Below are 72089 nucleotides of genomic sequence, written 5' to 3'. Positions count from 1 at the left end.
GTATCTTAACAGTAGCCCACTCACTCCACGAGGAGTAGCCTAGTGGTTAGTGCAGTGGACATTGATCCTGGGGAATGGGGTTCAAGTCCTACTGCAGCTCCTTGTGACTCTGGGCAAGTCACTTAACCCTCTATTGTCCCACGTACAAAATAAGTACCTGTATATAATATGGAAACCACTTTGATTGTAACCACAGAAAGTCAGTATATCTAGTCTCATCCCCTTTCCCATGATGATAACTCCCCACCTTAGTGTGAAGAGTTTCAGTCTCTGGTAATCAGAGCTGATATTGTGATGTCATAATGCCTCATTCCACCAATGCCTAAGAGCCAACATAATCAGTGATGTCACAATGGCTTGACTGCCCTAAACTTGGCTCACTTTTATTATATATAGCAGTGATTTCAATTTCTAGAGACATTTATTTTTTTCTGTAAGGGGGGAAGTTATCAACATGGGGTCCTGTTTAGATGTGTTATTTTACTGTTACCCACAGTTATTAGTAACTAGGTTTCATGGCATAAAATGGGATCTTTGCTAAAAAACAGTATGTTAGTGGTAAAATAACATGTCTTAATGGTAGCCCATGTTAATAACTACATCCCTGATCCACTTATTTTATACAGATTTTCAGTCACACTATCCGTTTAAGAGGACCACTAAACAAGGATGTGCAGATCAAAAATTTTCATTTCATTTAGCTTCCTGTGTTGGGTTTGTTTTTTTTTTTAATTTGGTTTGGGTATTTTAATATGTTTTCTTTATTTTGTGACAATATCATCAATAGTGTGAATATTGCACAACAGTATGCACTATTGCAGTCAAGTGGCAGTAAGGGCTCATGCACTATTTCCCTCATGCTACCTGTCCCAGAGGAAACCTCTCCTCACCCTAGGACAGCCAGCTGTGCCTGCAGCCAAGTAGAAAGAGGCCATGTGCTAATTTTCTCATTATCGCGAGAGCACTTACCATCACCTATTTTCTAGGCAGTAAGGGATCGTGCATTAACCACAAGCTAATTAGTTAATGCACAATGATGTAGCTGCACTAACTGATTAACACAGAACTCGCCTACTCTCTGCCCCCAGTGTTAATGACTTCTACTTTTTAACCCATGGGAAGCATGAGCCGATCCCAAAACTACCATGGGACGCCAGTGCCGTAAACTACCCGGTTACCGCCAGGTTAGCGCAGGAGTCCTTACTGCCACCTCAATGGGTGGCAGTAAGTGGTCCTTACCGCATGGCCATTTCATTTTTGTTTTCTCATTTTTTCCAGTTTTCACCTGCTGCATTAAAAAGGGCCCTGGCGCGTAGCAAAAACAGCCACCAACGTTAGCACAGGACCTGTTTTACCACAGCTTAGTAAAAGGGCCCCATTGCCGTTTTCAAAACAGCACAATGTCTTTTTTTTTTTCAAAATGGACACATGCTAGATGTTTTTGTGCTCTATGCGTTTATTTTGTTGGTCCATTTTCGGAAAAAAAAAAGTCCAAGTGAAAAATGCACAAAATCAAGACATTGTGATGTAGGGGGAGCCAGCATTCTTAATAGACTGGCCACACAGACATCCTGGGGCACTCTAGGGGGCATAGCAATGGACTTCAAATAAATGCTCCCAGGTACACATCTCACCATTGCTCCCTTATACTGTATGGTGAGACCTCCAAAACCCACCAAAAAACAACTGTACACCACTACATTAGCCCTTATGTTTGCCAGTGTCGCCTAGATGTGGGTACATTAGGTTTTTGGAGGGGTGTGGAGGGTTCACACTTTTCACCACAAGTGTAACAGAGTGGATTAGTGGCCTGGGCCCCCTTCTCCACAGTGCACTGCAATGACCCCTAGACTACTCCAGCGACCTGCTTGCTTCTCTAATAAGACTGACTGTAACATCTGAGTCTGCCATAGAGGCTGGTATGTACATCTTTGGGGAGTGGGAGGGGTTAGTGACCATTATTCCTCCAATGGTCATGTCATCATTTTGAACACTTTTTTTGTGGCTTAGTCTTTATTAAAACAGGTCTAGCTCAAAATGTCTTAGTTTTAGTAATGGACATGTTCATTTTTTTCCATTATGGCTGAAAAATATCCAAGTCTTGGATATTTTTCAGCCATAAATCCCATCCTTAACAAGCCCACAACATGCCCCCTTGAGATTTAGACACACTGCAGACAAAAAAGTAGAGAAAAACATCTGGAAAAAGGGTTTCAAAAATACCAATTTGGATATTTTGGCGAGAAAAACGTTCATCTGCTGGTCTATGTCACTTTTTAAACATTTTTCTCTTTTGAAAATGAGCCCCATAGTATAGCATAGTATTCCCTGCATCATAGAAAGTAATTTTAACTTAGGTCTTATCAAACCTAAAAAGGCAGACTCTTTAGTGATAAAAATATATTCTATAATGGAATAATAAAAGACTGCGATGAAGTAAATCATGTCTAGCCTGGCTCAGATCTGCTTTCTCCACTTTCCCTTTTTCCAATGTAATTAGAAAATCAGCAGTAAATAAATCTATGTGCTTATTTCATCTCGCCGAGTGAGATTTTCAAGTAGAATGCCGGAGAATAGCTTTAAGAATATCAGGCCACACATGAATCTAGAAGAGTGCTCTACGGTTCAAATACCCTAGTGAGGATTATTTTTCTTCCTGCATATCTCTTTGATTTGCAGTTAGACAATGGTAAATCACATTACTATAGCATATTTCTTTCGGAAACAATATCTAATGCAAGAAATTTATGGAATGGATGATTCATAACACTACTGTCATAACTCTTCCTTGCAAAATGATTGCGATGAACAGGGACAAATGGTTACCTGCTAGGAGAAATAGAAATATGGTACGTGTGAATGTCCTGCCTACCACAGGAACTAAGTGTGCCTCCTTGCATGACCTTAAAAAAAATCTTTTAATTAAGCCTCTTATTTTGCTATGTAAGTGTTTTCTATAGTTCTTGCTATACTTCAGCAAACTCAGCAATTCCAGAAAATGCTTATGGTTAAAAATAATTGTTTTTACCTCATTTAAGTAATTGCCAGCGAGTTTTTTTTATTGGGTAGTAAGTAGGAATTTTGAGCCCGCAATAAAACCTCTCTGAAGCCTGAGTGGAGCATAGGAACTTTTTTTTTTTGCATATTTGCTTTGACTTCCTGATAATGTATCACCGTAAAGATTTTGCAGGTGCAAGGTTCATTCTTGGGTAAAAAAGAGAAAAATGGTTTTGGTTAGGATATTTCTGGCACTTTTCACCAAATTGGCTGAAGGGATTACATATGTTGCATTTTCAGGTTGCACAAATTAGGAGTTATGACGCCACAAAACATGTGTGGTCTCACTTCTGTGACATTAAGAGATGAGCAAAAATTGATTGTAAAAGAACATCTCCAACAAAAGAAGTCACATAGCCTGAGTTGACACAAGTTTCGATTTTTCGTCATTATAAAAAACGATGCAGATTGAATACCTCTCAATGGAGCACTTTTTCTAAGCTGCGTTAAAAAGTAGCCAGTGCTATCCTTAGCGTGGGTGTTTCCCACATGCTAAGGCTACTTTTAGCACAACAGTAAAATGTCTCATTTTTCATTATTTACTGTATATCAGGGGCGTAGCTATCATGGGGCCACAGGGGCATGGGCCCCTGTAGATTTGGCCCTGGACCCCCCCTGCTGCGACCCTCTTGACCCCCCTTCCCGCTGTCAACCCTCCCCTACCGCTGTCGCGTACCTTTGCTAGCAGGGGACCCCAACCCCCGCCAGCCGAAGTCCTCTTCTCGGCCGCGCGGCATTGCTTGCTGAATAATCTGATCAAGTTTCTGTGCGTGCGTCTGACGTCAGACGCACACACAGAAACAGATTGAAACTTGATCAGATCATTCGGCAATGTCGCGTGGCCAAGAAGAGGACTTCGGCTGGCGGGGGTTGAGGTCCCCCGCCAACAAAGGTACGTGGCAGGAGAGGGTTGGCGGCGGGAAGGGAGGGTTGAGAGGGTGGCGGCAGGGGTGTGTGAAAGTTGGCGGCAGGCATGGGGGGTCAGCGGCGCCGGGGAGGGGCTAAAATGTGCCCCCTCACCTCGGGCTCTGGACCCCCCTCCTGTCGAAGTCTGGCTACGCCCCTGATTTCTATTAATGGCCATGTGTTAATTTACCTATTAGCATGTGGCCACTAGTGCGTGAAACTTTAAGGGCACCTATTTTCTAGACGGTAAAGTGTCAAGTGCCAACCACGTGCTAATCATTCAGCACGCGGTGATGTAGCTGCACTAACCGATTAGCGCAAAACACACCTACTCTCCATCTCAGACATACCCCCAGTTCTAAAAAAATAAGGGGTCCTTTTTACCAAATCGCGATAAAAAGTGGCCTGTGGTACAAGTGCATCTTTTGGGAGCGCGCTAGGCCATTTTTTTTACCGCATCTAGGAAAAAGGGCGTTTTTTAATGGGCTAGAAAATAGACACGTGCTAAAATTGAAACCGGCGCGCATCCATTTTTGCCCTGAGACCTTACCGCCACTCACTGACCTAACGGTAAGGTCTCATGTGCGTAAAGCATGCAGTGCGCACCAACTGCTGTTTACTGCCAGGTAAGTGGCCCACAGTAGAAAACAGAAAATTATTTTCTACTGCAGGATTTGGCATGCGCAAAATTCTGAATTACCGCTCATCTCACGCGCTAGCCAGGCAGTAGTACCGATTTGGCATGCGCTGTACGTGCATAGCCCCTCCCTTGCCTTTGTAAAAGGACCCCTAAATTATATTTTTTATCAAGTGGATAGCACGTGCCGATCCCTAAACTACCATGGAATGCTTGACTGTGCCCTGTGATAGTGCTTTTTACCCTGCGGTAAGCATACATTAGTGCTTACTGCAGCTTAGTTAAAGGGTCACAATATTTGTTCATCTATGCAGATCTGAAATTACAGAAATATATGGGTCCAAATAGATGCATTCTTGGTGCCTAAAGATAGCTGTCCCTTTATAGAATTACCTCTCATGTGTTTAGCAAGGGATTTAAGCCATGGTAATTGTATAATTTACTAGAGACGAGAGAGACAATCTTGAGAAAAAAACCTTTATTTTATAAAAGACTCGACACAACGCTGTGTTTCAGCCATTAGGCCTGCTTCAGGAGTTTCTATTTTAGGATTAATAAACTTTAGAAATCCAGATGTGAAGTACTTTCTGGGAGGGGCGTAGCCAGACTTTGGTGGGAGGGGGGTCCAGAGCCTGAGGTGAGGGGCACATTTTAGGTCCCCCTGGTGGCGCTGACCCCCCACCACCATTTTTGACCCCCCCCCCCTGCTGCCACCACCACCAACAAATTTGACCCCCCTGCCGACGACCCTCTCAACCCGCCCCTCCCGCCGCCAACCCTCCCCCCTACCGCCGCCGTCACCTACCTTTGCTGGCGGGGAACCCCAACCCCCGCCAGCCGAGGTCCTCTTCTTCCGGCGCAAGGCTTCATTCTGTTTCTGACGTCAGACTCTCAAAAACAGAACGAAGCCTTGCGCTGGAAGAAGAGGACCTCAGCTGGTGGGGGTTGGGGTCCCCCACCAGCAAAGGTAGCCGACGGCGGGGGAGGGTTGGCAGCGGGAGGGGGGTCGAGAGGGTCGTCGGCAGGGGGGTCCAGGGCCAAATCTACGGGGGCCCAGGCCCCCGTGGCCCCACATAGCTACGCCACTGCTTTCTGGTAAATCGAGTGAAATGGTCTCGAAAAAGACCTTTGATTGTAAACGATGCGTGCCTTCAGGCACCATTTCACTCAATTTACCAGAAAGTACTTCACATCTGGATTTCTGAAATTTATTAATCCTAAAATAGAGACTCCTGAAGCAGGCCTAATGGCCAAAACACAGCATTGGGTTAAGTCTTTTACCAAGTGCTTTCATCTCAAGATTGTCGCTTTCATATCTGGAAACCGTGGTCCATAACCCACTTTTTCCTGTTGCTTGTTTATCCTCGTGGGACTGTAGAGTTCTCCGCTCTTGTGGACTTTTGTTTGACAATTGTATTTACTATGCATTAAGGATTTTTTTTTAAACATACATTCAAACTTAGCACTAAGGGGGTCTTTTACAAAGGCACGCTAGTGGTTTTACTGCATGCGCTAAACGTAGAGACACCCACAGAAATATTTATTTATTTATTTATTGCATTTGTATCCCACATTTTCCCACCTATTTGCAGGCTCAATGTGGCTTATATTATGCCGTAGTGGCGATCGCCATAATCAGAATGAGAAATACAGAGTGGTATTGCATTAAAGTTCATAAGTTACAGAGTACTTTAAGCAGTCAGGTATAGAGAGTTCATTTCCGGAATGAGAAATAAAGTGGTATTGCATTAAAGTTCAATGGCGACAGAGTAAATTAAGCAATCAAGTATCGAGGGTTCAGTTTTGTCATCTGGAATTTAGGATAGATCATTGTGGTATGCCTTTTTGAACAGGTTGGTTTTTAGTGCTCAGACTGTTATGACTGTTGGAAGGGGTTGGGGGAACGGGCAGGGGATAGGGAAGCCTTGTGGGGCCCTTATCCAGGTATGGGCAGCTCCTTGAAGTCACCTAGGTGCACCAAAATTCAGTGGCAGCATCCAAATAACTAAGCAGACATAGTTAAAACTACATTTTATGTGGTCCTTCTTGCCCAGCTGGTTATCTGGGTACCAGCATTAAAAATTGGCAGCACCCAGATACTTTCCGGGTCCACCCTGATTCTGGACTGCCTCACCACAAGCCACAGTATCACTGATATCCAGGCAACTATCTCGTAAGTACTGCTAATATCCAGATCTGGCCCAGTAAGTAACTTAATTTGATAAGACCCTTTTCTATTCAGATATGTCCTACTAAATATCGGATCCAAATATTTTCGGAACAAGCCCATTTAGACAGAAGCAGAGATGGCCAAGGGTGAATCATACTTAAGGCCTAAACCATTAGATTTTTCCACAGTGTGTCTAGGACATACGTCTAGAAAGACTCAAGTGGAGGGGTAGCCAAGTGGCATCTCTAACATTTAGTGCATGCTTATTTTTAGCGCACACTAAAAACGCTAGCATGCCTTTGCAAACAGGTCCCTTAATGTTAAATACTTTTTAGTAAATAGGTCCAATGAATTCCCTCATCTCAGCACTTAAGGAGGAATTTATCAATGTGGGCTACGGTTAAGACATGCTATTTTACTGTTAACCCCGTTATGAGTAACTAGATCTCATTGCATAAAATGGAACCTGTGCTTTAATAGCATGAGTTAGTGGTAAAGTAACACATCTTCTGAGGGAAGTTATCAAGCTGTATTAGTGCAAAGCCCACTTTATTTGCCTCAACATGAGTTCAAGGGCACTAGCATACTTTGTCTTACCCTAATACAGTGCTATTTAAGTTAACATGGATGACATAATAATGAGATGCAAAACATGCAAATGCATAAAAAGCAGCTCATTACTTAGGGGAATTTATCAATGTGGGCTACTGTTAAGTCATATTAGTTTACTGTTAACCCCAGTTATTAGCAACTAGGTCTCGCTGCAAAAATTGAACAGGTTAGTGGTAAAATAGCACATCTTGACAGTAACCCATGTTGATAACTATGACCCACTATGCAAATTGCACACCACAAGCTATGGTACAGTTGGGATTGTGAAAAATATAGAAAATCGAGCCATTGGGAAGTAGGAGGGGCCAGTATTTTTAGCAGACTGGTCCACCAGACATCCCGTGAGAACAATGGGGCACCCTAGGGGGCACTGCTGTGAACTTCATATGAATGCTCCCAGGTACACATCTCACCATTGTTCCCTTATCTCGTCTGCTAAGCCCTCCAAAACCCACCCAAAACCCACTACCCCCAACTGTACATCACTACAATAGCCCTTATGGGTAAAGGGGGCACCAATATGTGGATATAGTGGGTTTCTGGTGAGTTTTGGAGAGCTCACAGTTTCCATGAAAAGTGTAGCAGGTAGGGGGAGGCATGAACCTGGGTCCATCTGTCTGCTCTACTGGACCTGGCTGTAACATCTGAGGCTGCAGGTACAAGTATCCCCTGATGGTTAGTGATGCTGTCTAAACTTACTGATTTTCTTTGACTAAAGCTGTTTGTTGCTATTCTTGGAAATCAATAGTCTGCTAAGGCTTAAGCAAGACCTGCTTCTGTGTGTAATCTACTATGCGTGAAAGTTTATTGAAATTCATAAATAATATGCTGCTGCAATGCAAAAGCATGCACAGCCGCTCATTATTTATGAATTTTGTGAAAACCACCACACATAAATATGTTTGCAGGCAGGATTTTGCAAAAATAATTATACCTTGTTGATGCAATTTTCTTTTTTGATTGAGCATCATAGCAAAGTTTCTTGCACAAGTTTGCTGTAGGGTCATTTATATACAGGGTGAGGCAAAAAAAAAAGGAATCCGCTAGAGGGGTTTTTTTTTTTTGCTGTTTTTTCAGCAACTGCTTAGAATGCCAATGTAAAATTTTATAGTTGCATTTATTGTCGCTATCTATGTTTATTGCTAAGTACAACGAGATTATCTTTAAACATGGCAAAGTTATAGACTTTTTAGCGTGACCACTCTGTGACTTTCAAAAATGTTTGCACTGTAAAACTACTATTACTTGAAAAATAAACTTGGCACCAGTTTACTGTTAATAACATCACAGTAGCATAGACTTTTGTCTGGGGAGCAATGCCGGAGGCCTATTACAAATGCCACGAACCCTACAAACAATCGCCAAACTCAAGGAAGCGCTGCAGATGATTTGGGACAGTCTGTCACAGGGACTGACCTCCCTTGCCTCCTCTCTTCAATCCATTCCATCATACTGAACCCCTCCCTAGTTGGGGGAGGACTCGTTCAGTATGCACAGTGCCTGCGAAAATCGGACACATTGTTAATTGTGCTGTTTGAGTGACATTATTTTACTGTGTTTTAGCTCAAACAGTTTTAACGTGCAAAAATTGCTAGGTAGTAATGCTAAAATCTCAGTAACATCGACAGCTGAAGATAATTAAAATGTTGTTTAATAGTAATATGTTTGTATAATGACTAAATAAGTATGTAAAGGTTCTCATTGAAATTCAAGTGGTTGCTGAGAAAATTGCAAAACCTCTAGGGGGTTACTTTTTTTTGCCTCAACCTGTATGTATCTTTATATGTATTTTTATATCTCTACCCTAAAGAAACAGAAGATCCAAGTGCTTAAGCTCTTGCCTCTATTCATTTGGTCCCTCAGACTTCTACAAGGACACACAACCCCAGTAGGCCCCCATTGGCCTCAACTTCAGTAGTCATGGATGGTCTACAGGTGGCGGGGCAGGAGCATTCTGAAACCTAAAGCCTGCAGGGATAGGAGTGACCAAGGAGGTTAGACTGAGACAGGAGACACCCAAAGCCTATCTAGCCCATTATGTAGATTCAATTCAGTAGGTGGAGTTTGTCAGCAGAAGGCAGAGCTTGGCAGCATTTTACAGTAGTTCATCCAAAACAATAGCAAACGCTATTGAAAACAATAGCAAAAGATTATTAGAAATAACAGACTGCCTATGCGTGGTCCATCTGTAAAAAGTCTAAAGCTGTTCTAGTTGGATAGGTAGTGCCTTAAAAGGTGGAGGATAAAAGATTTTTTTTTTATTTGAAAGCGTCCCATATAAAATTGAATATGACTAAAACAACTTTAAAAATTATTGTAGCTGGTTGAAACAGCAGTAATAGTATTTTGTGTTCATTTTACTAAGGCATACTAGCATTTTTAGTATGTGCTAAATGCTAGAGCCACCCATATAGTCCTATGGGCGTCTCCAGCATTTAACGCATGCTAATTTAACATACTATTACTACTAATCATTTCTATAGCGCTACTAAACATACGCAGCGCTGTACACTTGAACATGAAGAGACAGTCCCTACTCGACAGAGCTTACAATCTAATTAGGACAGACAAACAAAGAGACAAGGGAATATTAAAGTGAGAATGATAAAATAAGGGTTCTGAACAAGTGACTAAGGGTTAGGAGTTAAATGCACTAAAAACGCTATTGTGCCTTTGTAAAAGACCCCCCCCCCCCCCCCCCAACGTATTAGTGGAGCATAACCACAAAGGCATGGTATGGTCACATTTTCAATATGGTAATACTAGAGCCTAGCTAAGGAACATGTTATTTTGAGTTAGTCTTTACTGGACCAAACTTGCTTTCCTTGTGCCATCACCATCCAGTTGGATAGGCAGTGCCTTAAAATGTAGAAGATAATGGATTTTATCCCACATTATGTCAAGCAAACTCAAGTTCAATGTGGCTTACATTTGAAAATACAGTGAGGCAGAATAATAGAATTCAGTAATATCAGGGGAGCAAGTAGATGGATATGTCTGAAACATTTAACAAAGTTGAGATTAGCATGTATGCCCAACTAAGCATTTAAAAGTCTGTCCTGTAATGATGTTGCATGTTCAGAAATAATAACCATAAGTATAGACAGTTATTCAAACTTTATTACATGCACACAGGCATCCATATGCACATTGCAACAACATCTACAGAGTACATCCAAAACTTAAGTTTTTTTCCTCATTTTCTTTTTCCAAAATTCCAGAGGGCAGACGTACAGATCAGTAGGACCCAAAGCAGCCCAAAACAAGTAAAGATAGAAACAACACAGTTTATACCTAATTTTTTAATCTCCTTTAGGATTCGCCTTGGGTTTAAAAAACAGTACCATGTGCATATAAAGTCTGGATAAACAAATTAAAACAATCAAAATTTAAAGCAAATGCCCATAATATGTAATACTTGGTAGAAATAATAAAACAGTGATGGAATATTCACCTACCAGGCATCCAACAGATTCATTTTCCACTGAAAGTAATTAACTTTGTATGAACTTGGCAGCTAATAATGTGCTGAAATTGACAATGCTGACACACTTAGACTGACTCTGGACAGAACTTCCCCATTATTCGATACCTCTCTATGAAATAGTAGTAATAAAAAAGCAAGTGCATTTTTATAATATACCACTGCATTCCACAAAACAAAAGGAGCAAGTTCCTACATACCATCTTTATCTTTTGATGTACACACAGGAAAAAAAGATGTTAAATGTTCCCAAGTTTCAACCTAATTAATGTTTTAAAAAAAATCTTGTACTTATAAATGGTAACTCTGATTTTTGAGCACTTGATTCTCATAACAGACAGTTTTTGTGGCCATTTACTAGGTGAAAACATCTCTGCACAAATACAAGGAGTCCCTATAACCAGCCCCTCCAAATGACACAGGGCTTCTTTTACAATTCCGCGATAGTAATTCCCGCACAGCAAATGAGAGAAAGTCCATAGGAATTGAATCGGCAGTGTGGCCTTCTAAAAGAAGCTCACAGTGATTGCGATTTAGAACTAATTACTAGTCTAACCAATGAAACTGATATTTCTTCTGTGTACATCCGTATGTTACACAAGCCGGCATGTTTAAAAATATAAGTGTGATCAAATAAAACTGTAATAAAGAATGACAATGTGGATGCAGCATCTCATAGGTTTGTTTGCTTTGTTTGGGGTGTACGAGGATGATGGCTGTGCGGGGAAGAGGGAAGGGGAGACAAACCTCCTTGGCTTCAGCTTTTTGACGTCATGCTGTGTCCTGTCTCAATCTAACCGCCTTGAGAGTGACTGACATTATTTTTCCTGAAATATCACAGCCTGTGGGTTTCAATGCAAGCTGCATTATTCAATTTACATCTCATTATTATACAATCAGTGGTACCCTGAACTAATATGCACTATCGTAAAATAACACATGATTTTTTTTAATTTTTGCTATTTAATACATTTTAAGGGGCAAAAATCATTTGTTATTCCCTGTATATACATAAGTAACTACTCCCCTAGATGGTTGTTTTACTCTTGCATAATTCGTCTTCTTTTTTCTCTTAAAGTATAACCAATGTATGTTAACTTCTAAACTTTAGAGCCTGCATGGTTTCCATAGCCATTCATGGAACTAATCTTAAACTTTTCTTCTCCTTAATTGCGTTCTCTTGGTCTCAAATACAGCACACAAAACACAAGTAGCATAGTTACAGAAATATTATTTGAAGACAGACTAGCAGTATATTGCACAAAGAGAGAAAAAGGAGTTTTACCACCAAAATAACTCAGCTGAATCCATTAGTGGTAACTGTAGTGGAACCATTTTCTTCTCATCAACATCTTATTTTTCCCCTGTCAAAAGTATTTCTTAAAGAAAATCTATTTCTAATTTATGCTTTTCTTTGTTTTAAATCTTATAGATGGGGGTTTAAGAAATCTTTCTATACATTCTCATGCAACTCATTCATATTCTTTATGCATCCTTTTATTTTAAACTATGAATTTCACCATACCTGCAAGTAAATGCTATGGAAAATGTTTTTTCTGTAAATCACTGCCTTTCTAAAGCAGTGACTGTCTATTTTATAGGGAGCAAAGAAAGAACAATACATTTATTGAAGGTCATATCAGAATTAATACCTGCCTGCCCCAAAAGCAAGGAAGGCATAAAGCAGTATTCTATGAGTCAAACAAATGTATGTGCCCTAAAAGGGGGTATCTTATTTATTATTTTAGATTTTGCTCACACCTTTTTCAGTAGTAGCTCAAGATGAGTTACATTCAGATACACTGGATATTTCTCTGTCCCAGAAGGGCTCACAACTTAGGTTTGTACCTGAGGCAATGGAGAGTTAAGTGACTTGCCCAACATCACAAGGAGTTGCAGTGGGATTTGAACTGGCCACCTCTGGATTGCAAGACTGGTGCTCTAACCACTAGGCCACTCCTCCATGCTGCCACACCTCTTGGAGGCAGAATGAGCATTTGTTGGGTAGGACCAGCAGCCAGGTGTGCAAAGATGTGTTCTATAAATGTCAGGTCAATGGTTGACACGCTCAAATGTACATTTTATGCAAATAGCAACAAATGGTAGAGAAGATACATCCTTTGATGTTGAGTGCTGTTTAGTATGGTGTGTTGCTAACTAGTGTCTCAGCGCATTATCAGACCACATTCATTGTCTCTGCCCTCACCTAACCCTTCACAATCCCATAAACATCAGCATTTTTTGCCCCTTTCTACCAAACACACTCTCCAATTATTTAAACACCTCTCCCTCCCCACCCTGCTCAGCTCTCCTCCAACCCATATTTCTATGTAACAGTTAGTGTATGTGCTCGTGTGTTTCAGTATGTCCATCTACCACTGTCTGTGTGTCTGTAGTGCCTGTAACTGGCTCTGTTTAACACTGTGTGTGTGGTTGATGGTGGTTGCTGGGTGCTACTGGTGGTGGTCATAAGCAGTGTTGTCCAATATTGAGTTACTAGTAATTAGTTACTATGGTTGATTACTTTCTTGCAGTAGTCAATAAAGTAGTTAACTACTTATTCACTATCCCAGTAACTGTAATTAATTACTTTTGAAGAGTAACTAGCACATCATGACATGACGTGACAGAGGATGTGGTTGGCATGAGGTGGTCAAAACTTCTCGAAATAAGCATAAAGAGATGAAGTTATGCAATATTCATAGTGGGGTTGTGTAGAAGATGGATATTTTACCTCTGCATGCACCTTAATGCTTGTCCCGTAAGTATTCTTTGAATGTGCTATTGGCCAGGCAATGAATATCTGAGTCTAATTCTGCCTGCAGTGTTCAGTTCATTAAAAGAAAACCACTAACTACCGCCAGCTGAATAATAACCATTAATTTTTGCCTTCCTATAGCCATATGTTTTTAAACTTCTTTTGTGGCCAGATTCCTGCATTCAAACTATATTGTTTACTTCAGTGTCCTTACATCTTCTCACTTCTAGCATCCCTCCCTTTGTGGTTTTCTTTATCCATTTGTTACCATCAAAGAATATCCTTCCTAGTCAGTTGCACAGGTTATATGAGAGAATGAAATTTGAAAGTTTTCAAAAGACATGAGAGAAAGTAATTTACGCTGTACACAATTTAAATTTGACATCATATCTTCATCAATGGTAATGCAGAGGAAAGGTAATGTCTAAAGTGATTTGCCATGTACTGATGACTGCAGTGCACATACTAAAAGCTTGTGGAAACAAGAGCAGCTTGTCTTTTTGCTTGTTTCATCTACAATTTCGTTTAAAATTCAGGATTTTCAAAGCACAAGGTAGCAGCACTTCAGCAAATGCTTCAACGTTTGGTATGCAAGCCACAAACAACTCCCATCCCTTAAAAGCATTCTTAATGCAAGAGCTATGTAAGTATATCTGCAAGAATCTTTGCCCTCTCTTTAGAAATGATAATAATATTCCAGGATATGCCATTCAAAAGCCTACCTGAAATGTAGCGCTCTGTATCAATTTCTTACAAGATTCAATCAAAAATACGGCAATTACAGTTATATTTTCACAGAAAAATGACAGTATGTATATCCTATTACTAGTTGGTAATTCTCCCATTTCAAAAAAAAATAATAATAACAAAAGAATAAATATATTGATATATAAGCAATAATACCAATAGAAAAAAAATGCTGTTTTCTACTTCAAAGTTAAAGCTGTATTTTACAACTCTTGTACTTTTACATTACAAACCTGGAAACATCCATTCAGATATCTTCCACTGTCCTAATTTTAACTGACAATCCAGGCACAAGTCTGAACATTGGCCAAAGTCCTGTTAACTTTTAGGTAGCAGCCAAGGGTTTTCTTGTACCCCCTCGCTTCCCTGTAATCTTGATCCCTCTGTCTCCCACCTCCAATGACTTGAAGGACCTGAAGAGACCCCCCACCCCTGTAGGCCCTCCTCCGGGCCTACCTTGTATATCCCTCCTGCTCGCCATGGCTTCAGCCACAGAACAGCTGCTATGACCCCTAATGGCAGTCTCATGGTACTCACTGTGTGGCTGCTGCTAGAGGTCATCATGGCCATTTTGTGACTGAAGCCGCCACAGGCAGGAGTGAATGGGTATCACTCCTGCCTGGAAGACCCCCTAGACCACCAGGGATATACAAGAAAACTCTGGGAGGCCTATGAGCATGGAAGCTCAGTTGGGCCCTTTGAGTCATCAGGGGTGGGAGGAAGGAGAAATTGGGATCCTGGGGGAAGGAGAGGGAATCGCAGTGGTGAGAGCACCTTCTTCAATTTATGAGGTTCCTGGCCAATATTCAGCCAATACGGTCTATTTTTAGTGTTAAATATTAGTATGCTGGTAGGACTGAGGAGCTTATATATAAAGGGGGTACCGTTATTGAGGTGCAATAAAAGTCAAGCTTTAACAGCACTTTACCATGTAAGTAACTAACCTACAGTAGTTCAGTAGTACAGATTAGTCACTTCAATCTGATTTGTGCCCTCTATATTCAACTGAAACAGCCCTTGCTAAAGTCTGCAATGACCTGTTCCTGGCCATATCCAAAGGTCTCTATTCTATCCTTATCCTTATTGGTCTATCTGCTGCTTTTGACACTGTTGATCACCAAATACTCCTTGATACGCTTTCCTCACTTGGATTTCAGGGCTCTGTTCCTTCTTGGTTTTCTTCTTATCTCTCCAATTGCACTTTTAGTGTATGCTCTGGTGGATCCTCCTCCACTTCTATCCCACTATCAGTTGGTGTGCCTCAAGACTCTGTCTTGTGCCCTCATCTTTTCTCCATCTATATTTCTTCCCTTAGTTCTCTGATCTCCTCGCATGGTTTTCACCTTTATATTGATGACTCCCAGATCTACCTCTCCACACCAGAAGTTTCAGCAGGAATCCAAGCCCAAGTCTCAGCCTGCTTGTCTGACATTGCTGCCTTGACTTCTCACCACCATCTAAACATGGTCAAGACTGAGCTTCTTATCATTCCCCCTAAACCCATGTCTCCTCTTCCCCCATTCTCTATCTCTATGGATAACACTCCCATCCTTCCAGTCTCATCAGCTCGTAACCTTGGGATCATTTTGACTCCTCTCTCTCTCTCTTTCTCTGCACATATCCAACAGACTGCTAAAATCTTTCTCTATAACATCAACAAAATGTATCCCTTCCTTTCTGAACATACTAGCAAAAACCTTATTCATACTCTTATCACCTCTTGCTTGGACTACTGCAACTTGCTTCTCACAGGTGTCTCACTAAGCCATCTCCCTCCTTCCCTTTCAATTTGTTCAAAATTCTGCTGCACGACTTATATTCCTCCAGCCCTCTCCTCAAGTTACTTCATTGGCTCCCAATCTGTTTCTGCATACAATTCAAACTCCTCTTATTGACTTACAAGTGCATTCACTCTACAGCTCCTCAGTACCTCTCCACTTTTATCTTTCCCTACACTCCTCCCCGGGAACTCGGTTCACCATGTAAATCTCTCTTATCTGTATCCTTCTCCTCCATTGCCAACTTCTGACTCCATTCCTTTTATCTTGCTGCACCATACACCTGGAATAGACTTACTGAGTCTGTACGTCGAGCTCCAGCTCTGGCTGTCTTCAAATCTAGGCTAAAAGCCCATCCTTTTGAGGCTGCTTTTAACTACTATTCACTTGTTCAATACCTTTGTTTGTTTTATCATTCCCACCTTAAGTAATTCCCTTATCCCTTATTTGTCCTGTTTGTCTGTCGTGATTAGATTGTAAGCTCTGTCAAGCAGGGACTGTCTCTTACATGCTGCAGTAAAAGGGGGCCTCAGCGTGCATCAAAAACATGTGCTGACGCTAGCACAGGCCCCCTTTTACCACAGCTTAGTACAGTGGCATAGCCACAGGTGGGCCTGGGTGGGCCAGGGCCCACCCATTTAGGGCTCAGGCCCACCCAACAGTAGCACATGTTGAGTGGTAGCTGGTGGGGATCCCAAGCTCGGCCAGCTGAAGACTTCCCCCTGATGGTAGCGAAAACGCTACTCTCCATGATACTGGCACCTGAGCATGCTCATTTTTCAGCGCATACCTGCTGCAGACTGGCAAGGTGAAAAGAAGCGTTTTCCCGCCAGCTGAGATATTTTTTTGGTGGTGGTTTGGGGGGGGGAGGAGAACACTTGGTACCCACCCACTTCTTGCCTAGGCCCACCCAAAATCTGTTGTCTGGCTATGCCCCTGGCTTAGTAAAAGGACCCCTTAATCACCTAAGTGAAACCGGATAAAGATAAGACTGAATATTATGCAATCTCATTTGTCCGGTTAACCTAGGTGGTTAACTGAATAAATGCCGACTCCACCCCACACTGCTCACAAAAGAGCCAGCTATGGCTTTAGCTATTGAATATCAGTGGATAGCCTCTTTTGGCTGGTTAAATTATTTGTTGCATATATTATCGTGATGTAAATCACTGCCACTCCAATTTGCAGGAATTGAGAAAAAGTATAATAAAGCTTTCTACTTCCAGATTCTGGGAGGCTAAAAACAATTAGTTACCGATGTGTTTGGTAGACAATTTCACTGTGAACACTGTATTCATTTCAAACAATAGCAAACACAAGAGATGTCAAAAGTAGCTTAGCTTTCTCCTTGCTATTCTGCAGCTGAGATAAGAAAGTTATTGGCCTTTTTCTGCTTATCTCTTTGTCCCATTTTTTCCCACATGAACAAAAGTATAACAACAATAAAAGAATACTTGTTTTTTTAGTATGAAAAAAGGTTGCATCTTAGACTCACATGTATTCTGCTTTAAAATTTTGAATCAACGATATCCTGTTTACTTGCATCCCAAGGAAAATAAAAGAACTGGATATTAGTGAAATAATTACAGAATGCATACATTTCTCTAATGATTTTATAGCTTGCAAAGTACAAATCTATTTTCATTGTGAAGAAAGCATCAAAAATTGACACAGAAACATGATGGCAGATAAGGGCCAAATGACCCATCCAGTCTGTCCATCCTCAGAAGCACTGACTTTTCCTTTTCCTAAGGGAGCCCATATGCCTGTCCCATGGTTTCTTAAATTCTGACGCAGTCCTTGTCTCCACATCATGCAAGTGGCTGCATCAGATAATGGATCTTTTGCTGCCACAGAAGACTCCCTTCCTGCTGGCCCTGCCTAGTGGTTAGTGCAACAGACTCTGATCCCCACTGCAGCTCCTTGTAACTCTGGGCAAGTCACTTAACCCTCCATTGTCCCAGGTACAAATAAGTACCTGTATATAATATGTAAACCACCTTGAATGTAGTTGGAAAAACCACAGAAATGCAGTATATAAGTCCCATTCCCTTTTGGGGTAAGGATATGGTTTTGCTGTTTGTTGGTTATAACGTGGAGAAAATTACAATTTTTATCTGCTAATTGTTTAGAAAAGTGTCATTCTTTTCTGCAATAAAAATGGTCTGTTAGGGTGTAGCAACCAGACCTCATCATCCATTGCCCTTTAGTTGTGCATGAGACTAGAGTTTTGTAGAGCTCTGTGATTCCAACCTTTAAATTTGTGGCACTTTAAGTGATACTTTTGGAAATTTATATGGCAGGTGTCTCAAAAAGGAGTGGAGAAGTAGCCTAGTGGTTAGTGCAGCAGACTTTGATCCTGGGGAACTGGATTCAATTCCCACTCTAGGCAAGTTACTTAGGGGTCCTTTTACAAAGGCACACTGAAAAATGACTTACAGTAGTATAGGTGTGGGTTTTAGGGGCGCACCAATCCATTTTTGTAAAAAAGGCCTCTTTTTTTTGCCAAAAATGGATGTGCGGCAAAATCAAAATTGCCGCACGTGCATTTTGGGTCTCAGACCTTACGGTAAGCCATTGACCTAGCGGTAAGGTCTCACACGGTAACCGAGCGGTAATGGTCTATGTGCATCAGAAAATAAAAAATATTTTTCGGATGTGCGTAGTGGATGCATGCCAAAATTAAAATTACTTCAAGGGCCAAGCGGTAGCCAGGCAGTAACTCCAATTTGGCGCACGTTGGGCGTGCGTAGGCACCTACATGGCTTAGTAAAAGGGCCCCACAATTTGGAAGTGAATGGTCCATACAGTCTTTAATTGATCTCATATTCTGTGTTTCCAGATTAATTCTATCTACCATTTACAGTATCCAGAGTAAATAAACTTAAGTATAGACCAATGAGAACTAAGTTCTACCTATACATATAATAAGACCAAATCAAACCATTTCTTTTCATGCATATTTTTCATTTTTTTTCTCTAAGAAAAATGAAAGTCATTTTTAAGTTTTACAGTTCTCAAAAGTTTGAAGTAATTCCTTTAGGATATGCCAAAATAGAATTAAACATCATTACAGAAATTTTGACACTTTGCCCACCAATGATCCAAATTAAAGAAACCAGGCTGTGTACATAATGATGTAATTACATGCAGTCATGAACAGTTTAATTACTATAAGCTTGAACAAGCTCATTTTTTTAATTTCTGAAGGCACTATTTAAATTTTTAGTTGTACATGCCCAAATGCTTTTTAGGATATTGATATTGTAGTAGTTCTTTGTACTGTAGATAGCCACTGTGAAAATGTCGACAACATGTAATACAGATTAAACATTAGATTTTTTACTGTGGTTTAATGGACTTCTGCATTCTGTGGCAAGCAGTTTGTGTAGTCCCGTCCCTTGCCCCTGGGGAGGGGAAAACACTTCAGCCCTAGAGGCTGGAATAAGAGAGACAATCAGACTTTGATGTAGGCGCAATCAGTAAAAATCTTTATTGGTATTTCACTAAGCCAATACAAAATAATTGTTCTCTCTGGAGTTGTCACCCAGTAGCCAGACACACAGACTGAATAACAAAATCTGCTCAGCAAAACTTTCTCAGTTTTCATTTATATACTGTTAAAGTTTCATTTCTCCTAAATCATGTGATTTCTTCTAATCTAACTTATGTTCATATATGGATTTTTCCTGTTTCCTTCCATTACACAATATAGTAATATTCAGTTATTTTTAATCTGTATACAAAAATGGCAATTTCCTCTATTCTATCATCCTCTCCTGCTTGTGTTCACATGCATACTTAGTGGCCATTGTCTAATCCCTTATCTGTAAAGCATGATCCCTGCATGCAAAAACCATACCAAACAAGTAGTATGAAACACCTGGTGTCCTCTCTGAACACATATTTCCATAGGTCTCTGCAGGGTCCTCAGTCTCTCTTCACCATCAAGATTATATCCATTAGTATCTGCCATATATGGGCCGCATAGCCTCATTTCCTACTGAGTTTCACCTTGATATGTAACGTACTTTCCACTTTCTGATCAAGCACTCTGCTTACATGCAGCTGCAGGGAGAAACTAAAATTATGCTGATCTGAGCAAATCTGAGGGCTAGCAGGACCATTTTACAGGCCTAGTATAGGGAAGAATATACAACTGTCACATGCAGAGGATCTGGCTTCAATTTCTGCCATTGGATTCTGCTGTCTGGGTCGACCAAGGTTGCTGATGCTAGAGGAAGCAGCATTCACAGTCTTCAGTGAAGGGACAGGGTCTCATATGTTGCTTAATGGTGATATGAGGGCTTTTCAGCTTGGAGAAGAGATGGCTGAGGGGAGCTATGATAGATGTCTATAAAATACTGAATGGAGTGGAATGGGTAGGCGCAAATCGTTTGTTTACTCTTTCAAAAATACCAGGTCTAGGGGCACACAATGAAGCTACTATGTAGTAAATTTAAAACAAACTGAAGAAAATATTTCTTCAGTCAACTTGTAATTAAACTCAGGAATTTGTTGCCAAAGAAAGTGGTAAAAGCAGTTAGCTTAGCAGGGTTTAAAAAAGATTTGGATTATTTCCTAAAAGAAAAATCCATAAGCCATTATTAAGATACACTTGGGAAAATCCACTGCTTATTTTTATGATACGTAAGCAGCATAATATCTGCTTTACTCTTTTGGGATCTTACCAGGTACTTGTAACCTGGATTGGCCACTGTTGGAAACAGGATGCTGGACTTGATGGACCTTCGGTCTGTCCCAGTATGGCAACGCTTACGTTCTTATGTAATTTTATAAAAGGGCACCTAGGTAAAATCTCAGAAAAGCACCTTTTTATGCCCAGTTCAGAAATCCAATCCACAATCTTCCAACAATCATGAGAGTATGATCAAGAGAATTCAATCAACAAACTCTCACTAATAAAACATTAAGGGGCCCTTTTGCTAAGCTGCCCTAAAAAGTGGCCAGCACTATCTGCAAAGTGAATCTTTCCTGTGCACTGAGGCCACTCTTACCATGGCAGTAAAATGGACCCATTTTCCTTTATTCCCATTAATGGCCAAACACTAATTTCTCCATTACCATGTGAGCACTTACTGACACCTATTTTCTAGGCGGTAATGGCTCATGCGCTAATCCTGCATTAATCAAAGTGCGGCAATGTAGCTGTACTAACTGATTAACAGAGAACATGCCTACTCTCTGCCCCCTAGATATGCCCCCTAGTGCTAAAATAAAAATTCTGGGATCCTTTTACAAAGGCGCCCTGAAAAGTGGCTTGTGGTAGTGTAGGCATGGGTTTTGGGTGCGCACAGAATCATTTTTCAGCACGCCTGTAAAAAAGGCCTCTTTTTTTCCTGAAAATAGACGTGCGGCAAAATCAAGATTGCCACGCGTCCATTTTGGGTCTCTGACCTTACCACCAGCCATAGACCTAGTGGTAAAATTTGGGTGGTAAGGACCTATGCGCGTCAAATGCCACTTGGCGCGCGTCCGAAAATAAAAGTTATTTTTCAGATGCGTGTAGCGAAGTCTTCAAAGGATTCTATAAAAGCTACCTTTTTAGCTCTTGATTTACCAAATTCATTAGATATCCAGTGATATATTTCTTCCTGTTGGTAATTCCTCTCATCATGTTTAAATTTCCTAATTTTACTCTGGCAGGTATTCTCTTTGAACTGAGTGAGTCATTGTTGAAATTCCATGAACTGTTTGTCAAAATTAATAGATGACAAATCTTGTTTCAATTAATGTTCAGTCTAGGTAATTACTTCTTTAATTTCTCATACTACTTCCATTGTTATTTCCACTATCAAAAGCATTAAATCAAGAGCGCATTTGTGCAAAATTCAATTCTACTTCTCCAGAAATTTATCATCTTGTATAAAATGTTTGGTTTCTTATAAATCAGTAATCCTCTAGGGATCATTTTATGTTTAATATATTCCACTAATCCTCAAAATACTCTCCCATATAATAAGCCTAAAGTAGTTTCCAAACTTTAAATACTAATTATGGAGTACAAAAAAACCTTGAAATGGGAAAAAGTCTCAGTACCCTCACCCCCACCCGTTGCTCAAGCTTGTAGAGTGAAATTGACTTTACCAGGGTAATCTCTCATCACAGGCATAAAACCCTCTTTCAAAGCAATTGTTAAAACTCCACTTGCATACAATTTCTGAATCAGTACTTAAATATGATAAAAAAACAAGAAAGAATTTGATGACTTAACTTTCAAAAAACTGGAGTGCTTATCCACTTACATGAATCACACCGGCTGTGGCTAAAGTTTCTCTATAAAGCTTTCTCAAGGCATGACCAAACTTCAGCGTTTCTCAAGCTCAACTGTTTTCTATTCTAGCGCACGGCCATTTACTGCCCCCATTGAAAAAAGCCTTCTTTCTCAGCCGTGGTAAAAAATGGCCCAGTACATGCCAAAAACAGGCGCCCACACTACTGCAGGCCAAGTTTTACCACGGTTTAGTAAAAGAGGAGGGGAATGTTAAGATTGGAGAGTGGGTGTGGAAGCATTAACTAGCTAACACAAGTTAACTGATAAATGCAGATTTAACACTTGACAAACCAATATTTACTATCCCCACACACTGTAAACAGCAAAAAATAGAACAGAGTTAAGGTGAGAGGAAAAGCCTCAATGATATCCTTGGAGCTATAAAACTCTTCATCATCGACAGAAAATCCTCTCCACCTCTTCTGTAATTTAATCTTTAAATATTTTTTTAAAGATTTTTGTAAATTATGTCAGCTATCTCAAAACGGTCTCTTCTTAAAACACAACTGTGCTTTTAAGTCAATATAAATTGTAACTCCTTCTGCTACTAGATAAGTTTATAGTACACTTATCTGGTTATCTTTTGCCATCCACATGGTACCCGGACCGACGTTGGCCAACATTTCGCTATTGCTTTTTCAAGGTCGAGGTTTCCTAATAAATGCAAAAAGACAAAACCCAACCATGAAAACTACAGCTTTCCATTGCTTAAACTCACAAAAACTTACCTTTACCTCTCATGGAAGAAGCAAGCAGCAAAGAGATAGCATGTCTATGTAGCAAAAATGGCTTCCTGTTCTTATATAGAGTGACATCAGATGCTATCCTGCTGAAAAACACCAATCAAAAAACATTACGTATTTAAAGAAACATCTCAGTGCTGACAAGTGACCAATTGTAAAAGATCTATTAAAAGAAATAGCACCATTCTATTTTTTCATTTAAACCTTGCGGTTCTATTGAATTTAGACGATAGATCCAGTGCTGTTACTGCTGTATCGAAAACTTCCATGGATCACCACCCCTCTCTAATGGGGCTACATAGGACAGCACTATACACTACAAAGATTCAAAAGAATGCTTAAACTGGACACAACGTTTCACCAATGGAATAGTCATCTTCTCTGTTCTGATTGTACTCTTGTGTTCAGTCAAATGCATTGTCAAATTTCTACTTGTCTGTCCCACTTATAGTTTACTATAGGGACATATTAAACAATAAACCACGTGGAGGGGCATTTTCGAACGGGGACGCCCATCGCTAAGGGCGCCCATCTCCGAGGACAGTGTGCGAAGGGGCGGGGCCAACCGTATTATCAAACGAGATGGGCATCCATCTTTAATTTTGAAAATACGGTTGGCCCCACCCAAATCTCAACCTAAATGCTGTGATCACCGGATTTAGAGATGGGCGCCCTCGTTTTCCCCCATAATGGAAACCGATGGCGTCCATCTCAAAAACGAACCAATCCAAGGCATTTGGTCGTGGGAGGGGCCAGGATTTGTAGTGCACTGGTCCCCCTCACATGCCAGGGCACCAACCGGGCACCCTAGGGGGCACTACAGTGGACTTGGCAAATTGGTCCCAGCTGCATAGTCAATACTAGCATCATGGCTTGTTCACAGCCATTTACATTTTAAAAAATCATAAAAATGTAAAATATGTGTGACAGACATACTTTCACAAAAACACAATCAACCTATCTTCGCTCTTCAACTAATAATCAACAAGTAGCAGGAACTATGGGGTGTGGAGCCCAAAAAATGTGCTGGTCGATATTCAAAAGGATTTAACTAGCCAGAAATGGCCGCCGACCAGTTAAATCATATTCACTCTTGCCCCCTTAGCTATCTGGGAGACCTCCAGTAAAAGTCAGGCGTATTTGGGGGTTCTCAGTGTTATTGTTGTGGGGCTTGGATGGGTGGGGGGGTTATACTCCATAGGTCGGAAGAGGTTAAGGGGATTGTCTTGTGCCACTGGAAGGAAGATTGGGGTAGCTGATTTAGTTTTGCACTTGGTCCTTTGTTTAATCCCCAGGTCTAAATGGATAAATGACATTTGCATGTGTCTTGGAAAAGGGTCAAATCTAACAGGATTTTTTCTCTTTTAAATATTTGAGCATTTCCATTCTCAACTGGGGAATAGACTTCTATTTTTGGTCCATGCCCAATCTACATTCCCTGGCAATCTCTGCATCCTGGGGATGTACAGATGCAAATACCCCCGGAATCTATATAGCACGCCTAACATTCCATGCTGAAATCCAAGTGCATTCCATAACAAGGTGTGTAACTCAATTGGCTTAACAAGCCAATCAGCGTTGTTAACAGCACTTAGCAAGCAATAATGAACACTAATTTGCAATAATTTGAATTTATGTGTACAACTCTGTAACGTGCTGCACCTAAATTTTAATGTGCACAGGCAAAAAGGGGCATAGTTAAGGGTGGGGGAAATGGGCGTCTCGTGGGCATTCTAAAATTTACATGCGTTGTTATATAATATGACCTCTACGCCTAAATCTACGCACTGAGATTTACAACATGTTTTCATTGGTGTAAATGGAAGCGTGTAGTTTTAGGTGCTACGATATCAACTATACTGCACCTAAATCTCAGCGCCACTTAAAGAATATGCTTAGGTGGAAATGTTTTCCACACAGATTTTCTAGGTGCCATGTATAGAATCTGGCCCATAGTGCCTTTCCAAATTCACAATTTCAATATGTATATGTTCTAGACAAATAAGTATTGGTATTTTCACATTTAGGTGCTTCTAAAATGACCTCCGTCTTCTCCTTTATAATAATTTGTTAATCTGCATCCTTGGATGGATGGCTGGCTGGCTGGGTTCATAACCATATGCAAATGAGCTACTACATAATCGGCTTGCCTCCAGCCTTCCCTTCCCTCTCAGTGTCCTGCCCTCGCGGACAGGGCCGGTCCTAGGGTCTCTGGCGCCCCCCAGCAGACTATGAGTTGGGGCCCCCCGAATCTCCTTTCTCTCTTCTCCCACCCTGCCCCTGTCCAGCGATTCTCCTTCACCCCATCCCCCACCATACCGCGCCGCCCTTGGTACTTTAAATCTTTAATTTACCTCCGTTCCAGCAGCCACGTCATTTGAAAGCCCTGCCCTGTCTCTAGACTTCCTTCCCTCGTGAGTTCGTTCCCTCAGAGTCCCGCCCTCGAGGAAATGACGTCAGAAGGCGGGACTACGGAACGAACTAACGAATGGAGAGAAGGCTAGAGACAGGGCAGGGCTTTCAAGTGATGCGGCTGCTGGAACTGAGGTAAATTAAAGATTTAAAGCACCAAGGGCGGCGCGGTATGGCGGCACCCTTGAAGGCAGACGCCCCCTGTGGTGCTTACCCCGCTTACCGGGTTTGACCGGCCCTGCTCGTGGAAAGAGGAAATGATATCACAGGAGGGTGGAACACTTATAGGGAAGGAAAGGGAAGGGTGGAGGTGAGCCGAGCAGAGCCTACCGCTTTCACTGACCCCGCTGCGACTTCAGGTAAAATAAAAGTTTTCAAAGAAGGGTGGCAGGAAGGAAAGGAGGGCTGTTGTGGGAAAAGAGGGCGGGCTGATGAGGGCTGGGTGTTTAAAAAGGGGGCAGGTGGGGGCTGGGGCGAGTCACTGGACATGGATGGGAGGCGAGAATTGCTGGACATGGATGGGAGGGGTGGGGCAGGGGAGAATCGCTGGACACGGAGGGGAGGGCAGGGGAGAGAGGAGAAATCGCTTAGATGATAGACTTCCTTGGGCCCATTTCATTTTTGGAGAAACGGGCTTTTTTGCTTGTAGTATAATAAATGCTACATGGTAAGCAGAAACAATCCCAACGTTTTTCAGTGGTGTTAAAAAGTGCCAAAATCAGAATACAATCCATATTTACTCGCATCTGGATGAACTTATTGACTTGAGGTAATTTGCCACTGAACTTTTCTGTACCGACAAACTACAAACACTGTCACCGCTGTTTCTAGCAGTTCAGGGATGAATGTCTAGTTAATGCAATTATTCTGCATACCACACAATTACAAGTCCTGTTCTTACAGAATGATCTGCTATTCGACCTGATGTTTTTTTATCCTCTTCAACCTGATTTACTGATCCATTAAAAATGGATTTATTGTGTATTTCCCATAGGTATACAATAGTATTTTTGGACTGAAAAGGAGAAAAACTGAACACATGGAATCTTAAATAATTACAGCTGTGATTAAGACATCTGCAAGTTCTAAATATGAAGACATGGTTCTAAATATCTATTAATCCAGCTGAGGCTCTAATTTCCATTAGCCGCCCCTTTAATGATGGCTGAATTAATCTTCAAAGCTTCTCTCTCTGGTATCCATGAATATTAGACACATTCCAAATCTCTTTTCACTAAAGAAATGTTGATACCATAACTCTGCTATATCCTGTGACCCCTTTATTAGAAATTATTTTATGTTTTAATATAACATTTTATCCTGCAGTAGAGGTAGTGGGTAAGCTGAAGACTTAATGGACATGATTTTATAACAAGAGAACTATGTAGAATGCTTTGAAAATGTCCATCAGAATTTTGCTATATAGTGTTTTTGAAACATATTAAGATAAGTATTACTTTGAGCTTTATTTCCATTTACATTTTGATGTCTATTTTTGAATGTTTTGAATGAATGAATACGTTTTGCACTTTATTATTTTAAAAAAGCATTGACTTTATGAAGAACAGTGTGATTCTCTCTTTGAGGAATCTTGAATCTTAACCTCTAAGAGTTCACCTCTGAAGATTGTAAATTATTCTCTTTTTTGTCTTTATTTGTGTTGGGGTATCGGACATAACATTTTTGATACGTTATAAAGGCAACATAGACACAAATATGCCTTGATAAAATAGGCTCCCAGAAAACAAAATTGTACATCACAACTCTGCCCAGCTCCCTAAGGGACTCTTTTACTAAAGCATTGCCTGGAACTACCGCCGGCTCAACATGACCGCCAGCAGTAGCTCTGCCTCTAGTGCACGCCATTTTTGTCATTGCAGGATTTTTAAAAAATGATATACCACAGGGGGTTACCCAGTGGTAATTGGGCAGTGCCGTGAGCTGCCTGGTTACAGCCAGGGTAGCGCGGGAGCCCTTACCGCCACCTCAGTGGGTGATGGTAAGTGCTCCCCTCCTGCTCGGCCACACAGCAAGTGAAAGCTTACCACATGGCCATGTATTTTTTGGGGCTTTTTACCTGCTGCGGTAAAAATGGCCTAAGCACGTAGCAAAAATGGCCGCTGCCACTACCATGGGGCCCTTTTTACCGCAGCTTGGTAAAAGCACCCCTATAACTACACCCCTAGGGATATCTACATACAGTCTGTATTTACTTGTAGCTGTCTGCTTTCTATCAGGTGCCTCTACTAATTTGAAATTAATAGGGTTTTTCTTCCTTGTAGTACACATATATGTACTATATATAACACCAGTTTACTCTAGGCTTCTGTTCCCTCACTTTAAAAAGGGAACAAGTTATTCTCTTGTTATATATATGTATATATAATCTAACCAGCCCTACTGAAACTTACAGAACAGGCAAAGGATAAAACAGGATCAGGACTTTGGGACCTCTTCTTTCTGGTACAAAAAGCATCTACAGTTGAAGTATGGCTAAGCATCGCACCCCCCAAAGCTGCTGCTCACCTTACAGTTTCTACTTCTGTCCAGTCTGACTGCATGATCTAAGGTGAGGGACTGGCTTCTTGTGCCTAATGTGTGCACATTGAATCTCTCATGAAAGAGGTACAAGAACTAAGAAAGGAGGTGGAAATTCATCTATGAAAACCAGAAATCAAACCCAGAAATGCAACTCAAGGCCTTGGGTATCTCCAACAAAGAGATATGAGGTCTTGTACAGGAAGAGGATAACTGGACACAGATCAAAAGATCCTGCAAAATCAACCCCCCAACTCTATCTTCTGTTGAACTGAAGAGCCGGATTACAGCCCTGGAGGTAGAAAAGTTGAAAATATCTCAAGAACAAGAGGGAACAAAGGTCAACAATTCCAAAGATGCCAGATCGAAGGTCTATAAGAAGCGAAACATAGTCTTAGTTGGTGATTCTATTCTAAGGAGTACAGAGGCGCTCATCTGCTGCCCAGACATTATGTCCAGGGAAGTGTGCTGTCTGCCTAATGCAAAGATTGGGGATGTTGCAAAAAGTTTACTGAGACTCATCAAACCTACTGACCATCTTATGCTGCTTATCCATGTTGGCACAAATGATACTGCTAGGTACGGGGCTGAACATATCAAACGTGACTTCATGGTTCTAGGCAGTGGCGTACCAAGGGGGGGGGCGGTGGGGGCGGTCCACCCCGGGTGCACGCCGCTGGGGGGTGCCGCGGCACACGCCTGCTCCTCCAAGTTCGCTAAACTTCGTTCATTCGCTGCAGCTCCCTCTGCCCCGGAACAGGTTACTTCCTGTTCCGGGGCAGAGGGAGCTGCAGCGAACGAACGAAGTTTAGCGAACTCGGAGGAGCAGGCGCGTGCCGCGGCACCCCCCCCCCAGCGGTGTGCACCCGGGGGAGGGGTGTCATTTGGCCGGGGGGGGGAGGTGTCATCTAGCGGGGGGGGCATGCTGCACCCGGGGGGGGCGCATCGGCACTCCACCCCGGGTGCCATCCAGCCCAGGAACGCCACTGGTTCTAGGACAGAGGATGAAACAGTTAGGTGTACAGGCGGTGATCTCATCCATCCTTCCTGTTGAGGGTAAAGGCAGAATAAGGGAAACTGGCATTCTGGAGCTGAACTTGTGGCTGCGTGGATGGTGCCAGCAAGAGCACTTCAGTGTCCGCGACCATGGGATGTTTTTCTAAGACCTACTGAGCAGCGATGGCATTTATCCACTAAAGAAGGGATGAAGTGTGTTCTGCATAAGTTACTGGTGAGGCCCCATTTACAATACTGTTTGCAATTCTGTAGGCCGCATCTACAAAAAGATATAAACAGGATGGAGTCAGTCCAGAGGGCTGCTACTAAATTAGTCAGTGATCTCTGTCGTAAAGTGTATGGGGACAGACTTAAGGCTCTCAATATGTATTCATTAGAAGAAAGACGGGAGAGAGGGGATATAAAAGAGACATTTAAATACCTCCATAGCATTAATGTACAGGAGGTGAGCCTCCTTCAAATGAAGGAAAACTCTGGAATGAGATGGCATAGGATGAAATTAAGAGGTAATCTAAGAAAGTACTTGTTCACAAAAGGATGCTGAATGCATGGAATCACTTCCCGGTGGAGGTGGTGAAGACAAGGACTGTATCTGAATTTAAGAAAGCTTGGGACAGGAACGTGAGATCTCTTAGGGAGAGGAGGAGACAGTGGTTGCCATGGATGGGCAGACTGGATGGGCATTTGGCTCTTATCTGCCATCATGTTTCTATGTTTCTAAAATGAAATGATAGAACAGCATAAAACTAAATGTATTTTAATACACACCCTTAATTGCTTTGGGGCCCTTTTACCAAACGGTGGTAAAAGATGGCCTGTGGTGGCATGTAAATGGCCATGCAGTAAGTATAAAGCCCTGACCCTAACCCGATAACCACCGAGCATGTCCCTGGTGGTAGAAAGTGAAAACCAATTTCCTAGCACCGGAAACAGTGCATGCCAGAAGCCAGTAGCCGGGCCCTTGAGCGAGCCTAGCAGTAGGGACTGATCTTCCGTTTGCAAACCTGTCAGTAGCCCTACCTCCGGAAAGCAGAAAGACTTATTTATTTATTTAACACATTTATACTCCACATTTTCCCACTAGTTGCAGGCTCAATGTGGCTTACATAGTGCCATAGTGCATATTACAGTTCATTAATAATACAGTTAAACAATGAAAATAGAATAGAAACATATAGATAACATATTAAACAACATGGTAATAAAGGATAGTAGAAGGTCGATAATGTCCATGAGATTTGGTGTGACCAGGAGAATTGGATTAGGTTAAACCTGGGGAGCAAGCCTTCTTGAATAGGGAGGTCCTCAGAAGTTTTCTAAGTTTTCTGAGTTGACTTTAGAATTTTGGGCAGTGCATTCCAAAGCTGTGTGGCTATGAAGGAGAAGCTGGATGCGTAAATAGATTTGTATTTGAGGCCATTGCAAACTGGATAATGGAAGTTAAGATAGGAACGGGAAAGACTGGTGCTATTTCTGGGAGGTAAATCTATTAGACTTAACATGTATCCAGGGACTTCTCCGTAAATAATTCTTTAGTAGGGAAAAAAGTGTATCTAGTGGTTGAACACATTCAGGGGTCCTTATACTAAGGTGTGCTAATGGATTCAGCATGCGCTAATGGGCATCTTATCATTTAGCGCATGCTAATTGTTAGTGCAGATTAAATCTGTTATTGCACAGTAGTAAAAGGGCCACTCTGTTTTTTTATTATGCCTTTGATGAAATGAAATAGTTACTAACGTATTTCTGTAACTAACTGTCTCTCTTGCATTAAAATAAAAAAAAATCAACATTATTACTGCTTCTAGTTTTATATAATTATTAAAGTTAGTAGCAATAATAGTCAGTGACTTCATTGTCCCACATCTCAAGGTGCTGCATATAGATGCTCATTTGTTATTATTATCCTTTCATTTCAACTCACATCAGACTAAAGCAACGTTTTTTAGGACTAAAAAATCCATTACAATTCTGAAACATTCTTCAAACAGAAATCACATTAGACCCTCACAGTTAAGGGCATTGTTCATTAACTAAACAATCCCATTTGCATCACCAGTTCTTCGTTCACTGTTTCTGTAGCAAAGCCTTGGTGTATTAATTACCCTCAATACAATCAAACCACAACAATCCACCTAGGGAATACATTCTGTTTTCAAGAGTCTGGTACACTGCGAATTTTAAATGCCATGTTGATGAATATTGGAGGATCTAAATGGCTGGAAAGGATTTACTCACCTGCACAGTGACTCAGTGTTAATGAGCTCAAGTCCTACCCAAACCATAGCTATGTGATGCAAGATTCCATATTAGGAGTCCCCCCACCCAGGAAAAGGAACTAGGTGTGATCATTGATGCTACGTTGAAACCCTCTGCTCAGTGTGCAGCAGCAGCAGCTAAGAAAGCAAATAGAATGTTAGGAATTATTAGGAAAGGAATGGAAAACAAAAATGAGAATATTACAATGCCTTTGTATTGCTCCATGGTGCGACCACACCAGGGGAGTAGCCAGACCTCGACGGGAGGGGGGACCAGAGCCCAAGCTGGTGGTGGGGCACATTTTGGCCTGCCTCCCCGCCGCTGCCCTCCCGCTGCCACTTCTGCCCCCCCTGTAGCCGCTACCGCCTCCCCGCCGCCATCCTGCCGCTGCTTCCGCCCCACCACTGCTGCTGCTCCCCCCCCCCCCCCCACTGCCACTGTGAAGGTACCTTGGCTGACAGGGGTCCCCAACCCCTGCCAGCTAAAGCGTTTGTCCCACGCTGGTCTCACATTGCCTGGCGTCCTGTTCTATTTTCAATCGGTGTGCATGCTCGTTTTAATGAAACTGAGCATGGACAGGGCCAGGCAATGTGAGACCAGCGCAGGACAAACACATTAGCTGGTGGGGGTTGGGAACCCCCACCAGCCAAACTGGGGGGCCCAGGTTCCCATGGCCCCCGTAGCTACGCCACTGGACTGCACCTCAAATACTGTGTGCAGTTCTGGTCACCAGATCTCATAAAAGATGTACTTGAAGAACAGGGTCTCCCTCTATACACCTTCAAGGTCACTAAGGTCCTCCCAAGGAGTATCTCTAACCACACCCTCTTCAAAGGACATCACGTGATGTGATACCAGCAAGCAAGCCTTCTCCAGAGTAGCCCCCATGCTCTGGAATGAACACCCTGAAAAGCTTCTCTTAACATAAGACTATCTCTACTTCAGGAAGCAGGTGAGAACTGGACTCTTCAACCAGGCCTTTAACTGAAGAAGTAAATGACACCGGCTGCAAAACATATTTATCCACTCTTACCCTAGCTAGGATAATGTTCAAGCACCTTTCTGACCTCATTTGCAACTTTCTTTAAACTAGTCCCTTATTTTCATACTCCTATAACTCTGTTTTATCAAGCTATTTGTTCCATCTTTGCATACACCCTATGCTATTAAATGTTTTATTGTGTATTGTGTTGACATTGTAATGTAGCATACCATGCCTAGATGTAATATCGTTCAAATATTTTTACTGCTGTAATTGTCTGTTGTTTATGTTTGACTCATTCTTTCTGTACATCGCAGAAAGGGGCCCTTTTACTAAGCTGCAGCAAAAAGCTGCCTGCAGCAGTGCAAGCGCAGCTTTTGGGCATGTGCCTGGCCATTGTATACCGCATCCTGGAAAAAGGGCCTTTTTAAAGGGGTGTGAGAATGGAAGTGTGACAAAATAAAAATCAACATGCGTCCATTTTCAGCCTGAGACCTTACTGCCACCCATTGACTTACCAGTAAGATCTCACGCATTATCTGGGCAGTAGACACGCAGCACACATCCACTGCTGTTTTCCACCGGGTAAGCACCATGCAGTAGAAAAGAGAAAATATTTTTTACCATGTGTTTTTGGTGTGCGCCAAATTCAGAATTATCACCCAGGGCACACGGGAGCGGGGCAGTAATGTCCATTTGGCACACACTGGACACAAATAGGCCTTTATCACCCCTAGCGCACCGGAGTGTACCCAGCGGTAATCATGCACTGTCCGGTTTCCGGGTTAATGTGGGAGCCCTTACTGCCACCTCAGTGGGTGGCGGTAAGGGCTCCCCCCCCCCCCCCCCCGATATGGCCATGCATCAAGTGCTTTACTTGCCACCCAGCCATTTCCTGTAGGAAGATGAGACTTCCCTTTTACCAGCTGCGGTAAAAAGGGGCTTCAGTGCGCATGTAAAACACACGCTGACACCAGCGTCGGCCCCCTTTTGCCACAGCTTGGTAAAAGGGGCCCTAAGTTAACCAGACAAATTGGACTGCTTAAAACACAGTCCTATCTTTGTCTGGTTTCAATTAGGAGGTGTGATAAACACCCCAGACCATACCCTCCCTATCTCAGATAGCCTGAAAATACTCGGCGTTACAATCGACTGCAACCTTACACTTGAGAGCCAAGTGAACTCCACAACAAAGAAAATGTTCCACTCAATGTGGAAACTTAAACACGTAAAACCTTTCTTCTCGAGGGAAATATTCTGTAACCTAATACAAACAATGGTACTAAGCCATGCAGACTATTGAAACAGAATCTATGTGGGATGTAAAGAACAACTCATAAAGAAACTCCAGATTGCTTAAAACACAGCAGCCAGGCTGATATTTGGTAAAACACGATTCGAAAGTGCCAAACCCCTCTGAGAAAAACTGCATTGGCTCCCAATCAAAGAACGTATTACCTTCAAAATCTGCACCCTGGTCCACAAAATTATCTACGGCAAAGTCCCAGGCTACATGACAGACCTCATAGATTTACCAACCAGAAACACAACCAGATCATCACGAACATACCTAAACCTCCACTACCCAAACTGCAAAGGACTCAAATACAAAGCAACCTACGCATCCAGCTTCTATATAAGCACAAAACTATGGAACTCACTGCCAAAAGCTGTGAAAAACCCTACGACCATCTAAACGTCAGGAAATCACTAAAAACCAACATGTTCAAAAACGCATACCCTACCAACCCAACATAAATGCCTACACTCTGCAACACAGCAAAACCAAAGCTCGTAATGGACACTATATAACCTCTCCTCTCTTTGATCTCCAATGTGCCTGAACCTTAATCGACCACAACATCACCATGTATTTGTTTCTCTACCGGACTTGGCGAACGCCTTTACGGTACTATGTAAGCCACATTGAGCCTGCAAATAGGTGGGAAAATGTGGGATACAAATGTAACAAACAAACTAAATAAATAAATATCACACATAACTTGATAATTGATAGTCAGCCAAACATAGCTGGATATTCAATGCCTGTGCCCAGATGTGACCCAGCATTGAGTATATGGGTATAACACCAACAGTGGCCAAAAGATGCTTATTGTCGTCGACTGAATATTCACCCCACTGTCTTTATCTGAAAAATGCATCTGCAGGCCCATTTATGAGCACTGTTCCTTACGATTTGAAAAAAACAAAACAAAAAAGCAACAGCTCTTCAAAAACAAAATACATTTGTTTTGCTTGGCTAGAAAAGTGTTTTCTAAATCACTATTTGAGATATGTAAGGGTATATATATTTTTTGTTGTTCCATAACTATCTCATTTCAAAGCAGTAAGGCTGGCGGTACATTTTGTAATTTGATTTTCAAGTTGCAATCTACATTACAAAAGGAAGTTACCACTTCTGATTAGTATTCGATGGCAAGCATTTTATTCCCTGTAAGAAAGTGGAGTGCTGCACTGTAGTATGTTTGAATGCTATAAGGGTCATTACTAATTCTCCGGTACATATGAAACTCTTCAAATATTTAAAAAAATATATATCTATGAAGAATAATGTTGAAAGTCAGCTTTCACAGATGAGATCTGGCATGATGTCAACAAAACTGACCTTTCAATCTTTAGTGCAAATGGTGATAAAAACCCAGCCTATCTAATCTGCCTGTAAATAGCTGCAGCTTCACTGATCTAGTCTAATCAAAAGAACAAGCCCAGAGGGGATTGAAGGATTTCTTGCTGTTTCCACTGCCATTAATTTAATTGCTGAAGTATGGTGAACTCTCAGGAAGTACAGTAGATGACTGAGGCGCTGATACACAAAGCTTCTCATGCTAAGAACATCTGATTTTGACAGGTTCAATCCAGTTTAATGTGCATGTTATTCAGCAAATAATGTGTCAAAGGGGTTCTGCGTGGTTTTTACCGTTCACGGTAGCAGCCAGTGAGAATCATATGCAAATGTATTACAATCAGCTGATTGGTATTAATATGAACATTCCAAGCGATGCACAGAAAGTCACACCTACCTTTAACGAGCAAATATTTACGGGAGGTCTGGAGCCTCCGTCTCTAGTGTTAGCATTAGCACACGCTAATTTTTAGCATGTGCTAAAAACGCTAGCACACATTAGTAAACAGGGCCCTTAGTATTATATAACCTGCATGCTTAACTCCTAGGCATGCTCCTGACCTGCCCATGCCCCTCCCAAATCCATATCCTCCTAGAAGATGGGCATATTTGAATTAACATGAACATTATTATTATTATTATTAGCATTTGTATAGCGCTACCAGACGCACGCAGCGCTGAACACCTGATGCAAAGAGACAGTCCCTGCTCAAAAGAGCTTACAATCTAAGTAATACAGACAAACAAGACAGTTACGGGTGAGGGAAGTAATGGGTGAGAAGGAAAGAAGGGACAAGGGGAGAGTAATTGTGGCTAGGAGCTAAAAGCAGCAGTGAAAAGGTGGGTTTTCAGCATAGATTTGAAAACAGGTAGAGATGAAGCTAGACGTATAGGTCCAGGAAGTCTATTCTAGCCCTAAGGTGCCGCGAGAGAAAAGGAGCGAAGCCTGGAGTTAGCAGTGGAGGAGAAGGATGACGATAAGAGAGATTTGTCAAGCGAGCGGAGTTCACGGGGAGGAATGTAGGGAGAGATGAGAGCGGAGAAGTAATGGGGGGCTGCAGAGTGGAAGCATTTAAAGGTCAGTACGAGAAGTTTAAACTGAATGCAGAAGCGGACAGGGAGCCAGTGAAGTGACTTGAGGAGCGGGCTAGTATGGGTATAACGATTCTGGCGGAAAACAAGTCGTGCCGCAGAATTTTGGATAGATTGGAGAAAAGAGAGATGGCTGAGCGGAAGACCAGTGAGAAGTAAATTGCAATAGCCCAAGCGAGAGGCGAAAAGGGTGTGGATAAGGGTTCTGGCAGCGTATTCAGAAAGGAAGGGGCGAATTTTGCTAATATTGTAGATAAGCGACAGGTTTTGGCGATCTGTTGAATATGGGCAGAGAAGGAGAGAGAGGAATCAAAGATGACTCCAAGGTTACGAGCTGAGGAGACAGGGAGGATGTAAGAGCCATTAACAGAGATAGAGAAGGGGGGAGAGGGGAGGTGGGTTTAGGGGGAAAAATGAGAAGTTCAGTTTTGGTCATGTTGAGCTTTAGATGGCATTGAGACATCCAAGCAGCAATGTCAGACAAGCAGGCTGAGATTTTGTCCTGGATCGAGGTTGAGATTTCAGGGGTGGAGATGTAGATTGAGAGTCATCAGCGTAAAGATGGTACTGGAAGCCATGGGATGAAATCAGGGTACCAAGGGAAGAGGTATAGATGGAGAAGAGGAGGGGTCCAAGGACAGAACCCTGAGGCACACCAACAGAAAGAAGGATGGAAATTGAAGAGGATCCACCAGAGTGAACACTGAAAGAACGAAGTGAGAGGTAAGAGGAGAACCAGGAAAGAACAGGGCCCTGGAATCCAGGCGAGGACAGCGTATCCAGAAGTATAGTGTGGTCAACAGTGTCGAAAGCAGCAGATAGGTCAAGAAGGATAAGGATAGAATACTACTACTACTACTACTACTAGCATTTCTATAGCGCTGCTAGGGTTACGCAGCGCTGTACAAGTTTAGAGACCTCTGGATTTAGCCAGTAGCAGGTCGTTAGAGACTTTGGTAAGCGCAGTTTCAGTAGAGTGAAGAGGGCGAAAACCAGATTGGAGTGGGTCAAGAATAGGTTGCGAAGAAAGAAAGTCAAGATAACGGCGGTGAACGACATGTTCAAGTAATTTGGAGGGGAACGGGAGAAGGGAGATGGGGGCGATAGTTGGAGGGACAGGTAGGGTCAAGTGAGGGTTTTTTAAGGAGTGGAGTGAACATGAAGAACAATCAAAGAAAGTATGAAAAGCATGTCCTTGCTTGCACAGCCCATCTTCCACCCAAACTCCACACATGTGGACATACATAGTGCTAGTATGTTTCATGCTAACAAAGCATTAACTTTTATGCTGGTCGATATTTTTGTAAGAGGTCATTTACACAAATAACTGATTAAAATATTGCCATTATGCATGTGCTAGGCACCTAAATCTAGACAGCTTCTTACAAAATCTAATCTAAGTGTTTATATTGCACTTTACCTAACATACGGCTCAAGGTGGATTACAAATAATAATAAAAGAAAGGGTACAATCCCAACCCTGAATCACAAATACCAGAACTGGACAAAACCAAACTCTCTATACTTGACTGCTTCAGTTACTCTGTCACTTATGAACTTTAATGCAATACCACTTTGTATTTCTCATTCCGGAAATGGCAATCGCCATTACAGAATAATGTAAGCCACATTGAGCCTGCAAATAGGTGGGAAAATGTGGGCTACAAATGCAACAAATAAATAAATAAATAACTTCTAGAATAGCAATTATGGGAAGTTGGGTGCACAACTGCTAATTGCTGACTACTAGAGGTAGTTAACGCCAATTTAAGCCAATAAGTAGTTGTTAACTCTAATTAACAGCTGATTATTACATTAAGTTGTGTGCGCAACCAACCTTGTTTAATAAAATGTGCGTGCAACTTTGCATGCCAACTGTAAATCTGAACGCCCGATTTTTTAGGTCCCAGGATGAATATCCAAATGGAGTCAAGTAAAAGAGCAAAACTACCAAACTCTCAGTCTTTCAGTTCTGAGGCAGTTTTCAATGCCATAGAGTTCAGCAATATTGCCTTTCCGTCACTTCTCCAAACCTCAGGTCACAAATCAGTAATTTGCTAATACTTTCACAGGCCTCAGAGCTGATATAAATGTCAACATCTAGATTTTATGCAGTAGACATGCATTTTCATTGTGAAATACAAAATACATATAAGAACATAAGCGTTGCTGTACTTGGACACCCAGTATCCTGTTTCCAACAGTGGCCAATCCAGGTTACAAGTACCTGGCAAGATTCCAGAAAACATATTTTATGCAGCTTATCCTAGAAATAAGCAATGGATTTTTCCAAGTCCATCTAAATAATGGCTTATGGACTCTTAGGAAATTATCCAAACCTTTTTTTAAACCCTACTAAGCTAACTGCACTTACTACATTCTCTGGCAATGAATCCCAGAGTTTAATTACATGTTGAGTGAAGAAATATTTTCTCCAGTTTGTTTTAAATGTACTACTTAGTAGCTTCATTGCATGCCCCCTGGTCCTGCATTTTTGGAAAGAGTAAATGAGCAATTCATGTCTAGCCATTCCATTCCACTCCATTCATTATTTTATAGACTTCTATCTTACCTCCCCTCAGGTGACTCATCTCCAAGCTGAAGAGCCCTAACCACTTTAATCTGTCCTTGTAGGGAAGTCTTCCCATTCCCTTTATCATTTTCAATTCCCTTCTCTGTACCTTTCTAATTCCGCTATCAGGCTTATTTTCGAAAGAGAAGGGCACCCATCTTCCGACACAAATTGGGAGATAGGCGTCCTTCTCTCAGGGTCGCCCAAATCGGCATAATTGAAAGCCGATTTTGGGTGTCCTCAACTGAGTGGAGGAGTAGCCTAGTGGTTAGTGCAGCAGACTTTGATCTGGGGAACTGGGTTCAATTCCCACTGCAGCTCCTTGTGACTCTGGGAAAGTCACTTAACCCTCCATTGCCCCAAGTACAAAATAAGTATCTGTATACATGTAAACTGCTTTGAATGTAGTTGCAAAATACCACAGAAAGGCAGTATATCAAGTTCCCTTTTCCTTTCTAACCAAAGTTCACAGAGGCATGTCATAAGCATAGCAAAGGCGGGACTGGGGCGTGCTTAATACATGGGCATCCTCAGCCAATAATGGAAAAAAAAGGGCATTCCTGACAAGCATTTGGCCGAATTTACTTGGTCCATTTTTTCTTGCGACCAAGCCTCAAAAAGGTGCCCAAACTGACCAAATGATCACCGGAGGGAATTGGGGATGACCTCCCCTTACTCCCCCAGTGGTCACTAACCCCCTCCCACCCTAAAAAAAAGAACTTTAAAAATATTTTGTGCCAGCCTCTTTGCCAGCCTCAAATGTCATAGGTCCATCGCAGCAGTATGCAGGTCCCTGGAGCAGTTTTAGTGGGTGCAGTGCACTTCAGGCAGGCGGACCCAGGCCCATCCCCCCCCCAAGCTGTAACACTTGTGGTGGTAAATATGAGCCCTCCAAAACCCACTGTACCCACATCTAGGTGCCCCCTTCACCCCTTAGGGCTATGGTAATGGTGTATAGTTGTGGGGAGTGGGCTTTGGGGAGTTGGGGGCTTAGCACCCAAGGTAAGGGAGCTATACAGCTGGGAGCAATTTCTGAAGTTCACGGCAGTGCCCGGTTGGTGTCCTGGCATGTGAGGGGAACCAGTGCACTACGAATGCTGGCTCCTCCCATGACCAAATGGCTTGGATTTGGTCGTTTCTGAGATGGGCGTCCTCGGTTTCCATTATTATCGAAAATCGAGGTCGACCATCTCTAAGGTTGCCCACCTCAACATTTAGGTCAGCCATCTCTAAGGTCGACCTAAATGTTGAAATTTGGGCGTCCCCGACTGTATTATCAAAACGAAAGATGGACGCCCATCTTGTTTCGATAATACGGGTTTCCCCGCCCCTTTGTGGGGCCGTCCTGCGAGGACGCCCTCAGGAAAACTTGGGCACCCTGTTCAATTATGCCCCTCCACATATTTTTTGAGATGTGGTGACCAGAATTGCACACAGTTTTCAAGGTGTGGTCGCACCATGGAACAATACAAAGGCATTTTTACATTCTTGTTTTCATTTTCCATTTTTTTTCGTAAGAATTCCTAACATTCTATTTGCTTTCTTGGCCTCTGCTGCACACTAAGCCGAGGGTTTCAACATTTTAGGCTGCACAAACCACACATAGAACACAGTCTTTTGACAAATCATTTGTACCTTGGCTTTTCTAAAATTACTACTGGTCATTTAATTTTGGCATCTATAATCAGCTTAACCATCAAGTTCAAGGCAGAGAACAATCACACATTATAAGCAGATACTTTCTGTCCCTAGACGGCTCACAACCTTGGCTTTTGTACCTGAGGCATTGGAGGGTTAAGTGATTTGCCCAAAGTCACAAGGAGCTGCATTGGGAAACAAAACCAGGATGCCCAGATCAAAGCCCACTGCACTAGCCATTAGGCCACTCCATTTAGACATAAAAACCACTGTCTACACGGGCATATGACCCCCAAACCATTTATAATGTTCTCCATGGTATGTGTTAATAATAGGAACTGATTCAGTCATATCCAAAAACACAGGTGAGAACCAACATATCTGGTTTAAAATAACTATTAATAAAAAGATGTGAACTAAATCCTAATAATAATAACTGGAACTGAATATTTCCTGCTGCCCTATTAAAGAAGAATAGCAGTGACTTTAAAGAAGACCGAGAGTTTTAATATTCAGCATATAGCCATGGCCATATGGCTCAGAACTGTGTTTTATACACCTTTCAATCTCTGTATCCTTCTGTTATCAACCCTAATTATGTGCACAGTGCACTGAGTACCATGGCACATCTTTTGCTAGCATTTCGGGCTCTGAATGCTGTGCATGCAATTTCAATAAGGGCACAATGAGAGAGGAGCTGAGCGTTTGCTTGGTATCAGCTCCAATCTACTCTCTATTCCTCTCCCCCCCCCCCCCCCCCTTCTTCCCTGCCCTTCTCCTGTGCTTTGTGGAATGCCCGCTCTATCTGCAACAAACTCACCTATATCCACGATCTCTTTATCTCCCGCACCCTCCATCTGCTTGCCCTAACTGAAACCTGGCTTCACCCTGAAGACTCTGCTTCAGTCGCGGCTCTGTGCCATGGAAGCTATCTTTTCTCCCATACTCCTCGCCCGGTGGGCCGTGGAGGTGGTATCGGGCTTCTACTTTTGCCCTCTTGTAGATTTCAACCTCTCCTCCCACCGCAATCACACTGCTTTTCTTCCTTCGAAGTCCATTCCATCCGCTTATTCGCTCCTCTGCCTCTCCGAGTAACAGTCATTTATCGCCCCCCTGATAAATCCCTCTCTTCCTTTCTCACCGACTTTGATGCCTAGTTTTCCTTCTTCCTTGCACCCTCATCTCCTTCTCTCATTCTAGGGGATTTTAACATTCATGCTGATGATCCCTCTGACTCACATACTTCTCAGTTTCTTGCTTTAACATCTTCCTTCAATCTCCAACTGTGCTCCGCTGCCCTAACTCACCAGAATGACCACTGTCTCGATCTTATCCTCTCCTCAAACTGCTCACTCTCCCATTTCTGCACCTCACCTCTTCCCCTCTCCGACCATCATCTGATAACTTTCACACTTAAACACCCTCCTCTCCAGGCATGTCCAATCCTAAGCAACACATTTAGGAATCTTCAGCCTATCGACCCTTCGACCCTATCCTCCAATGTCTCAATTCTCTTCTCTACCGCTATGGTATCCAAGTCCATCAATGAGGCTGTCTCAGCCTATAACACTATTCTCTCCTCTGCATTGGACACTCTCGCTCCTCCCATGCCTCATCCTGTAAAACGTACCAAACCCCAGCCTTGGCTGACCTCTACAATCCACTACTTACATTCCTGCGCCCATTCTGCTGAACGCCTCTGGCTAAAATCTTGTGCCCATGCTGACTTCATACATTTCAAATTCTTGCTGACCTCCTTCCAGTCTGTTCTTTTCCTCGCCAAACAGGACTATTACATCCAGTTGACAAACTCTCTTGGCTCAAACCCTCGACGCCTCTTCGCCACTCTCAACTCTCTCCTCAAAGTGCCTTCTCCTCCAACTCCCCCCTCACTTTCTCCCAAGGCTCTAGCTGAGTACTTCCACGATAAAGTCCACAAGATTAAACTTGAATTCTCAACCAGTTCACCCCCACCTCTCCCTCCCTTAGTCCATTCTCTCAACCCCCCAACCTGCCTCCTTTTTTTCCTTTTCTGAAATCACTGAAGACGAAACTACACTCCTTCTCTCCTCCTCAAAACTAACCACCTGCTCCTCTGACCCTATTCCCACTCATCTACTCAACACTATCTCACCCACTGTCATCCCTTTCATCTGTCATATCCTCAATCTTTCACTTTCCACTGCAACTGTTCCTGATGCCTTCAAACATGCCGTAGTAACACCACTCCTAAAGAAACCCTCATTGGACCCTACCTGTCCCTCCAACTATCGCCCCATCTCCCTCCTCCCTTTCCTATCCAAGATGCTTGAACGTGCTGTTCACCATCGTTGCCTCGACTTCCTATCATCTAAAGCAATTCTTGATCCACTTCAATCTGGCTTTTGCCCCCATCATTCAACCGAAACGGCGCTTACTAAAGTCTCCAACGACCTGCTCCAGGCAAGATCCAAAGGGCTTTATTCTATCCTCATCCTTCTTGATCTATCTGCTGCTTTTGACATGGTCGATCACAGCTTACTCCTCAATACGCTATCCTCGCTTGGTTTTCAAGGCTCTGTTCTTTCTTGGTTTTCTTCTTATCTCTCCAAACGTACTTTTAGCGTATACTCTGGTGGATCCTCCTCCTCTTCTATCCTGCTGTCAGTTGGTGTACCTCAGGGATCTGTCCTGGGACCTCTACTCTTCTCCGTCTATACTTCTTCGCTTGGTACTCTGATCTCATCCCATGGTTTTCAGTATCATCTTTACGCCGACGACTCCCAGGCCAAAGTTTCAGCATGCCTGTCTGACATTGCTGCCTGGATGTTTCGCTTGGTACTCTGATCTCATCCCATGGTTTTCAGTATCATCTTTACGCCGACGACTCCCAGGCCAAAGTTTCAGCATGCCTGTCTGACATTGCTGCCTGGATGTTTCACCGCCACCTGAAGCTAAACATGACCAAGACTGGGCTTCTTATCTTTCCACCTAAACCGACCTCTCCTCTCCCCCCTTTCTCTATTTCTGTGGATAACATGCTCATCCTTCCCGTCTCATCAGCATGTAACCTTGGGGTCATCTTCAACTCCTCCCTCTCCTTTGCTTCACATATTCAACAGACTGCTAAAACCTGTCATTTCTTCTTCTATAACATCACCAAAATTCGCCCTTTCCTTTCTGAGTATGCAACCAGAACCCTCATCCACACTCTTATCACCTCCCGCTTAGATTACTGCAACTTGCTTCTCACAGGTCTCCCACTGAGCCATCTCTCTCCTCTTCAGTCTGTTCAAAATTCTGCTGCACGACTAATATTCCACAAGTGTCGTTATGCTCATATTATCCCTCTCCTCAAGTCACTTCATTGGCTCCCTATCCGTTTCCGCATTCAGTTCAAACTCCTCTTACTGACTTACAAATGCATTCACTCTGCAGCTCCTCAATACCTCTCCACTCTCATCTCTCCCTACACTCCTCCCGGGGAACTCCACTCACTGGACAAATCTCTCTTATCTGCACCCTTCTCCTCCACAGCTAACTCCAGACTCCGTTCCTTCTATCTTGCTGCACTGTATGCCTGGAATAAACTTCCTGAGCCAGTATGCTAAGCCTCATCTCTGGCCATCTTCAAATCTAGGCTAAAAACCCACCTCTTCGATGCTGCTTTTAACTCCTAAACCTAAACCTTCAACTGTACCCTATCCCTGATATGTCCTGTCTGTCCTAACCCTTATCCCTTACTTGTCCTATCTGTCTGTTATAATTAGATTATAAGCTCTATTGAGCAGGGACTGTCTCTCCATGTTCAAGTGTGAAGCATTGCATACGTCCGGTAGCGCTATAGAAATGATAAGTAGTAGTAGTAGTATCAGTCTGAATTGAAACAATACACGTGCCACAAGCTTTTCAAAGAATGCACTGTAAGCAGAGAATAATTTGTAGTCACAAAATATGTATAACTGTGGAAGTGGGTGGGTGGTCCAGAGGCGGGAGCACATGGAGAAGAGGGACTGGATTACGGAGTAGAGTACTGTTCTCTGCTCTTCTCCTGTCGTACCTCCTCCACTCCTATTTCCTATAGGCTGCATGGAAGGGAGGGGCTGGAACAGAACACCCGTGGTCTGGGTCTGCACAGAAGTGGCAGAACAGTGTGCATGATTTGAAGCATCCTTTAGCAAAATGAAGAAACTAAACTGCACATGCATGGAAACCTGACTTGCAACTGTTTTCCAATGCTTAATGTCTGCAGAAAAATTGGTTCTTTTTTTTTTTTGTGGTTGGTTGGTTAGTTGGTTGATTTGTTGTTGTCTTATCTCAAAGAAGTATCAGCTACCTTTCTAAGACTGTACTGTTTTCAATACCAACTCTACCTTAAACAGCTAAGAACGCAGAATGTAAAGAATATGTTCAACACTCTAATATCAGAGGAACTTATCAAAGAGCAATCGTGCATTACAAAAGGTTTCTGTCATGCGATAGTGTAATGAGAAACCAAATTATTTTCGTTGGGCTTCTACTTGTTGAGATTTTGATATTATTTACCACACCTGCTTTCTGTCTGGTTTTTGTTACTTGGTAAATTCCTTAGTCCTGGTTTAAATACTTCAGATTGTAGCATTTAACTATTCTTGGATTTGAAACCAATATGTGTAATTTCAGTCTTTCAAAGAAACAAAAGAATAGTTTAACAATAAATTCTACTATTATATTATAAATGTACAGTATGTTTAGCGATACCTCCTTCAGCTTTGCAAGTGCAAAATTCAGCGTCGTCCTCTTTGGTGAATCACTTCCAGGGGTAATTCTCCACAGGTCACCTAGAATTAGGAGCCATGAGGATATGAACTGCAAATGCATGCATAATTGCCATTATAGGAATGAACACCTATGCTCAAAGACTAGAGCAAATGTTTGAGTCTAACTGTTGATATTTAAGTACAAAACATCTAGTAAGTCCCCCTGATGTACCCAGGCACCCTCTGGTTCATGCTCCCTCTGCAGTTGCTCGCTATGGATTTTGTGTGTGCAATTTGCAGAATCGCGACTAAGGGCAATTATGCGCATATCTGCTAATTAGTGGCAATGGTACTTATAATCCACCAACTCCCCTCAACAGTTTCAAAGCGAATAACACAAAATAAATTACAAATGAGAAGTTATAAAAGAAAAATACAGGAACTAATAAAAAAATAAAACCTATCAAAATGTTTTAAAATAAATAAGGGGTCCTTTTACCAAGCTGCGGGGAAAAAGGGTCCTTTGCTAGCAGTGGGGGCTGTTTTTCCCACGCACCAGGGCCCTTTTTACCGCAGTGGGTAAAAAGACTCCAAACACACATGGCCATGCGGTAAGCGAACTCTTACCACATAGCCATGTGGTGCTTACCGCCACCCATTGGGGTGGCGATAAGGGCTCCCGCACTAATCCAGTAGTAACCGAGCAGCCCGCGGTGATGCCTGATTACCGCTGGGTTACTTCCACACAAGCCATTTCTGAGGGTTTTCTTTTCCCCCAGAAATGGCGCGCTCGGGGGTGGGACTACCGCCGGCGGCAGCGTTGGTCCGGTGGTTGTACCGGAAGAGCGAGCGGTAAGCTCGCATTGGGTTTAACACCGCTCTGTAAAATACTACTACTACTACTTATTATTTCTAAAGCGCTACTAGACGTACGCAGCACTGTACACTTGAACATGAAGAGACAGTCCCTGCTCGACAGAGCTCACAATCTAATTAGGACAAAAAAACAGAACAAATAAGGGATAAGGACAAAGAGTAGCAAGATTCTGTGCAGAATCCTAAAGAATAGCAAGATTCCATAAGTACATAAGTAGTGCCATACTGGGAAAGACCAAAGGTCCATCTAGCCCAGCATCCTGTCACCGACAGTGGCCAATCCAGGTCAAGGGCACCTGGCACGCTCCCCAAACGTAAAAACATTCCAGACAAGTTATACCTAAAAATGCGGAATTTTTCCAAGTCCATTTAATAGCGGTCTATGAACTTGTCCTTTAGGAATCTATCTAACCCCTTTTTAAACTCCGTCAAGCTAACCGCCCGTACCACGTTCTCCGGCAACGAATTCCAGAGTCTAATTACACGTTGGGTGAAGAAAAATTTTCTCCGATTCGTTTTAAATTTACCACACTGTAGCTTCAACTCATGCCCTCTAGTCCTAGTATTTTTGGATAGCGTGAACAGTCGCTTCACATCCACCCGATCCATTCCACTCATTATTTTATACACTTCTATCATATCTCCCCTCAGCCGTCTCTTCTCCAAGCTGAAAAGCCCTAGCCTTCTCAGCCTCTCTTCATAGGAAAGTCGTCCCATCCCCACTATCATTTTCGTCGCCCTTCGCTGTACCTTTTCCAATTCTACTATATCTTTTTTGAGATACGGAGACCAGTACTGAACACAATACTCCAGGTGCGGTCGCACCATGGAGCGATACAACGGCATTATAACATCCGCACACCTGGACTCCATACCCTTCCTAATAACACCCAACATTCTATTCGCTTTCCTAGCCGCAGCAGCACACTGAGCAGAAGGTTTCAGCGTATCATCGACGACGACACCCAGATCCCTTTCTTGATCCGTAACTCCTAACGCGGAACCTTGCAAGACGTAGCTATAATTCGGGTTCCTCTTACCCACATGCATCACTTTGCACTTGTCAACATTGAACTTCATCTGCCACTTGCATGCCCATTCTCCCAGTCTCGCAAGGTCCTCCTGTAATTGTTCACATTCCTCCTGCGACTTGACGACCCTGAATAATTTTGTGTCATCGGCGAATTTAATTACCTCACTAGTTATTCCCATCTCTAGGTCATTTATAAATACATTAAAAAGCAACGGACCCAGCACAGACCCCTGCGGGACCCCACTAACTACCCTCCTCCACTGAGAATACTGGCCACGCAATCCTACTCTCTGCCTCCTATCTTTCAACCAGTCCGGAATCCCATAGTAGCAAGATTCTGTGCAGAATCCCAAAGAGTAGCAAGATTCTGGAATCCCAAGACTACTACTACTACTTATCTGAAATTAGCTGAAATTGGGTGGCGGGGGGAAGAGGGGTTGGTGGTTGAGAGGCTAGGATAGGGGAGGGCAGACTTATACGGGGTCTGTGCCAGAGCCGGTGATGGGAGGCGGGACTGGTGGTTGGGAGGCGGGAAATACTGCTGGACAGACTTATACGGTCTGTGCCCTCAAAAAGACAGGTACAAATCAAGGTAAGGTATACACATATGAGTTTATCGTGGGCAGACTAGATGGACCGTGCAGGTCTTTTTCTGCCGTCATCTACTATGTTACTATCCTGCTTATAATCGAAAGAGAAAAACGCCTATATTGTGACCCAAATCGGGAGATAGACGTTTATCTCCCAAAAACGAATAAAGCGGTAAAATCAAAAGCCGAATTTGGACGTTTTCAACTGCACTCCGTCGCGGATGCGGACAACGTTGATGGGGCGTGTCGAAGGCGTGGTGAAGGCGGAACTGGGGTGTGGTTATCTGCCGATCAGAGATGGGCGCCTTTCGCCGTTAATGGAAAAAAAAATATGCGTTTTTAGCGAGAATTTAGGGCACTTTTCCTGGACACTGTTTTTCCACGAATAAGGCCCCAAAAAGTGCCCTAAATGACCAGATGACCACTGGAGGGAATCGGGGATGACCTCCCCTGACTCCCCCAGTGGTCACGAACCCCCTCCCACCACAAAATATGCCATTTCACAACTTTTTATTTTCACCCTCAAGGCTCACCCCCCCCCCCCCACCTGTTACACTTGTGCTGGTAAATGGGAGCCCTCCAAACCGCCCCCCAAACCCACTGTACCCACGTGTAGGTGCCCCCCTTCACCCCTTAGGGCTATAGTAATGGTGTAGACTTGTGGGCAGTGGGTTATGAGGGGGATTTGGGGGGCTCAACACCCAAGGGAAGGGTGCTATGCACCTGGGAGCTGTTTTACCTTTTTTTTTTTTTTTGTAAAAGTGCCCCCTAGGGTGCCCGGTTGGTGTCCTGGCATGTGAGGTGGACCGGTGCAGTACGAATCCTGGCCCCTCCCACGAATAAATGTCTTGGAGTTATTCGTTTTTGAGCTGGGCGTTTTCGGTTTCCATTATCGCTGAAAAACAAAAACGCCCAGCTCAAAAAAAGATAAACGTCCATGTTTTTTCGAAAATACGATTCGGTCCGCCCCTTCACGGACCCGTTCTCGGAGATAAACGCCCATGGAGATAGGCGTTTCTGTTCGATTATGCCCCTCTATGTATGTTATCATTTCTAAAGCGCTACTAGATGTACGCAGCGCTGTACACTTGAACATGAAGAGACAGTCCTGCTCGACAGAGCTTACAATCTAATTAGGACAGACAAACAGAACAAATAAGGGATAAGGACGAGGAGTGGCCTAGTGGTTAGGGTGGTGGACTTTGGTCCTGAGGAACTTAACCCTCCATTGCCCCATGTAAGCTGCATTTAGCCTGCCATGAGTGGGAAAGGGCGGGGTACAAATGTAACAAAAAAAAAAGAGTAGCAAGATTCAGTGCAGAATCCTAAAGAGTAGCAAGATTCCGGAATCCCAAAACTACTACTACTATTTATCGTTTCTAAAGCGCTACTAGACGTACACAGCGCTGTACACTTTAACATGAAGAGACAGCCCCTAAGTGTTCAGTTATTTCCAAAATAATATGAAGACATTGTCCTTAACCCAACTGGCAAAGAATACCATGCTGAAACTGCTTGATAGGTAAATGAAGATGATAGAGACTTTTTACATTTAACTGTAGCAAAAAATGGAAAATAAACCAGGCAAGATTCCACAGCTTGTGACAATGAAGGAAATATTGGGAAAGAAAACCAAGAATATAAATATTCTGAACAAGTGCTTCAAAACATTTTATAAATCCAACATGATAATTTTTAAAAAGATAAGTGCTTTAGGGGCCCTTTTACTAAGCCGCGTAGTCCCTACACGCATCCAACATGCGCCAATTCTGAACTACCGCCCGGCTACCACGTGGCCCGGGCGGCAATTTCATTTTTTACGCGCATCCACTATGCACGCCAGAAAATATAGTTTATTTTACGGTGCATGGCGCTAATCAGCATTGTATGCACGTTGATGATTACTGCCCGGTTAATGCGTGAGACCTTACCACTAAGTGAATGGGTGGCAGTAAGGTCTCAGACACAAAATGGATGCGCGCCAATTTTCATTTAGCTGCATGTCCATTTTCAGCCAAAAACAAAAGGCATTTTTACAGGTGTACTGAAAAATGGATCTGCGTGCGTCCAAAACACGTGCTTACACTAGCGTAGGCCATTTTTCAGCACACCTTAGTAAAAGGACCCCTTAATGGGCAAAGAATGGAGTTTCATCAAAGCAGGTTAACAACACCAATTATAACCAACAGCAGTTAATTATTATATTGTTACATATATAAACGACACTATTCTACAGACTGAATGCATAACTTTTGTGTGCTAAGTGAAAAATTGTACATGTGAGTTTACAGATTCAAGGGCTAGTGCTTAGGTGTTGTATATTGCTGATCTATTCCATCTAAAAACAAAATACAGTCATCTTACCTAAAGGCTGCTATAATAAATAGATTGAGCTCAAAAGAAAAATAAAAAGAACAAATAATGAAAAGAAAGCAATGAATCATGATTTGTAGTTCTACCCAACTGCTGTAAGTTTAACTGGCTGTATTCAGTGGCATGACTTAACTGGATAAGTACCTTGAATATCCGATTAAAATTAACCTGATAGCATGCCCAGTTAACGTTTAGCCAGATATCTCCTCCCTGAATATCAGTTACATAGTAAATGATGGCAGATAAAGACCTGAATGGTCCATCCAGTCTGCCCAACAAGATAAACTCATTTTACATGGTGTGTAATATGTATATCCGAATTTGATTTGTCTCCGCCTTTCTCAGGGCACAGACCATAGAAGTCCACCCTGCACCAGTTTTATTCTCCAAATACTGGCGTTGCCACCCAATGTCCGCTAAGATTCCATAGATCCATTCCTTCTAAACAGGATTCCTTTGTGTTTATCCCACGCATGTTTGAATTCCATTACCGTTTTCATCTCCACCACCTCCCGCAGGAGGGAATTCCACGTATCCACCACCCTCTCCGTGAAAAAATACTTCCTGACATTACTCCTGAGTCTGCCCCCTGCACCCTCAATTCATGTCCTCTAGTTCTACCACTTTACCGTCTCCGGAAAAGGTTCATATGCGGATTAATACCTTTCAAATATTTGAACATCTGTACCATGTCACCCCTGTTTCTCCTTTCCTCCCAAGTTCTCTATAGATATGATAATTATATATAACAGACTGTGGGATCCTTTTACTAAGGTGCGCTGAAAAATGGCCTGCGGTAGCTGTAATAAAGGTGAATTTTAAAGATTGTTTTTCAACTCTGCCTTGACCGACCAGTGCACTCGGGGTCTGTATCTTTAATTAGAAGTAATTCTGTTTAACTTTGATTGTGTGAAAATAAGTTGGAATGTAGAAGATAAGACACAGCTCTAATTAATTTGGTATGTGAAGAGGGGGGTGGCGCTTGTTTTCGAGTTCAGACTGGCCACCTGGACTTGGAAACATGTGACCACAGTCCCACAGTATGGCTTGTTTAGCTATTCTCAAGCATTCTGTAATTTTCCTTAGCTCTGAACATGAGTTCTAAGCCTAATTAAAAGGGGAGTTTCTTTCAGTGAAATTGGGAGCTCATCTGTGAGTAACTTATGAACTTCAAAGAGAACCTTGTTTCCTGGTCAAAGAAGCTTCTGGCTTTCGCTGTGAACAGGCCCCCCCCCCAGCTGATGATAACAGCCTGGATCATGTAAGGACTAGTGATGATTGTATATAGTATATTATTGCTTCTTTTCCTGGTCTAAGAACTCTTAGCATTGCTTAGATGTAGAGACCAGAGATGTAATGATTGTTTATAGATAGGTATTGTTTCTTTTTAGGTATATAGCTAATCATTGTGTGTATATAGCTAATGATTGTATATGTCTTAATCATTGTAGATTTTAGCACCTCTAATAAAGGTCTCATTTACCTAATATGAATCCAAAAGAATCCACAGTAATTACTGAGTAGTCTGTGTTAGTGAAGCAGGCTGTAAATCCATAGCAGTACAGTACAGCCTTTTCGCTGGCTGTGAATCAACAGGGTCATTGTAATTGCTGCTGGAGGGCATATATATAGCATATCATATAATATAACCCACTTGTGATGATGATTCTTTACAACTGTACCTGACTAGTTAAGGCCACTGCACAAAACTTTGAAAAGCTATAGATTCAACTAGATTGCCTGCAGGCAGGCTCTCACAGATAATTCTGCTTTACATGGATTTGCCTGGAGTTTGCTTACAGTCAGCCAGCAACTGCTTATTGAGCTCTACAATTCTTTACTGGTTTGCACTATTAGTAACATCTGTGATGATAGACCCAAAAAAAGGCAGAGAAAGGAGTTTCAGGAGCAGCCACAAGTTTAAAAAATCAACACGGGGGAAAAATTACAATACATGCCAATGGTAGTCAAAGAAGCCTGAAGGCACAGCCTTTGGTTATTTACTCATATATAAAATGAGACGAAGCATAGAACTGCCTGAGGACTGGAGATGGAGCAGCTTTTTAAACTATATCATGGGAAAAACTGATAATTGTTCAGAAGCACCCCATTTTGAGCAGCACCTAGACAAAGGATGCTAGCAAGAAAGGAATAAAAGAGTATTTTGATGGGGAGGATGTGGAGAAAGCTGATTGCAAACTACTTGCTAGAAAGGGGCCACTTACACTTGGGGGCCCAAAGGTCTGGGTGGGGCCCTTCTCATTATCAAAGATGGGCTTTGCATAGTAGCCTACCTGTACAGTCTGGTGGCTGTGTTTTGCAGGAAAGTGATATAATCTATTTATAAACGCTGCTGAAACCCTAATGTCACACATTCTTGAACCTCCATTACCCCAGTTGCAAAGGACTTAAATATAAATCAATATATGCATCCAGCTTCTCTTACATTGGCACGCAACTATGGAATGCACTACCAAATGCCATAAAAACAATGCACGATTTGACAGCTTTCCGGAAATTATTAAAGACTAACCTGTTCAAAAAGACTTATCAGAAGGATCCTTCATAAATGTCCTGACGTCAAAACTTTATCAGAACAAGTTAACATTGAACTCTTATTTTTTTTTTGTTTACTTCAATCACATTGTCACTATTGAACGTTATATATCACCCCTTGATTTTCATTGTCTGAAATGAACTGTATATTTATTTACTTCTAATTCATTTTATATTTTCTGTACTTTAAATGCAATATTACTCTGTATTTCTGATTCCGGAAATGGCGATTGCCATTACGGCATAATGCAAGCCACATTGAGCCTGCAATGAGGTGGGAAAATGTGGGATACAAATGCAGCAATTAAATTAAATTATTAATGCTTATGTCACTACCCTATACCGCTAAAAGTAACCTGATGTTATACGCAGACGTGTATAAATTTAAAACACGTGCACAGTTGCATGTATACTGTGTTCCTTATATGATGGATAGTAAAACCATGCACTTGGCAGTTGTGGCCAGAAATGGGGAGGGGGAGACTCTATGTGCTAGTTAAATGAGGGGTCCACACATTTGTGATCCATTCCTGCTATATGGTGCCTGTTCGAGTCTATTGCAGTGGCAATGTGGACATATAGGGCCAGATTCTATATAAGGCACCTAAAAAAACATTTCCACCTTAAGCGTATTCTATAAGTGATGCCTAGATTTAGACACGGTACATTGAATACACTTAGTTGATATCCCAGTGCTTAAAACTATGCACATTCATTTCCACCAATGAAAACGTTGCGTAAATCCCTGCACGTAGACTTACGTGCACTGGCTCATATTCTATAACAATGCACATAAATTTTGCAACGCCCAGTTCCCTGCCCATAGCCACGTCCCTTTTGAACTGCGCACTTCAGAATTTAGGTTCAGTTCTTTACAGAATCTGTTTAGCGTGTTATGTGCATAAATTCTAATTATTGCCAATTAGTGCTCATTATTGCTTGTGAAGTGCTGTTAAATATGCTGATTAACTTGTTAAGCCAATTAAGTTACATGCGTTGAATACACCTGGATTTCAATACGGCTCTCTAGGTGCGATATATAGAATCCAGCAGGTAGGGGTGAAATCTAGAAATGGCTCCAATAAGCGGTTTTCTATAAGCCACACCTAAAGTTCAGTGCAGTTTATCGAATAACGCTTAAGCAGAGAGGTCACGTGTAAATTTGGGTGCAAATGTTCATGCCTACATTTCCACACAGAGCACTGATATTCTATAATTACACACATAACTCAAGACCACACCCCCAATCCACCCTGAAATGCCCATGACCATCCCATTTCTGTACCCCCTTTTCAGGCCGGATGTAAATGTTATGCATGTAAGTCCCAATTAAATCTAATTACTGCCAGTAATTATTTGTTAAAAAGCCAATTATTGGCACTCATTGGCTCATTATTCTATTAAATTGTGCGCACAGATTGGAGGGCATGCCCAATTTTTGGCGACTTTTATAGAATCAGGGGGATAATTTAGGCTCAACCATTTGCACCAGCACAGACTGGTATAATTGCTCACGGCTAGATTCGTAAAAATAACCCTGTAAATTATAGTATTCTGTAATTTATACCATGTAACTGTGCACGCCATTCATGCTCCACCCAGACCCCACCCATGTGCACGACCACATTCAAACTGCATGCTATCACATTTAGGTCCCATCTTGTAAAATAGTACATAGCTGAAATATTGGCATTTATACACATATGTGCACACGCTAGTATTCTGACCAATTATGTGTTTTCTTGGTATCTAAATGTTGGCACCATCTTTATAGAATTACCCTCTACCAGGGGCAGACTGACCAAATGGGCAACCAGTCAGTGCCCAAGGGCCCACAGCTTCCCTCCCATGCGCCTGATGTGCAACATCCTTCTCTCTCCACCGGCACCGGGACACTCCCCTCTCTTCCTGCGCTCCCATCCCTTAACTCCCCCTTAGCAGGTGGGGGCACCGGCATCTAAATTGGACATCTGTTGCTAACGCCGGAACTTCCCTCTGCAGCAGCCCGCCCCTTCTGATGTCATTTCCTTCCTTCACAAGCTCAGGCTGCAGCAAAGGGAAAATCCAGTGTCAGCGGCAGATGGCCTATTTAGCTGCAGGACCAAAGGAAAAGGTCAGTGGCAGGGGGAGAGGGAGACAGCAAGACAGGGGAGCCCAATGATCCTCATTACCCAGATGCCCAGACCACTGTCAGTCCGCCCCTGCACTCTACAGCAGCAATTCTTATAAATGGGTGCCTCCTTTTGGACTTGCTGATGCATTCTGTTATAGAATACCAGCGTAACCTGGCACCAGTACACATAAAATTGATCTGCCTGCAGTTACACCAGTCATAGGCCTAATGAAACTGCAGGTTTGAAAATGCAGCTAGGGCACTTGTAACTTACAGTCCCACCCATGCTCTGCCCATATGGACACCTCCCTTGCAGTTTCACACTCTAGCGCTTACATGTGCCCTTATAGAATGACACTTAGGGTGCGTACATCCATATGTTCCAATTTTTCCTGCACTTTGGTACTCAAAGGGGCATGTACACATGAGTGCCTAGTTATAGAATTGCCCTTTAAATATGAAAACACAATGAAGATAGAAAGTAGTACATTTAAAACGAATTGGAGAAAATATTTCTTCACTCAATGCGTAAGTGAACTCTGGAATTCATTGCCAGAGACTGTAGTAAAAGAAGTTAGCGGGTTTTAAAAAAGGTTTAGATGGCTTCCTCAAGGAAAAGTCCATAGACCATTATTAAAATGGACTTAGGGAAAATCCACTGCTTATTTCTAGAATAAGCAGCATAAAATGTGTTGTACTGTTTTGGGATCTCTCTAGGTACTTGTAACCTGGTTTGGCCACTGTTGGAATCAGGATGCTTGACTTGATGGACCTTTGGCCTGTCCCAGTTTGTACCTAATGCAATGGAGGGTTAAGTCCAATGTTCCCTTGGACTTGAGCAGGAGTCCTCCAACTGCATTCTTGTCAATGGGGGAGGGGGATTGCTTCAATATTGTGTTTTCAAGCGTTAGGGACAGGTAGGTCCCAACCTTGCTATGGGAGGAAAGTAGGTGAAGGACTCCCGCTCAGCTTAGAGGAAACATCGGATAAGTAGCTTGCCCAAAATCACATAAGTAATGCCATACTGGGAAAAGACCAAAGGCCCATCAAGCCCAGCATCCTGTCCCTGACAGTAGCCAATCCAGGTCAAGGGAAACTGGCAGCTTCCCAAACGTAGAAACATTCTATACATGTTATTCCTGAAATTGTGGATTTTTCCCAAGTCCATTTAGTAGCGGTCTATGGACTTGTCCTTTAAGAAACCGTCCAAACCCTTTTTAAACTCTGCCAAGCTAACCGCCTTCACCACGTTCTCCGGCAACGAATTCCAAAGTTTAATTACACATTGGGTGAAGAAAATTGTCCCTATTTGTTTTAAATGTACTACACTGTAGTTTCATCTTATGCCCCTACTATTTTTGGAAAGCGTGCACAGATGCTTCACATCCACCTGTTCCACTCCACTCATTATTTGATATACCTCTATCATGTCTCCCCTCAGCCATCTCTTCTCCAAGCTGAAAAGCCATGGCCTCCTTAGTCTTTCTTCATAGGGAAGTCGTCCCATCCCCGCTATCATTTTTGTTGGCCTTCGCTGCACCTTTTCCAATTCCACTATATCTTTCTTGAAATGTGGCGACCAGTATTGGACACAATACTCAAGGGATTACAATGGCATTATAACATGCTCACACCTGTTTTCTATACCTTTCCTAATAATACCCAACATTCTATTTGCTTTCCTAGCCGCAGCAGCACACTGAGCAGAAGGTTTCAGTGTATTATCAACGATGACACCCAGATCCCTTTCTTGATCCGTAACTCCTAACGTGGAACCTTGCATGAAGTAGCTATAGTTCGGGTTCTTTTCTCCCACATACATCACCTTACACTTGCTCACATTAAACGTCATCTGCCATTTAGCCACACAGTCTCTCAGTCTTGTAAGGTCCTTCTGCAATTTTTCACAATCCTCTCATGAGTTAACGACTTTGAATAACTTTGTGTCATCAGCAAATTTAATCACAATGAGCTGCAGTTGGTTTTGAACCAGGTTCCCCTAGTCCTCAGCCTATTATTCTAACCATTAGGCTTCTTCCTCATGCTATGGATATCTCTATTCACGTTCTTGCAAATATCTTTAGATGCATTCAAAATAATGCTGAAATATCCTCCTTTTAGCACAGAGGATACTGAGGAAAATCTAGCTATTTGGATTTCTTTCCTAGAGACCAGGATTAAATCATCCTGACTGAATCTACTTGAGTCAAGTGAAAGGAAAATGTATGTAAACATTTGGCAAAATGCAAAGGGGAAAGTACACAAGTAAAACTGATTATACAGGGAGCTAAGATAAAGAGCTGGCTTTAGAAGCTTTTAATATATATTGAGGATTTAAATGCAAGTCCCTTCCCCCTTAATGTCATGATGTGGTGTAATGGCATATCTCCCTACCATATATCCAGAGAATTATGCATGCTCTCGAAAGGGGAAAACACATGCACAGGAGGCTATTACATAAATGTGTTGGTTATTTTCATTTTGGACTGAAATAGCTACAGCAAAGCTATTAAAACTAGAGAAAAGATCTGTCCCGGGGCTGAAATAATACCCTCACAAAATGCAGAGCATGGCTATCAGAAGTTCTAATCTGGTTTGCTGGTTCTCAGAGCTCACGGCATTCACTTGAGACTTGAGCTTTAATAAATTGTCAATGATCCGTTAAGTGAAATAACATGTCGTTGTGATTTGAAACATGGTTTCCTAGTCTAATTACAAAATTCACAGGACATCACGAAGATGCAGTTCGTAGGGCAGCTGTAAGGGTTTCTATCTATTTTCAGAAACGTTGACGCAATAATTAAAATCTAAAGCCTACCTGCTTTTCAAGCAGAAGTAATAAACAAAAGGTGTGTTCCTGTTTTTGAAAGTGGAATGTAGAGAGATGGAAGATCTCGGGATCACAAGTATGTACGCCTTTTCTGAAGTACTGAGGCATCACCTGGTATTGGGCCCTTTGTTACTAATGTAATCAAAGGCCTACCAACACAGCAGATGGTTTTTATGCTTTACAACAAACAGAATGCTGGAATTACGTAAAAGAAATCAGTTTCCATCTGTCTAGCCAACTATACGTAGGCACAATAACTCTTCAAACAACTAGGAAAAGCATGCAAAGGATGGATCGTGCAATTGTTTCCAATGATTGTGTGTGTGAAGCAGAGAGAGGGATGGGGAAAGGAGGTTTGAATAGAATGGTACACAAACAGACTGGTGCCGATATCCAGACCGCGGGAGCACACAGTGCATTTAATCACAATACACTGTTTGCTGTGGAAAGCAGTCCTCTCTGCTTCAGCATTTTATTGGTTTTTACACTCTCTGTGATGCTGATTCATCTGAACCATATTGACTCCTGAAGAAGGCTTGGTGCCGAAACACAGCCCGTGTAGGGTCTTTTGGGTCAGTTTACTTTGGCGAATAAACTTTTTGCATGCACTTACTCTTTGTTTGCCTTGATCATTTGGAATTTTCTCCACTTTCACCCTTGGTGTTTTGTGTTTGAACTCATTAATTACCCCTCATGTATATTCTTCCCTTCCGTCCTATCATCAATGTAGTTCTCCCCTCATACAGTCCTCTCCTTAGTCTGTAAGCCGCCAAGATGGCCTTCCCAATTAGCAGGGTAGTAAATTATAAATAAACTTGAAACTTGTTTGGGGAGTGGTGCCGACTGTGGTGTGGCTCTCTCTGGAACGCAGTTAATTACAACCATAAATCCGATCAACTTGCTGTCACTGTTGAATAATGATTGAGGTTTCCTCTCAACCCTAGGTGCTGTTGGCACCGCCTCTGTGGGATCCTGGCTTAGAAATTAAACCCATCTCCTCACCGTGGCTCTTTCACTGAACTTGTCTTTCCTCTCCTTTCATCTCATTTTACCAATACTGCAGTCAATCAATTGAATAATTTTTTAAGTCCAAATTCCTTTATTTACCATTTTACCATCAACATAACACATATTCAGCTTATCACTACGATGGATAACATATGCATATTTTTAATCAAAACTTTGCTTATTCACTGTGTGCTGCTAAGTGTTTGTAGGTACTAGGTAATCTGTTATGTGTTTTGTATGCATGGATAGCATTTTAACTTAGCCAACATTTGAGAAATTCAAGTTGAAACACTTTATCAAACTCTGTTTGATGTGGTGAAACAGTATATTATTCCCATAGCCACTCAGTTCATCCTCAGAGCTGTTGCTTGTCTCTTTCCTCCCACTTAGGACCTGATTAGATCAATTTTTTTTTCCTCAGAGTGTGAGAGAAAAGCTTTAGCAAATCAGGCCCTTACACCGTAAGCTCTCTGGAGCACAGCACTCCTCTACTTATTGTCTTCAGATAGGGAGAAATTTTCAAACCACCTGCATGGCTGCAAAGTACATGGGTACTCCTTGGCAGTGTATATTACACTAATTTTCAAATCTGGAAAGTGCCTAAGAAAGTGCTTACATAGTTGCATCTGCTTTTTTATTTTCCAGACAGCATCTTCAACTGAAATGTTGAGAATACTTTTGGAAAATATCAAAGACCCCCCTCACCCCCACCCCAACTCTGCCTTTGGGAATGGATTCTACAATACAGAGTATAGTATGCATGTTGCACTGTGTATGTATTTTTACCCAAATACAAGAAGGAACATTTCAGATAGCCAACTGATATGGGTAAATCCATTTTTACTGATGAAAATTGCTTTGAAAATTGCTCTCAAGGTATTGGATTGAGGCCCTTATTTTAGAAGCCCTATTCATGATTCATACATGATTCATAGCATTTACATGAATGAAAATGAACTCTTTACATCAGATTATAACCCTCGCTACCTCTCATAAAGTCACACAATATACACTACCACTTTAGCTATTATGCCGGATCGAACTGTGTCTCTCATGCCGAAAATGAACTTTCTATATTTGATTCTGTAACTTATTTTATAACTCATTCAGTAACTTTTATATTTGACTATCTAACTTGTTCTATAACTCATTCAGGAACTTCAATGCAATACCTCTCTATTCTATTGTACCAGTCATCTGCTGTAATGTAATACAACCTGTAATTCTCTATCTGGAAATGGCGATCTCCATTACGGTGTAATGTAAGCCACATTGAGCCTGCAAATTGGTGGGAAAATGTGGGATACAAATGCAATAAATAAATACATGTGTATTGTCAGCAAGCACCTCTCCATGCTGTTCGCTCTCGACCCGCACCTCTCCGTGCTGTCTGTCTTCACCCACACAATTGGGGCTAATCCACCTCCTAAGAGGAACTGCTTCTGCTCACTTGCAAAAAGTAATTATTCACAGTACCAAATTTATCCTGCAGAGTACTTTATTACACCGCGGTACCAGTGGGAAAAACAGTATGTTCACTGTACCACAGCTGCTGGTCTCCGTGCACTTTGCTTCACTTTCCAACACACCAAACAAACAACAGTTCAGTCTTAGAATTAGCTAAAGACTTGGGAAAACCTGTGGTTCAGTCTATTCCTCCGCTCCTCTCTGCTACTGCCTAGGAGTTAGAGGCATTTTCACCACCCTCATTTGCCAGACACCAACACTCTGACAACCTCCCACAAATGTTCAGACTGACCTCCTTCAGGTAATTAATTCCCACAGTTCCATGAAGCCAGACCGCATCTAGGCAATGTCACTTAGCGGCCCCAAATCTCTGGCTTCTCTCTCTCTGCAGTCTCTTCCTTTTCCACCGCCCTTTGTCCTGAGCAAAAGAACTCCATTTGCTCCTCACCAACCTCTTTCCTTTCGCTTTCCTCTCCTAGTTCAATCTCCTCCCACTCCATGGAGTCTTCCCCCACCCTCTCTCCCAGGTGCTGCTCCTCCCCCTGATTATCCTCCATCTCCCAATCACCCCCTGACTCTACTACCTGCTGGGACTTGTGGTACTGTTTCTCTTGTTCCCTCCTTCCTTGCAAGTGTTGCTGGGCTCTGTAGTTCTCTTCCCTTTTCATCAGTCTCCTCCTCCCTTTTCCCCTCTGAGGGTTTTTCTCCTTTCCCCGCTTACTGTCACTATCAGCTCTTCTCTGCCTTCCTTCTACCTCCTCCTTACAGTATGTTGAATAAACATTGAAAACTCAGTTTTACAAATCTAGGATTTACATGTGTGAACCTGCAATACATGCATATGACAAGGGGGTGGAGCTCCCGTGGAAGTGTATGCTGCACTTGTGCCAGCCTCTCACTTACTGAGTGCCAAGTTCTTTGAGTGTTATCTCCTCCTCCTTCCTTTAACAGCACAGATGCGGAAAGTCTCCATTAAGGAGGTGGTAGAGACACAAATGGTAACGGAATTCAAAAAGACATGGGATGAACACAAAGGATCTCAAATTAGAAAATGAAAGTTATAAAAAGCCTAAACTTAAATGGCTGCATGTGTGTGGATGTGTTGAGTGACACTTAGATGGTGACTCCAGCTGTGACGAACTAGGGCCGATACCGGGCAAATTTGTATGGTCTGTGTCTCAAATAAGGCAATCTGGTTTAGGATGGGCTGGAAAGGGCTTAGACAGCAACTTTAGTGGCTGGAACATGAGGATAGTGCTGGACAGACTTTTACGGTCTGTTTCTCGCAAATGAGAAGACAAATAGGCTGGAGTGGTCTTTGGCGACAACTCCAACAGTTGGAACATAAGGATAGGGCTGGGCAGACTTTTATGGTCTATGTCCCAGAAATGCCAAAGAAAGACCATAACCAAGTATATAATATCGCGTTCATTGTTGATTTAATTATGAATTGATAATGAGCGTGACTGGACTGTTCAGGTTTTTATCTGCTGTCACTTACTGGGTCACTAGTAATCCTCTCTGCTCCCAGGCTGATGTACAGACCTCAGCTCTGACACAGACACAAGCATCAGATGTCACTTGACCTACTGGCGCGTGCATGCAGCGACCTCTCAGCACACAGTGCCAGTGAATCAGAGACACGTCTTAAATGTGTGCACCAGAGTGTTCCAAGTTCTTTCCTTGCCTGCAGTGCTGAGGCTCGAACCCAGACAGTGAGAAAACCGACCGGAATTTATTTTTTATGTATCATTAAATTCTTGCGGGGACAGGTTAAATTCTTGTGGGGACGGGTGGGAACGGGTTAAATTCTTATGGTGACAGATGGGGATGGGTAAGATTCCAACAGGGATAGGTTGGGGATGGGTAAGATTCCAACGGGGATGGGATGGGGATGGGTAAGACTCCAGCGGGGACAGGCGGGGATGGGTATGATTTCTGTCCCCATGCAACTCTCTAAACCTGAGTCGCCCTCTCTCTCTCCCATCCCAACACAGCAAATACTGATACACCACCTCCCTTCCCCCCAAATACCATCTTGAAGAACCCTACGAGGGCTTCAAACCCATACCTACTAGGTGGGATTCCCTGCTGTCTTTGCTCTCAGGGCTGGAATGATCCCCTGTCAATCCTGCATTCTGCAGCACTGGGTTTCAAATGACTGCTATGACCCCTAGCAATAGTCTCATACAAGTACCACTAGGAGTCAATCTGTCAAACAAGAGTAATTGGGAATAGGGATGTGTATGAAAAAAAAATGTCCATTTGTTCTCAGGGCTAACAGTAAATGGCCCACGATATGTTAAAATGTATTTTGTCTTGTAACCATCAACTCAACCAAATTAAATACTTGAAGAAACTGCTAATTTTGTATTCATGCTATTAATGTCCCTCTAAATTACTACAGAAAAGAAAAAATGAATGTTCTCATATTAAGTGTTTTAAATTAGAATAAGTCAATTTTAAAATGACATTCATTCTTATTGAAGTTCTATTTTTATAATTACCCTTCCAACACATTATCTTCACGTTCAGTGTAAAGAAAACTATAATTTCTCAAAGTACATCCTTACATCCTTATGCAAATTCAAAAGACATTTGAAATAATACAGCTTTTCAGAAAATGATGTGATACTAAACACACTTTTTTTCCCCTCTTTCTTTTTTCTCTGTCCTGTTTGCAATTTGTTGTTGTTTTCCAGCCTGGTTTTAATTTGTTTTGTACACTGCTCTGATACCCCTGCGAAGAGTATTTCAAATGTTTTATAAACTAAACGGCTCTGACTAAATCAACCTGTAATTTGTTTTCCATTTATTTAAAAATTTCAGATTTACAGTATAAGCATAAACTTTACAAGAAAAAGTAACACACAGCCATTCAATACTACAAATAATAACTACAAAAGATAACACACTTTTCTACTAGTCCACAATATAGGGGGTACAGAGATAACAGAAATCAGTATATAAATAAGAAAAAAGGAAATAAGTTCCTCTAGCTAATGAAATGCCACCTTACAATGCTCGAAATCGCACAACCTCTACTCATGAGGCCGACTACAAACCTTGAACTAGCTGTGGATCACTAGGGCATCCCAATCAACCTGTATTTTTTTACACAATAGTTTCCTTCTGCTCCTTTAAATTTGCTGCAAGATTGCATTGACCTTCTGTTGGTCTATGAGCCTTCATTGATAACCTGCCTAGGCACCTAGGCCATCCATTACAATGGGACTCCTTCATCATGGACCACACACTATAGTGCTTATTTTTGAAGTATATAGATGTCTCAAAAAGCCAGGTAAAATAGTTGACTTTTAAAATTTGGAGGGAGGGGGCCTGGAACTCGAAGGGAGGAGGGAACAAACTTCCGGTGGGTCTCTCCTCCACTCCAACACAACTTTGAACTGCTAGTGCGATCGCGCCAGCAGTTCATAGTGGCAGTACGCTCTGGCTGAGGTGACGGCGCGCGTGCCAACAGAAAGGGCTCTGCGCGCCCTCTCTGGCACGCGTGCCATAGGTTCGCCATCACTGCTTTAGAGAATACTATCTTATGGGTCCTTTCACAAAGCGGTGGTAAACCAAATGCCAACTTACCGCATGCTAATCTGGAGCTTCTGCCTGTCCCACATGGGCGCCAGAGGTAGTTCCAATCCCGGCATGCCCCACTTCCCGTACTGCTGTGACTGCGATGCAAGCTGCCAAGATCTCAGGTTTTTTTTAAGACTCTAGCCATTGATAACACTTTTGTTGAGCAATCTCTGGTACACCGGCTTTTTCACTCATGCACAGACTCCCGAGGCAGGTACTTCAGCCGAAACACGGTGCCGTGTCAAGTCATCAATTTTAACAACCTCTCATTTATGGAATAAAGTGTATATGGCATCTTTTGTCTCCCTGGTGTCTTTGGACAAGTTTTGTTGATCATGCTACTCCTTTGTTTGATTTGTAACGTTTGTAGTCAGGGGCAGCCCGACCATTAGGCCACTTGAAGCGGGGGCCTCAGGCAGCACTCAGGAGCGGCATCTCGGGGGGAGCAGCATTGTGGGGTTTTAACTCATCACGGTGATGTTCCAAATCCGGCAGTGGCAGCGATTCCCATACACTGCCCTGCTGCCGCCGGTACTTGCCTCTTCCCTTTACTGCGGCTGGCTGAAGTAACTTCCTGTTTCGCCCTGGCAGCCGCGGTAAAGGGAAGAGGCGGGTGCCGGTGGCGGCAGGGCAGCGTATGGGAATCACTTGCCGCTGCTGGGTTTGGAATGTCACTGTGACGAGGTATACTCCGCCTAAGGTGGCACCTTGCCTTTGGCTGGCCCTTTTTCTAGTGGATCCTGTTCCTCCACCTTGGTGGTTGACGTTTACTGCAGGAATCTTTACACATAATCTATGACAGAATAGCATGCTATGATGCAGGGAATGGGCCTTTCTGTGGTTTTTGTAATTACATTCAAAGCGGTTTACATAGTATATACAGGTACTTATTCATACCTGGGGCAATGGAGGGTTAAGTGTCTTGCCCAAAGTCACAAGGAGCTGCAGTGGGAATCGAACCCAGTTCCCCAGGATCAGAGTCACTGCACTAACCACTAGGCTACTCCTCCACTCCTTACCTGTGGAAAACACTTATAAAATTACCCCATAATAAATCTGCTATAGGAAACAACAAAAGCAATGTGATTACCTTCCTAATCCTGAAGAACTTTCTCTGTGCACTCCAAGAACCTATGAAATAAAATCCTTCTCAGATGAGAGAGTGAATGATTTGTGCTTAGTGATTCACTAAAGGCTGTTCTCCTGCTTAATGACCTTCTTTTTGATCCAAGTGAGAAATGCGTTTTAAATCAGCAGGTCATCATGAAATCTCAAATGAACTAATGAAGTGATATTTGTTTCACAGGAATTGTGTTTGTTGTAGTTTAAATTAATAGCTGGTCATTTAATAGTTCTATTGGTGTTTTACTGAATTAATCTGTAACCGATCCACTTTTTTTTAATGAAAAGCAAAATGTCATATATCACTAATATATAAATGACCTTTGGTATGATTTCCTGTAGTGGCCACGGACATACAAGACAGGAAAGTCCCTACCAACTGGGGTAATCCTGCATGCAAAATTTAAATGATTAGTCAAAAGCTGAACCTATTGAAGCATGCCATTTAACAGTAAGAGAATATTCTCATTTTTTAGTAGCCACAAATAACACGCAGAGACCACAGTCAACTAAACATTTGCAATGGAGCTGATTTACGAGTGCTTTTTGTTACATCGACTTCCACCTGCGCTCTCAGAGCCCACAAAAGCCTGGCAAGAAAAGTAAATTGTTCGCCATGATGCAAGAGCTTTCCTTTTTTGTAAGAGTGAGCCACCCCCTTCAGATATCAAAGGCAGGATAAGACACTTCCAACACAATTCAAGATTAGACTCCGCATCTTAAGGCTCATCCCTTGTCGGTTTGCATTTAGTCTCCCAGGGATGTGATGCTTCTGTCATCATTCTGTCAAGAGGATCTTGGCAGAAGCATTGAGGTTCTCATTTCACACACTTAGACAGAACAGTGCAGCAAACGTGGGGATGGCAGTGTTAATATTGCAGGAGCGGATGGTTCCCAAATATAAGCTATAGGACACCTGGCACGCACATCTAATTTTCAGGATATGCCCAATGAATATTCATAAGAAATAAATTAACCTGATGCTCAATCCGATGCATATCTTATTTCCACTTGCTCAGAGATCCGAAGAATACGACTTGGGAACCACTGAGTTACAGCAAGAGTAGAGGCTCTGCGTGAGATTTATCCAGCACAATTTGTCAGTAAGAAAATAAGCGTTCCCATCATACAAAAAGCAATCCTTTCTCCATGCAGTCTGATTCTCAGCTTTTACACTGCCTTAGAACACGTTCTGGACTCAAGGGGCAGTTTGTTTCAAAGCACAAGTAATAATTTCTAGTCTAATCTTTTTTAATGCAGAAAACAGAACAATCCCTGGGCTTCCTTTTCATGCTTTACTGCCCCAAAACTCCTTAAGAGCATTATAACCTTTATACTTTCATTTGAATACACATAATGCCACACATTAATCCTTCAAGCTGAATAAACTTGGAGAAAGGAGTTTTCAAAGGAATTTAGCCATGTAATTAAAGGGTTGATACTCAGCTGGTTTAACCGGGCAGGAAAGGTTCCTGCCCAGTTAAACCACACTGACTGGGCTGAGAGAAGATATTCAGCAGCATTTGAAGAATCTGCTCTGACCACCACAGCACTCTATGGTTAGTGTCAGGGAGGTTCAGGGGTCAGGGCGGAGCTGAGAGTTATCCAGGCACCACTGATATTTAGCAGTGGTAGCTGGATAGGAAACAGGCTGTCGTAAATTAACCAGGTAGCTATTCAGATACCTGCTGCTGAATATTGGCAGTACTGGGGTAACTTCCAAATGGTCTAATCAACAGATGAGCTTTCAAGACTTTACGAAATGGTACTTGCATACTTTGGAACAATACAGGTTAATGAGAACTGTCCAGAAAGTGTCTTTTAATTTCATATCTGACACCGAATGCAGCATGTTATTGTCATTCCTTCTGCGGCTCTTCACCATTGTTGATTAATCATAAACAATGCCCTCTTTTCCTTAATGGCAGTCTGCTAAATAATAGCATCTGCGTATCAGTCCCCAACCGCATTTACTTCAGTCTTGTCAGCTAATCAGTCACTAGGGATGAAAATCCTCTGATTCTCCCTTTATTTTTAAAATTATGCTGTCTTCCACTTTTCCTTTGTTTTCACGTGTTTTTGATTGAAATTTTGACCTACACCGAGCTATACCAGTGTAAAATATTCTGCTCCTTTCCTGCTACACTTATTTGACTTCTATCTATTAAAAGAAAAAAGAAAAAGAAACTTTTGAGAAACTTTTATTAGCAAAGTATGTAAAAAATAATAAGAAAAACATGAAGTATCATTTCCAGCTAGAGCCAGAATTGCAAGACAAGATTTTGATGAGTACTTGGGGGAAACAATCGAGCTGGGTGTTTGGGCCTGTCAAGCAATAAACAGTTATAGCACATTTGGGGTGAATTCCAAAGAGAACTGATGGGCACGTCTATGCAAAAGAAATGAAAGACCCCCATGCGTTTCAAGGAATTGAGACGATGTCTACTTCGTGTGCATGTTCTTGCACATTAAGTACTCAGCTGGAAATAAATGTAAATCACTGCACCCCTGGATTCTTAAACAGCTTCTGTAATAACTGCAACATTCATGGAGTCATTTCTGTGCCACACTGTCTATTCTGAATAAGAGAAAATGTCACTCGTTAATATTTATTTGAACCATTTGCACATTTTTCATGATGTTCTATTTCTAGAAGCAAACATTGAACATAACCTGCAGAATTATTGACGAGAACTAACCTGTGAATAGAACCTACCTAATCAAGTTATCAGAGGACTAGTAAAGAAGGCCCATTTCTGACACAAATGAAACGGGTGCTAGCAAGGTTTTCCTCGGAGTGTGTATGTTTGAGAGAGAGAGAGAGAGAGAGAGAGAGTGTGTGTGTGTGTGTGTGTGTGTGAGAGAGAGAAAGAAAGTATGTGTGAGAGATGGAGTGTGTGTGTGTGAGAGAGTATTAGTGAGACAGAGACAGTGTGTGTGTTTGTGTGACAGAGAGAGAGAGAGAGAGAGAGAGAGAGAGAGAGAGAGAGTGAGACACAGAGTGTATGTTTGAGTGAGAGTGTGTGTGAGACAGAGAGAGAGACAGATAGACTGTGTGTGTGTGTGTGTGTGTGTGTGTGACAGAGAGAGTGTATGTGAGTGACAGAGAGTGAGTGTGTGTCCTCTCCCCCCTCTCTCAGGACCCCTTCCCCCCCTATATGGTCTAAGGACCCCCTTCCACCCCACCTCTCTGGTCTCAGGACCCCCTCCACCCCCACCTGTCTGGTCTCAGGACCCCCTCCCCACCTTTCTGGTCTCAGGACCCCCTCCCCCTTCTCATCCCTTGACCCCCTTACCCCATCTCATCCCTGGACCCCCTTACCCCCCTCTCTCATCCCATGCACCCACTGTTGGTCTCTGTGGCCTCGGACTGCAAGCAGGACGTGTGCTGCAGGCTCTCCGCTTCGTTATTGCTGCCTGTTGTTAAAAGTTTTTACCTGCTGCTGCTGCACCGCCAAGAGTGAAGGGGAGCACGGACGGACGCTGTTTCAGAGTGCCTTTGGTTTCGCTTCAGTTTCAGCTGTTCCTGTGGTCTCGCCCTTCCGGAAACAGGAAATGAGGACGGGACCAGAGGAACAGCTGAAAATGAAGCCAAAGCAAAGGCAGCCTGAAGCGGTTCAGCTGTCAGTCTCGATCGTGGGCTGAAGCTCGAGTGCTGTAGTGGCTAACGCGTTCCATGCTCCCGCGGTCCCACGTCTCAGCCCTGTCTTGTTTTGTTTGGTTGCGCGCTTCCCGCCTCCTGGCTTGGAATTGTACCATCTCCTGATGTCAGGCACACAGGGTTCTACTGTGGGACAGTGACGTCAGGAGATGGTTACGAACGCAGCCAGAGACATTGGAACATTGCAAGAGCAAATTATTATATTAGATATTTTGATTAACATGACTTCCTTCCAAACATGTAAACTTCATTTGATAGAAATGTGCATTAGTGTGTCTTCATATGGATATTCATTACAAGGCCTTTTAAGAAAAGGTTATCTCAAATGTTTTGGGAAGTTTCGGAATACGCTGCACAAAGTCCACTTTTGCTTAGGTCATCTAGGGGCCCTTTTACAGAGCAGCGGTAAAGCTCAACGCGGGCTTACCATTTGCTCGTCTGGGACTACTGCTGACCCAATGCAGCCACCTGTGGTAGTCCCGCCCCCAAGCACGTGCCATTTCCGGGGTAAAAAGCAAACCTCTGGAAATGACTTGCATGGCGATAATTCGGGTTAGAGCGGGAGCCCTTATCATCACCTCAATGGGTGATGATAAGGGCTCCCTGCCACATGGCCATGCGATAAGAGTTCTCTCACCCCATGGCCATGTGTGCTGAGGGCTTTTTTACCCAATGCAGTAAAAAGAGCCCTGGTGCACGGGAAAATGCTCCCCCCCCCCCCCCCCCACTAGCGCAGGGCCCTTTTTCCCGCAGCTTGGTAAAAGGAACCCCTAAGTAGGAAAAGTGCTCCCCCAAGCCTGAATTTTCACAATCTTACAAAGGTTTGCAGAACAAGGAGCCTTTTGTAAAGAACCTATAAGGCTTCAGGAAATATATGAATATTACATGTATGTGCTTAAATTTGTAAACAGTGACAATCCTAGGTCGGCTGCCACCCGGGGCGGATCGCCGATGCGCAACCCCCCCCCCCCCGGCAAAATGACCCCCCCCCCCTCCGGGTGCATTTTTAGCTGCTGGGAGCAGCTGCACGGCTCTCGGCTCCCTCTGCTCCGGAACAGGAAGTAACCTGTTCCAGGGCAGAGGGAGCAGAGAACCAGTGGAGCCGACAGGCGTGCGGCTGCTTTCTGCACCCCCCCCCCCAGCAGCGTGCACCCGGGGCAGACCGCTCCCACCGCCCCGCCCTTGGTTCGCCGCTGGTTGTAAATGCTTATTATTGAAAGACCTCAGCATGGGTAACAGGCAACCCATGTATTCAATTGCCGCTTGACAATACCCAATATCGTCACTGGTCTTTATCATTTAAACAGTGCATAATCTTTGCCTTTGCTAATTTTTCAACTATAACGTCCTTAATCACCTCAATCACCTATAGAGGGTTTTTCAATCTGACATGGCACAAGTTTCGCCATCATGCGGCTTTCTCAAACAAATATAATATCAATTGTGTTTTAATGCCTATTGCCAAGCAAACTTACTTTTTATTATACATCAACTTTAAATATAAAAAAAGGGGGAACGGCTCCTCCATTATTCCTCTTGTGTAACTCTCTTTGACATGCCGACTGATCTAATCTCAAGCCATCCAAAGATATTCGAGGTGCGGTCACACCATGAAGAGATACAAAGGCATTATAACGTCCTTGTTTTGTTTTCCATTCCTTTCCTAATAATACCTAATATTCTATTTACTTTCTTAGCCATCACCGTACACTAAGCAGAGGGTTTCAACGTATCATCAACGATGACACCTGGATCCCTTTCCTGGTCAGTAACTCCTAATATGGAATCTTGCATCACGTACTTCAGATTTCTCTTTCCCACATACATCACTTTGCACTTGCTCACATTAAACATCATCAGTTTGAATTAAATCTAACTAGTGCAAATAATTGCTTGTTAAAAAGCCAATTATTGGCACTAATTGGATTATTATTCAATTAAATTCTGCACACAAGTTTTTGCAACTTTTACAGAAAATCAAGGGGTAAATGTATAAGCAGTGATTTCGCTACCTTCACATAAGGGTTGCCACTTACATACATAAATGCCAGAATTTACAAAACTGGATGTCCAGGGGTTGCCAATTATAAAACAAAACTCTAAAGATCTAAGGAATCTTTTTACTAGACTGCGGTCAAATTTTGCAGTTCCAGCATAGTATCTGCAAAACCGCTATATTAAACCCCTAATTCTGTAAAAGTCGCTACAAATTGTGTGTGCAAAGAAATGGTGGATATTTTGAATTTTATTTGGATTTATTCATACCTTTTTCAGTACTAGCTCATGATGAGTTACATTACATTACATAAGTATTGCCACACTGGGACAAACCAAAGGCCCATCAAACCCAGTATCCTATTTCCAATTTACTCATCAGTTTACCCCTTTATTATTACTACAATTTGTATAAACTCTGTTTATTTGTTACTATGTAAGCCGTATTGAGCCTGCTATGTGTGGGAAAGCGCGGGGTACAAATATAATTATAATAATAACAGTGGCCAATCCAGTTCATAAATACCTGGCAAGATCCCTGAAAAGCTCAATACATTTTATGATGTTTATCCCAGAAATAAGCAATGGATTTTCCCAAGTCAACTTAATAATAGCCATCCAGACCCTTTTAAAACCCTGCTAAGCTAACTGTCTTTACAAAATTCTCTGGCAACGAGTTCCAGAGTTTAATTACACAATGAGTGAAGAGAAATTTTCTCTGATTTGTATTAAATTTACTACTTTGTAGCTTCATCGCATGCCCCTTAGTCCTAGTATTTTTGAAAAGAGTAAACAAATGATTCATGTCTACCCGTTCCACTCCACTCATTATTTTATAGACCTCTATCATATCTCCCCTCAGCCGGCTCTTCTCCAAGCTGAAGAGCCCTAGATGCTTCAGCCTTTCCTGATATGGAAGTTGTTCCATCTCCTTTATCAGGTACACTAGATATTTCCCTGTCCCTGAAGGGCTCACAATGGTGCCTACGAGGTCCTTTTGCCAATCAATGGTGACTCTACACTAGCGGCAGCAGCCATTTTGCCGCTCAACGAGGTCCTTTTACCGCAGTGGATAAAAAGGCCAAATAAAGAAAATGCTATGTGGTAAGTTTGCACTTGCCGCTAGGCAATTTCAGGGGGAGCACTTACCGTGCGGGGAGGGGAGGGGGGGAATGCCATGTGCTGGGGTTGGAACTACCTCCGGTGCTTGCGTTAGGCCTGTGGTAGTTCCAGGTTGGCACATGGCAAGCCTGTTGCCACACACCAACCCTTTAGTAAAAGGATCCAGTTTGAAGGTGGGAGTATACTTGGGCTGAGTCTGCGTAGAGCATGGGCTGAATGCACAGTTATGCATGTAAATTATACAATACAAGAATGTTCACATGTTTCTTACCTATCTAGGTGTAAGCATTCACACCAGTTCTAGGGCCGGTGTAAGTGGGTGTGCCTAAACTACAATGGTGTGCAAAAGTCTGGGATAGGATGCTTGCAATGTGAAATTTAAGTATCATTGGCAGTCATTTCATTTCCATTTTTTAAAATGTGTACTTAATTACTGTCATTATTCTTTGTGGCTTCCTTCACAGTAATTTTGTAATGCAAGTTACGTATGTGAAACAGCGTAAAACACAGGCATTAATCTATACATTGCAATTTCAGTGTGGCTCAGCTGCTATTCGGATGTTGTGTCTATACAAAACATGGTCAAAATTTTATCCGTAACTTTCTATGGATTACAGAGATATAGAAGTTTGAAGTTTGCTATTTTTCAAATGTGTTTTGATAAACATTTCTCATTTTTTAAAGAAATAATTA

The sequence above is a fragment of the Microcaecilia unicolor genome, chromosome 6, assembly GCF_901765095.1.
Source record: "Microcaecilia unicolor chromosome 6, aMicUni1.1, whole genome shotgun sequence".
In the NCBI taxonomy this organism is placed as follows: domain Eukaryota; kingdom Metazoa; phylum Chordata; class Amphibia; order Gymnophiona; family Siphonopidae; genus Microcaecilia; species Microcaecilia unicolor.
This window is presented reverse-complemented; position numbering follows the sequence as displayed.